General features: G+C 33.0%; 6 protein-coding genes across 16 annotated transcripts; 3 read left to right on the top strand and 3 right to left on the bottom strand.

Moving 5' to 3' along the window:
• Positions 1-430: 430 nt before the first annotated feature.
• Tif-IA (RNA polymerase I-specific transcription initiation factor RRN3 homolog Tif-IA) lies at positions 431-3,357 on the top strand. The gene is given in 9 exon segments (XM_018510667.1): positions 431-481; positions 483-533; positions 884-1,081; positions 1,230-1,449; positions 1,537-1,636; positions 1,715-1,870; positions 2,130-2,633; positions 2,723-2,901; positions 2,978-3,357. Coding segments are annotated over 9 exon segments (1,785 nt in total). The 3' UTR covers positions 3,304-3,357.
• Positions 3,358-4,494: 1,137 nt separating this feature from the next.
• Positions 4,495-24,278, top strand: LOC108763222 (uncharacterized). 6 transcript variants are annotated; one of them, XM_018510666.1, is made up of 23 exons: positions 4,495-4,705; positions 10,547-10,934; positions 13,036-13,163; positions 13,297-13,448; positions 13,537-14,418; positions 14,763-14,956; positions 15,037-15,079; positions 16,414-16,572; positions 17,113-17,242; positions 17,337-17,537; positions 17,619-17,777; positions 17,859-18,035; positions 18,223-18,374; positions 18,455-18,534; positions 18,709-19,041; positions 19,758-20,028; positions 20,108-20,184; positions 20,261-20,480; positions 20,596-21,005; positions 22,480-22,664; positions 22,967-23,241; positions 23,641-23,779; positions 23,855-24,278. In XM_018510666.1, exons 2-23 carry the CDS (start codon positions 10,690-10,692, stop codon positions 24,055-24,057), a joined length of 4,815 nt encoding a protein of 1,604 aa, XP_018366168.1. In that variant the 5' UTR covers positions 4,495-4,705; positions 10,547-10,689; the 3' UTR covers positions 24,058-24,278. The 6 variants fall into 6 exon arrangements, with proteins under 6 accessions (XP_018366168.1, XP_018366166.1, XP_018366165.1 ...); XM_018510664.1 differs by lacking the exons at positions 22,480-22,664; positions 22,967-23,241; positions 23,641-23,779; positions 23,855-24,278 and adding an exon at positions 21,333-21,803 and having other exon boundaries at positions 10,547-10,865; positions 13,537-14,439; XM_018510663.1 differs by lacking the exons at positions 22,480-22,664; positions 22,967-23,241; positions 23,641-23,779; positions 23,855-24,278 and adding an exon at positions 21,333-21,803.
• A 498-nt stretch (positions 24,279-24,776) lies between these two features.
• On the bottom strand, positions 24,777-32,556 carry LOC108763220 (1-phosphatidylinositol 4,5-bisphosphate phosphodiesterase). 2 transcript variants are annotated; one of them, XM_018510653.1, is made up of 19 exons: positions 32,308-32,556; positions 32,135-32,194; positions 31,809-31,949; positions 31,364-31,443; positions 31,104-31,239; positions 30,618-30,718; positions 30,380-30,546; positions 30,090-30,300; positions 29,713-29,971; positions 29,283-29,474; positions 29,027-29,174; positions 27,916-28,073; positions 27,084-27,486; positions 26,804-26,974; positions 26,603-26,731; positions 26,288-26,465; positions 25,549-25,752; positions 25,186-25,432; positions 24,777-24,856 (listed from the first exon to the last, which is right to left on the bottom strand). In XM_018510653.1, exons 1-19 carry the CDS (start codon positions 32,476-32,478, stop codon positions 24,788-24,790), a joined length of 3,225 nt encoding a protein of 1,074 aa, XP_018366155.1. In that variant the 5' UTR covers positions 32,479-32,556; the 3' UTR covers positions 24,777-24,787. The 2 variants fall into 2 exon arrangements, with proteins under 2 accessions (XP_018366155.1, XP_018366157.1); XM_018510655.1 differs by having other exon boundaries at positions 26,288-26,462.
• A 350-nt stretch (positions 32,557-32,906) lies between these two features.
• On the bottom strand, positions 32,907-51,934 carry ine (solute carrier family 6 member inebriated). Of its 5 annotated transcripts, none has more exons than XM_018510657.1 (13): positions 51,402-51,934; positions 47,778-48,054; positions 46,287-47,087; positions 41,512-41,699; positions 38,251-38,385; positions 36,842-37,067; positions 36,381-36,648; positions 35,560-35,788; positions 35,227-35,339; positions 34,790-34,930; positions 34,507-34,707; positions 34,001-34,177; positions 32,907-33,479 (listed from the first exon to the last, which is right to left on the bottom strand). In XM_018510657.1, the coding sequence occupies exons 3-13, from the start codon at positions 47,069-47,071 to the stop codon at positions 33,300-33,302; spliced, it is 2,643 nt and encodes an 880-aa protein (XP_018366159.1). In that variant the 5' UTR covers positions 47,072-47,087; positions 47,778-48,054; positions 51,402-51,934; the 3' UTR covers positions 32,907-33,299. The 5 variants fall into 5 exon arrangements, with proteins under 5 accessions (XP_018366159.1, XP_018366162.1, XP_018366158.1 ...); XM_018510660.1 differs by lacking the exons at positions 46,287-47,087; positions 47,778-48,054; positions 51,402-51,934 and adding exons at positions 43,899-44,054; positions 44,169-44,403; positions 44,754-45,374; XM_018510656.1 differs by lacking the exon at positions 47,778-48,054.
• A 4,974-nt stretch (positions 51,935-56,908) lies between these two features.
• Positions 56,909-60,753, top strand: CPR17 (cuticular protein 17). The gene is made up of 2 exons (XM_018510643.1): positions 56,909-57,131; positions 60,195-60,753. The coding sequence occupies exons 1-2, from the start codon at positions 57,120-57,122 to the stop codon at positions 60,642-60,644; spliced, it is 462 nt and encodes a 153-aa protein (XP_018366145.1). The 5' UTR covers positions 56,909-57,119; the 3' UTR covers positions 60,645-60,753.
• A 2,704-nt stretch (positions 60,754-63,457) lies between these two features.
• Positions 63,458-64,879, bottom strand: LOC108763214 (larval cuticle protein 8). The gene is made up of 2 exons (XM_018510644.1): positions 64,793-64,879; positions 63,458-64,033 (listed from the first exon to the last, which is right to left on the bottom strand). The coding sequence occupies exons 1-2, from the start codon at positions 64,877-64,879 to the stop codon at positions 63,650-63,652; spliced, it is 471 nt and encodes a 156-aa protein (XP_018366146.1). The 3' UTR covers positions 63,458-63,649.
• Positions 64,880-65,230: the final 351 nt, after the last annotated feature.

Below are 65,230 nucleotides of genomic sequence, written 5' to 3'. Positions count from 1 at the left end.
CCCTTCGAAACAAATCAATTTTGGAGACGAAAAACGGCAGGAATTAAGTTCAACACCTAATATGTTCACTGTGTAATGGAAAACGTTTATTAGGTTTTTTGTATATTAATGTATAATATATACGTGGCATTGGAAAATAGTCTCATCATGATAGTCACGTAGTTTCCAAACCGAAAATAGATGCACTAATAGTGTACGATATTTAGAGACATCGGCAAAAAAGCCGGGCTCTCTGATTTCTCTCTAACTTAAGAATTTCCTTTCTCTCTTTCTCTTTCTTTCTTTTGCGACGCGACGCGTGACGCGCTTAGTGGAAACCCTCCTTTACAGTGTCTTATACCATAGATGCGTATTCAGATTTCCACCTGGGTCACCTAGGTGCTCTCCAAGTGTCATGTCATCCTTGTCTAATGTACGATAAACACCAAAGATGAAGCGATACCTGGGTGACACTCGAGTGGGTATCAGAACTAAGTACATGTGATCAGCAATGGATTGGCAGCACTGCTAATCGGCTGAAAGTATATGATCACGTATGGTGAATAATTTGTTAACACGTGGGATATAAGGCTCATCCAAAGAATAGAAATTAGCAACATACGCGTGTACAACAATTGCCGGAAAGAGGTTATTCTATGTGAAGTGAAAATCGTACATACTCATCGAAGTAAGTAGCTCGGTCTAATTTATTTTAATGTGTGCTTAACCTTGTTCCTCTTGCCGCTCCACATGCTACTTCGCGATCACACGTGCTGTTTTACTTATATCGACGAAAGCTTCTCGATTGCAAGTTGAATTCGGAACAGCGCTTTACGAGATAGATCTGTCATTAATTAGACCCTAATAGAGTCCTTAGAGTTCCGATAATTTGTCTGTTTAATAGATGTCTGTGGTATCCTCAAGAATCAGCAGTGTGTCATCTATGTTGAAAAACAGCGAAATTAGAGCGCAGTTTATTAAAAAACCTGACAAAATATGCACACTCCCGAAAGATGTTAAAGATATATTATATAATTACAAGGGTATTAGAAAAAAAAAATACGAAAAGTTGATACATTCGATAAAAAATGATGTTATAAAGGTAAGACAGACAAAAGACGCAGAGAAAATTTGCCAGTCTTTTACAATGCTTGATATATATGTATCATATAGTTTATATATTAATTGTGTATTATGATGTAAGATACTTTCTTTAAAATGTTCTTTTTGTTTCTTTTTTTTCTTTTCAGGATAACAATTTAGCAGAATTTATAACTGAAGTAATGCAGTATATATCCTTGTTAGATATTGAACGCAAATTGTTTGTTGAAGCACTTCTTCAAATTGACTGGACGAATAGATCATCACAAGTGATTTTTACGTATAAACTCTTTTTGCAAAATTTAGCATGTGTGCAGACATTTCACACAAATATTGTAATAAATTGTCTCGTCGAATTATTTAAACCAAGTAAATTTTATATTTATTATTAGTCTATATAATATTATTTTATTGATAATAATATAACATTTATTATAATACTTATTTTTATAACAGAAAATATCGAACATGAAATTGGACAACTTAAAGATGAAGATGTGGAAAGGCTAAATCATATACATGATATATTACGTGAAATTTTGAGAGTAGTACCAATGTAAGATATGAAAAAGTGATTATAAATTATTAATTTTTGTTATTAATATATACATATATACATGTTATAATTTTTTAGGTCAAATAAGGATTTACTTGAAGCCCTTGAAACACATTTTCCATTCTATCTTGTACATGGTACTTATATACATGAAATTTATGTCTATGCATTGTTAGAAATTCTGAATTATGCACCTCAGCTAAGAAGAAATATTTTAATCCTTATTATTAGAAAGTGAGTTTTTCTATTGACAAAACTATTATACTCAGTAAATGAAATTTTCGACTTTACTGTAATTAATGAAATGTAGAAATAGATTATCATTTACCTCATTCTTTTACTGACAACTTTTAACTAATTAACTTCTTATAAAATTTTAAAGCTTACATAAGATGAACGTTTGATTTGAACTTGGAATCTATCAACTGTTCTCATACAAAATTATTTTTTTTACTTTACTAGTAAGAGAATAAATAGTATATCTGTATTTTAGGCTAGTGACATTGGATGCCAATGTACCTTGTCAAGAAGTGAACAATGATGAAAACATGGTAGAAGATGATTGTATCAGTAATGGAACAGGTGATAATGACAATTTGACCAAAATTAACAGTGATACAGACAAAAGTAGGATTATACATCCAACTGCACGTATACTAGACTCGTGCCTGGAATTATTTTTTAAATATATGCACGAGTTTTGTTTTGTGAATGACGTTCTGCAAATGAAGAACCTGGAAATAATGTATAGCGATATTGTCTATGCATTTGAAAAAGAAATATTAAATATGTACGGCATTCGATATGTGCAATATATCGTGTTCTACATGTGCAGTTTTGGACAATTGCGAATTTCTACAATTGAGGAAAGGTTTACAAATTGGTTGTGGCGAGAAGTGGTTGTGAAACCTAATTCTACAGTACCACCGATTTATCGGCAAACAGCTGTTTGTTATATTTCTAGTCTGCTTGCAAATGCCTCATTTATTTCTCCGCAGTAATTAACACATCTTTGATAACATTACATAAATAATACGTATCTAAAAAAAGAGCGTACTTAATATTTCTTATGTCATTTTCTTTTAGATTAGTGAAAACGATGATCTCTAAATTGACACAATGGCTAAACGAATATATCACTTCGCAAGAATATTCGGAATATATTGAGGATTATGCAAGACATGCTGTGTTTTACTCTGTTTGTCAAGCGTTCTTTCATTTATTTGTCGCAAGGTACAAGCATTTTGTATTTGACTTGAAATATGGTGAGTCATTTATACTTGTATGAAAGCCACAGATTTAACAGCGAGATTTGTATAAACATAGTTTTTATCTTTTCAGAAAAATTTCTTCAGAATCTTTCTCTTTCAATATCCAAAATTGTTACTTGTAAATTAAATCCCTTGAAGATGTGCGACACCAAGATCGTTCACGCTTTTGCCCAAACTACAAGAACATATGGACTAGCCTACTGCGATTCTGTAATCGAATATAACGAGCGCAATCAATTACCCATTTTCGGAATGGAATCGCATTTGCCCGTTCTGATTCCCAATTTTTTCCCGTTCGAATCTTATACATTAGAACATAGTGGACGGAGAATAGCTCCTTTATTTTATAATAATAGGGCAAATATTGACTGTCGATCAGTTAACAAATGTGAATAAGAAAATAAATACATGATTTACACATATGTATATATAAATAAATTATGATGCCACACAGAGAGAAAAAATTTGCTATGAATGCACAAAGGATTGCAAAATTTAATTGTCAAATTTGCTTACACAGCACATTTGACAAATATTTTGCATTGTAAATAATTTTTGTAACGAGTATTAAAAAAATAAGTATTTGTTACACCTGCAAATAATTTTGCGATTCTCATTTGCTTGACATAGAATTAGCGTTCATAGCTTTCTTTCTGTGTACATCTAAAATCAGTATATGCAGGTAGATTCTTTTTATTTTTTCGATTGTTTGTAGGAATTGAAAGATACATAAGAATTACGTAATGCTATTTTTTTAAAGTTGCTACGTTTTATCGAAAAATTATATACAATAACTTATTCAATAAAATGTCATTTCGAAATGATAAAATTAGGCTGTGTGTACACTTTATTAATGTTACATCAATTTAAAAAGGAAATACCGGATAAACGGAGAATATTTATATGCTAGAATATTTATTGACAAGATAAGTTCTGCACTTAATAAAGTTATCCAGATACATCCATTTTACATCTAACGGTTAGACGAACGCGCTAAAGTTAAATAATTCTGATTGATCGTATTATTTTTCTGAGATTCCATTTTCCGAAATTCCGACGTAATGAGGAAGCACTCTTAAACTAATCGATTGCTTTTTTCGTACATTAATGCCCGTTTTTACGTATTAACTTTAATCTTGGTTTAACCTGACCTATCTTTTTCTGTTCTAAGAATTATAAAAGAAAACAAAGAATCTATTAAATTAAAATTAAATTTAATCTACATCGATAGCAATATACTCCTCTTATCTTTTTCTCTTTATCTTAACTTTTAGAACTAGAAGATAAAATAAAAAATTAAACCTAAATAAAAATGAATATAATAATCAAATTAAACTAAACTAATTGTTTAAAGACTCCTTTTATTAATACAAAAATAATAAATATAATCGTGAAGGCTATCAACGCAAAAGTTAATCTACATTGAAAAAAATGGACATAAGTTGCGGAACTTATTTGGATTGCGAATTTACACGCAGGTTTAAAGTTCGTGATCAAACGGCGTCCCGGAAGTTCGGCGTAGAATAGTTCTGCGCAATAATCGCGCCATCTTCCCGTGCAACGTACCGTCCGTCTGTTCCTCGTTGGTCGTGGTGTTGGTGATCGCAAACCATCGCATCGCAGCGCGGTGTTCGCCCGTGCGAATGGATACGTAAAATGGCGAGGTGCAGTTGTTATTTATTTTCGCCGAACGCATCCAAGTGAGATCGGAAGAAAAACGAGTTAAAGTGCTGAGTACGGTCTCTAGCTCGAATTTGTTACGGCGTGTTTATATAAAACACAACTTGTGGGAATGATCGTAAGTATCGTCGTTGTACGCTCATTATTGAGACATCGGTAGTCTCGCGTAAGTAGAGAAGAAAAGATCAGTATCGTCGTCGCCGTCGCGCTCGTTGTAACGCGTTTCTCGATCATGTGTTTTTCAATCAACGAATTGTCAGTTGCGCCACGCCGTGCCTCTCCATGAGATAACGTGTCGATACCGGCCTTTGAAGCCCCTCCCCGTCCCTACGATTAATCCTTTAATCCATGCGACGAGGTTATGAGATTCCGTTTAAGAACAGTTCCGCGAGTACGATTTTCCCGTTTTAAATCGTCAAAAACGTGCTAATTTCTTGTTTATCATTATCGGTCAGTTCGCCTGAATATTCGGAACCTTCTGTTTATCCTCCGTAACGGACGTCGTGACGAGAAGACGAGGAAGCACGGTCGCGACTCCCTTTGTGCTCTGGTTTTTAGGTTATGATCGTCGCGAGCTTTAAACCGTACGCTGTCGCGACGTTCCGTTGCTCTCGATCACATTGCTCCATCGCGTTCTTAGAAGAATCCTGCACTGGCTCCTGCACTGAAATCGCTGTAGATCTTGTGTTCGACAACCGCATCGCGTAGCTTTCTCCAACAAGTGTCTTGTGGAAGTTAAATCAGCTTGTCCTAATTACATGTGGCGTCAAATCACTGTAAATATATTGTCGAATATAACATGTTAATGATAACGTTAAGGCATCATCTTCTCACGTTTCCCACATCTTTTGCACAAAGAAATATTTAAATATAAACAATCTGTTCTTGTATTCCTTACAGCTGTTCAGTCACTTTAGATCATATTTGTTCATTATGTCAAAAATCAATTTGTTACATCACTCTATTTAATATTTTACGTTATTCACAATCAGGGTAAACTAATTTTTTGAATCAAGTATTAAAATAAATTCGTTAAGCTCGACACTTTTCTTAATTTAAAATCTCAAGTTGTATGATTGGTGTGATGTTTTCAATATCGTTATCTCTAGATTTATTCATGTTGCAAGCTCCTATCATAGCTCTTGTTCACTCTAACGAACGTACTGGAGTATTGGAGAATGCGACACAAATAATTCATCTCTCTTGTTTCACAGCTTTTTTATCATATATAGCCTATTTTATAATTATGTAAATATAATTGTAGTTTTAGTTGTAAGAATTGATCAATTACAGTTGACTATGAGGAGAATATTCAACTATGATTGCTCGATTCTTTCAACTACAACTGCAATTGTAGAATGGGCTCAAATATCTGTACAATAACACATAACAACACCAACAGTTGGTAGACATGTGCAGAATACAGGTCCAGTTACGATACATTAAGGATCATTTACAATAGAGGCTGTGTGTAAGCTGTAAGCCATAAGATATTGACTAATCGCAATCTAATGTGAAGAAAGTAATTAAGGATATGGCACAAAAAGATTTAACCAGTAAGGTCAGGAACATAGAAAAATGTAAGGGAATAAGATGTAAGCAGTACGCGAATTGGCCAATTATAAACTGTCTGTAATGGAAGTAATATTGTGTAAGCCGTAAGCTGTAATGAGTTTTCTACAATAAGCCATTACCTAAGCTTTGAGCCTTAAGCCGCAAGAAATTGACCAATAATGACCAATTACAATCGAATGTCTGTGTTTCTGTGATTGGTCGATTTCTTGCGACTTAAAATTTACTACATCGTACTATTTCCATTGTATGATGTTAAATGCATGATTGGCCTCGCAATAGAGGTCGAAATCCACTTGGCTAAAGAAAATGTTAAACGTGTGCGGCAGCTCTAAAACGTATACAGTAAGCGAATTTGCCAATCACAATAGAAAACATGACCGTAAGGTCATAATGTAAGCAGTAGCGACTCCAACATGTTGAATCTCTTCTGCTTACATTTTATTGCTTTTTTCTATGTATCATGTCCTTTAATCGACTATCACATCGATTTTTTATAACTTACGGTATACTACCTCCATTATAAATAGTCCTTTAATGATTGGTATACATGCGGAGATTATTTTGTTTAATTAAAAACTAATATAAAAAATTATTATTATAACATTTTAATATAAAAAAAGTGACCTACACAAAGAATTTTACATTATTCTTGTTTTATTTATCATGAGTTACGTATATTCTAAAAAGTTTGTTAGAACGTACCTCGTGATATAATTTATGTTACTTACTATATATAAGATTACAATTATTTTATCTTTTAAGGATGTAGACACAATGAAGAGCACAGACAATAAGGACAGGAAATTAACAAATTTCAACCTAGAAACCATATATTCTGATGTAACCGGTAGGTTGAAATCTGTTATTCCCTGTTTCTATTGCCTATGCTTTTCATTAAGTGCATCTAGTAGTACAATTACTCATTAAAGAGCTAAGTAGTAGTCGAATGTGATTAGTTCTTACCTTTAAATCTACTAATCACATGAAGAATGTATTTCGTTATTTACTGCGAGTATTGAAAATTTATAGTTCACGTTATATATACTATAGATTTTCAGTACTCATAGCGAATAACGGAACGCACCTGAAATTGCTACTCATACCTTGTCCACAACTTTACTTTAAGAGGCCGTAAGCTGTAAGAAATTGACCAATCACAGTCAATTATTTTTCTCATTTAACTGTGATTAGTCAATTTCTTAGAGCTGCCGCACACAAAATTCCGTAACATTGATCGTAAGACGTAAACTTAAGCCGATGAGTCAATCAGAATATTGCTTTAGATCTACGTACTCTAACGGAAATAGAAATAACAGTAAACTTAAGGCAAATTTCAACCGGTTGAAATTCACTTTATTGCGAAGTTTTGGATAAGTTTACTGTCTTTTCCATTTCCGTTAGATTACGTAGACTTAAAGCAATATCTTGATTGGCTCATCGGCTTAAATTTACGTCACTGTCTTACGGTCACTGTTGCGGAATTTTGTATGAGGCCCTTAGGGCTTACTGCTTACGGCCTCTTAAAGCAAGGTTGTGGACTGAGCAAACATGTTGGGTTTGCTACTGCTTACGTTATGGTCTTACGGTCTCTATTGTGATTGGTCGATTCACTTACTGCTTAAGTCTTACGCCTTAAGTTTTTTTTATGTGCCATGGCCTTAATTGGTCGATTCGCTTATTGCTTAAGTCTTACGTCTTAAGTTTTTTTATGTGCCATGGTAGTGGCTGATACCTTGTCCACAACCTTGCTTAAGTCCGGACCTACAATAGATTTTTAAGCCGTAAAAAATGGACGAATCACAATCGATTATTCTCCTCACATTCGACTGTAATTGGTCAATTGCTTACGGCTTAAGGCTTAAAATACCTGTTGTAGATCCGGACTAAATCTTGCGTTTTAAGTTTTTGTATATGCCAAGGCCTTTAATGAGTGATTGCACTATGGATTTATCTATTGGATGCTTTCCATTTAATGTAACACAAGTCATCACCAATATAATTTCATCTTTCTTGACATTCAATGAATAATAAAGACAGAATGATGTTTGTGACAACTTTTGTCATCAAATGGAAAGTGTAGTTTCTAGACCTGTAATGTCTAGGCCTTCAGTGAACTAGAAATACACATTTACTATTTTCAAATTTGTTAACATGTTAATAATTAATTGTGTTAGTGATGAAGCTCTTTGTACATAAAATTATATGAAATATATATAAAATTCGATAATCTCGAATAATACATTTATATTTTCTCTTATTAAAGTTCCTTTTATATCTTTGATTAAACAGTTCTGTTTACAATAATATTTCATTATGTTAATATTTCAAATTATCTTCTATCATGCTATTATAGTTTGCAAATTTACGTTTGGTAAACAAATTAACACATCTTATAACGCAACTAAAATATATACATGATCGTTGTCATATTATTACTTTTTTTTATTATGATATAAGATATCTTTGAAGCACAAAATTATACAAAAATTTATAACTTTTTTGAATCGAAAAAAGATGCGATAGATACATATATTTTGACGATAACGATTAGCAGTTAGCAGAATTTGTATTTAGAATGTTGAAAAAAATTAATTTTAATAGGAGACTACTTTAAAAGTTTCCATTAATGTGAAAATATTTTTCCGTATTTATTTTCTTATACTGAAGTTTCTCTTCAATAAATGTTAAGATTGTGTATTTTACTTACAAGGGGAATATCAGGTGATGGGGTCGAGGATTTTGATGCGCTTTATACAGGCTGTTTTTGAGCGAAAAAAAACGATACATGTCCGGCCGTTTCAGCCATTGGCTCAGTGTTTCGAAGAAATCGATTTTTTAAATAATTATTATAATAATTCGAAAAACGTACTATGTAAATAAAACTAATAATATTAAATTAAAATGAAATTTATAAAGATATTTACATTTATACAGTACGTTTTTCAAATTATTACAATAATTATTTAAAAAATCGATTTCTTTGAAACTATGGGCCAATGGACGGACACGTATTGTTTTTTTTTTTGCTCAAGAACAGCCTGTAAAAAGTGCATCAAAATCCCCGACCCCACCTGGTGTTCCTCTTATTAGTATAGAGGAAAGTCGTCGATACTGAGGATAGGTCTCCTAAAGCAACACCCTCTTATTTCTCAGAAACTAATTGCACTTTATTAATACTAATAAAATCATGATCTGTTTAGCTAATTAAAGAAGTATAAACTTATAATTCGTATATTTGTGGCTTATTTATATACTAAATCAACTAAAAACGAATTCTACGATTGTGAAAATAAAATTCTTACGATTTTCTTTTGTAAATTGCGTAGTTTAAATAATAGTATATTGTTGATATTACGTTATTCTAAATTGTAGCTTCCTAAATCAGTTTTATTTATATTATTTTTTTTTTAGTTTTTTCATAATATGATTTTAAATATAAAATTGGGATGCAGCGTAAACCGCCACACCTGTCTGTAAATCAGATCATGAGCTAACTTAATCTTTATAATGTTCCTTTATAGTGTCAAATAGCTCTATTGGAGCTGAAGACAATCGTGCATATATAGAATAACTCTTGAAAAACTATCGCGTTACATATTTGCATATTGCAGAACAGCATAAAGGAAATATGCATATAATTCAATAAAAATATTTTATAACGAAGAGAGAGTGAAAAGATTCTAGAATATCTTATATACATTCACTTGTAGGTACTCTATGCAAATAATTCTTGTTAAAAAAAAAGAATAGGAATATATAGCATTACTGCCTACTGTGTCAGTTTTGGAGCCTATTTTGTCAAACGCTCATTTTTGCTGACCTTATGAAAAAATTAATTATTGCAAAATTGCAAACAGTATTATAAAAATTGCTTATATCTATTATCTGATAGAAGACACTTTTTACTTTGTACTTATATTTTCAAAGTTTTATTTTTACCTTTTGTTTAAGAAATATGTCTAAAAACAGAGTAGTATCGATATCGGTGACTTTTCTCTATACATATATATATGTATATATGTGTGTGTGTATGTATGTATATATAAACATTTTAGAATTTCTGATATAATTTTACATACGTTTATATATTATAAAATTCGTGCACTTTACAAATACTTAAACACAATTAGATTCCAGTTAAATAATATATAATTTTACAAACGTAATTTTTTATATGTGCTTTGATAATATGGCATTTAAAGTCTATTTTACACAACACTACATTATTTTTGTGTGTTAACAAGTCTTCACGCTGTTAAGTTTACAGTGTATTTCTATATTATTTCAACATTATTTCCTCAACAATTGTATTGTTCGGATATATTTGCTTACCTTTTGAAATTATACGTAAAAGTCGAATATAATTAGTTATTATTTTCCATAGGTTGTACCACATAAATATTAGCAGATTCCTCTACAGACATGATATTGATGGATTGGTCTAAATCAGTGTATTAGCACAATCCAATTTTGGTCTTTATTAATTGAGAAAGGATCATATTTGCTAACACCTAAGTTTTGAATAATATGGATACACATTATTATAATGTTGTTCATAATGCCAGTGGTACTTTCACATTAGAAGAAGTACCAAGAATCTGTACTACAGACGGCCAACATATTCAGTTTGTTGTTGAGGATGTTAGTGATAGCAGTAATGGTTCACAACGGCTTGTGACTTATACTACTGCACCACAAAACAGGCAGGCAATATTAACCCCGCAAACTATTAATTTAGGGAATCAAATATCTACGACGCGGTTGGAACAAGGGTAACTTATACAGCATGCATTTTCAATTGCTCGAATTGTACCGGGATAGGGTAGAAGAGCTCTAAGCTTTTGATATTTTAGAAAAAATATATAGATTCAAAATATATAGATTCAAAAATTTAATAATAAATTTGTATAATTTTAATATTTCTCAAAAAAACAAATAGTCTAGAGTATCGATGCTGGTTGTAAGAGATAAACTTTAATATGGTTCTAAAATAATATAAATATCTTAATCTGTAAAACGTGTATCTTGATATTTTAAATATCATATATAATGGGCCATACATTTTGAGATTAAGATGTTATTTCGGGTTTTTAAAGTGTATAATAACTCTTTTCGAACATTCATAGAAAGCGCACTTAATTTAATAACACTTCTTATATATGGGAATGTTTCCATACATATCAGGATTGTATAACATGAAAGTAATTTTCCTTACATATCAGGATTGCATAACATTATTGTAACAGGTGCTTCTTAAAGTAGTCTTCTATCATTCTATTGAACATACCATATATACTATACATATATGTAAATATATATGTATACGTAAATATATAATTGTGTTCTAAATATGATAAAGATAAAAATAGTAAAAAGTATCTATATTTTGCACTTTTTATAAATTTAAATATAAAGTATAAAACTATTTTTTTTTTAAACGTAGTATTGTGTAAGTAATAGCAGTGTATATTTAATTATATTCAATTCTGTTTTATATAATACAATTTTCATACCAAAACTGCAAAAATGTTACAAAGAAATTAATCCTTAGTATATATAATTAGATCATTCGTGTTCTGTGCATTTTTTTTTTTTTTTTAGTACTAAGCCACCAAGTCATTAGTTTTAACATTTATATATACAATTTTTTAAATATAACGTTATAGTTTTTAAAGGTGTTAAAGTATATATAAGAAACACTTAATTTTTATAAAGTATAAATAAGAATTATTAAATAATTTTCGTATATATACTTGTAAAAGTGATGAAAATTAACCCGGAATACGAACAACCCATCGTGTGTAATAAATGACTGGAAAATTTTCGTATGTATTAAGGGTTAAGAATACAATAAACTTTTTAACTTTTTTATTATAGTTATTATATTTATCTCATCTTTTATGGTATTACATTCATATTTATATTTTTGTTTAACTTTCGATTTTTATGAGGATAAAAATTTGAATAATTCTTTCTTCTGTTTGTTCAGAAAATTGAGTGTTTTATACTTTATGTATGAGTTTTTTCCTTGTACGCGTGTGCCTCAAAGAGAATATTATTAAAGGGTTTTGTATTATAAATCTGTTTATACTAATTTATTGATTATGGTGTGTTGTGTATGTATGTGCGTTTTTGTGTATATATAGAATTTTTATTTAAGACAAAATACAGATATTACAAATTAATAAAATACAAATTGAAATTAAATACACATGTATTTATGGAATAGAAATAATCAGAAATAATGATTAGAAACTGTGAATGATAATTAAAGAATAATGTTATATATTTGATACAATCCATCCTTAACATGTGTGGCCTATGAGCGATCTTTTGTGTTAGTAGTTATTCTAGTTCTATTTAAGTTTTTTAATTTATCGAATATTTTGTATGTGAGTTTAAATTTTAATCTAGCACACAAATATTTTCTCTTATTAGAAACGTCAAGTATTTAAAAAAAAATAGTATTAGGTGTATTTGATACAGTCCATTCTTAAAAAGAAAAAGAAAAATTAGTATTAAAATAATTATAATTATATTAAAAATAATTATATTGGAATAAAAATGTATCTAATCTTATCTTGAAAAAAAAAATATTTTTTCCTAAATTGAAGTTTTGATCGAATAATAATTTACCATTATAAAAGTTGTATCTCGCATCCAGATAGCAAACTTTTGTTCCAATTCTGTTTTTGTTATTAATTTCATCTAATTGCTCATCATAAGTAATATTTTTAGTAGAATAAAATAATACATAATAATACACTTTTTACCGATAAATACATATAGTATTCATGTTAATATCTTTTATATTTGGCTAAAATAAGATGCACTTGTATAACTGTATATGTAATAGTGTTTATTACTTTTCAGACAAAATGTTTATATAATCAAAACGAATGATCTATCTGAAACCCAGGAGATACTGAAACAGGAGGTATTAAATACCGTGAATGCACATATTGTTAATGAAAATATTGTGAGCATTGCAAGTAATACTGGTAAGTAAATGATTGTGCTATATTAATGTGCTTTGCAAAATCTGCTAATTTATTTTACATTTTATTATTGTGCATAATATTGGTTTATGGTATTTTTCTTGTTTACAATACGATGAATAAGCTATTTTTTCAGGTATTAAGGCAGAATGTAAAAATGAAGGGCAGTCAGTGCAGTATATGAAAATACCAAACGCTAATACTTCTACAATAGCGAAGCAAAATGCATTGTTAGAAAAAAATCAGACTGCCATTTTAACTAAAAGTAATATACAAAATAATATTACAGTAAGTTATTACACATTATAATAATGTTTAATAAAAAAAATTAATTATACTCCTTTAATAATGACATTATAATTATTTTTACTTTTAGCCGCCTTTTTATGTAAATTCTGAATCATATCCATGTCAAATGGAAAAAAAATTAAGTGTTAAACCTTGTCAGATTAAAAGTCGACAGTTAACAAATAACGTTGTGGGTATCGTATCTCAAACTCCAGGAATAAAGGTAGTAACTACGATGGAAAACCGGATTCAAAATTCGAATACAACTGGTCCTAAATCTACGTTGTCTGTCTGTAAAAATATCGGTTCACAAAGACATCTTGTGGCTGTGAGGCCTGTTCGTACTCCTAATTCAAATATTTCGCACGTGCGACCTGTGGCAATAGTTCCTCCTGAAATTTCTAAAACACCAACGAGAATGCAACCTCCGGATATGGAGCATTTAAATGAGCAAATCAAGCAAGCTAAAATTAAACAGTTAAAACTACAACTCGAGAAACAAAGGTTTTTTCAAAATAACACACGACTCTCTCATACTTTGCAGCATATTCATTCCTCATCGCATAATTCCACTCGTCAGTTTATAAGTTCTACGCAACAAAGAACACAACAAGTTTCAATCTCTACACAACAATTACCGAAACCATCCGTGGTAATGTCAGTCTCTTCATCAGCTGAACATAGTACACCCGTTACTAATACTGAAATGGAAGTCACTCCTTCGGAACTTGTTCAGGAGAAAGGGCATACACAACAGTCTTCTTCACCACGATTAGAACATGAAACCAGTTCAAGTGAAAGCATCGCTTACCTTAAAAACACAATTAATGACCCAGCAAATGCCGTAGTTCAGCAACAAATTCAAGGAAATACGGCAAAAATGTTAGTAATGTTAGCCACAGGAGAACAGAGACTAATCACGTTCGATATACCGAACGAGGACTGCACTGTACACGACCTATTGGATCAGGTACGTGCAGTCTTGAGCCAGGTATGTTTCTACAAAGATTTGTAGAAAAATTGTACAGATTAATTGACAAATTGCTATATAGTTTGAAAAATTTGAAAATTTTGAAGAATTTTGTAAAATATATTTCAAAATATTAAAGGAATATTTATTGCATCGATATCAACGTCTAAAAAATTTATAAATTTTCTTATGCAATGAATAACGTAAGAAAATTTTCCATTTGGTAATTGCAATTATATGTTGTTTTGACACGGCTTCAGAATTGTAAGGCAATCACAATGATTAGTAACAATCGAATTTTTGCGAGATATTTTATTTTTATATATTACATAAAATGTTCTTAGGTGAATATTCCATTCCCTAATGATACGCAAGTTTCCCTGGTGGATGATCCCGCACTGGGTATAAACTACATAGTGGAGCCAAGAGATTCCGGGTTGCTTTCAACATCCTTCGAGGGTATTGATGGTGATTGTAACACTACTCAGGAAATTGTGAGCTCCACTGCAAAAATTGAAAATTTATCCCAAAGTACCAAGTAAGATATGAAATTGTATTATATTTATACTGTAATATCCAATTATATTACAAAAAATTCTAAAATGACAATATTTTCAGTGCATCGGATGAAAATAGTAACACCTCTTCACAAACCATTGAGGTGAGCTTATAGATTCAGTGTAAAAAAAATTTGATTAAATAAGGATATTGGCATAAAAATTATGCTACTCTTTTCAATTCTGTTTATATTGCGAATATAATGGAATTTTATTTTTCTTAAAGTTCAAAATTTGGAATATTTAATTCTTAAAAAATTTATTGTTTTGAAATATTCGATAATATCTAACTTTAATATAAAAATATATGATTTATATAATTTACAGTAATATTGTTTTGTTGATACTATGCCAATTTCTTTATTTTAACATATCAATAATATTACTGTATTATGTTCGATACTTATATAAATGATATAATAGATGTATTATGTAAAAATAACAGAATGGAAGAGACAGAATTAAATGAAGTAAATATAGTATACAATAGTTAACTCTCGACTACAGCAACGGGTCATTATTTGGGCGACGAGGTACTACTAAAGACCGATACTTATGTAAATTAAAGTGATTATCCCGCGTGAATCTGGCGGTAATTGAAGAACGCTGACATCAACTGTTTTAGCTGTTCCAAGGCGATTTCAAAATTGTCAAATTTATACGTTTCTGATGATAAAACAATTATTAAGGAAAGTACAGTCCTCATTAATTTATCCTTGGAGAGAGAGAGAGAGAGAGAGAATAACAAAAATAATTAATAATGTCAACATTCTTCAATATCGGGTTCTCTGGATGATCATACTAAAGGATCATATATACTGGCCGTAATCTGTTAACTTATGCCTTAATCTGTAAGAATTAACTAATCACAGCCAAATATGAGGGGAATAATCAATTATGATCAATTTTTACAGATTACGGTCAGTCTAAATAATCCTTAACTCCCGTAAAGCCCTGGATTACGGGTTGATGATTACGATTGACGATTGTCCGGTTCTATTTCAGTTAATCGCGATGGACTCACTACATTGACTGAAATAGAATCGGGCAATGGTTAATCTGCAGTCTGTTACGGACATAATAATGTCGGTCTTTATTAATATTTTGTCGGTGTTTGGACCCGAAGCAAAAATTTTAGACGCGATTGATATAATCTGTATAATTGATACTATGTAGTCCTAAATTGTAGGTAAAGCGGAGATTCACTTGCATTCTGTACTCTTCACGGAACATTTTAAAGCTTATATGTAATTTTTGTAGCTGTAGTTAAGGGTTAATGATAATTTATATACAATATGTAATAATATCACATTGATAGCGATTGATAAGAATTTCCGTAAAAAATTAAGGGAGTACACTTAAAGTCCATCATTCAAATGATATTCTACAAGTACTAAATGATATTCTACAAGTACGAAGTATACCATGTTATTACTAGGAACCTATTTTGGTCAAAGGAATGCTTGCTCTCTGTCCACACTGCGGATACAGTTCACTATTCTTCAACCGATGTGAACGATGTAATACAAAAATAAAAATTGATGGAGTCAAATCGATACCCATAGCAGAAAGGAAGGAGGCTGGGATGTCTGTCGATGTAAGGATTATGTCTGCGATGCCAGAAGACCGATATATTCTTATGATTACAATGTTATAATGAGATCTTATTACAATAATCTATTGTTTGATTGATATTGCTAACAGATTTAATTTACTTAAAATTAAGAGTTTAGTTTAAGAGGACTATTAACATAGCATTTTAATATAGCAAATTTAGAGTGCTTTCAGCGTATGGTCATTAAGAAGTATTTTGTTTAGAGAAGGATTTAGCCAAGAACTAATTTTAAAACTAAGACGTTTTATATCATTGTCATGTCATTACAGGTCATATCGAAAGCAGTTTACTACGATCATCTTAATGTATCATATAATGTATCATGTATCCTAGTGGCCGTTTATTGGCGATAACATTGGTTAATTAAGGACATTTTGAATCATTGTGCCAATAACTGTGCCAATAAATGTGCTATTAGAGTAATTTAGTAGTAGTGTATCATATACTTTCGTCAACCATTTCTTCTATCAATATTTCCCGTGTCGGTTTGTAGAAATGTATTAAGATTGTATATTTTTATAGATGTTTTATAAGAAGAACAACGAACGAAATGCTACGAAATCAGAGAAAATAGAACGAGATGGTCCCAAACGATCCAAGGGAAAAGCTAAAGGTACAGCTTCCAAACCAAAGCCTATTCATAAAGAGCCAGGTACATATAATAATGTTTTATATATATATATATACATATATATCTTATGCATGAAACACATGTATACATTAATGATTATTTTATTAATTTTTAGAATGTTTGACAATATCTTCTGACGAAGAGGAAGAAGGTAGACCTAAAAAAACTGGAAGCATTAATAATAATGCAGTAGTAGGCAACGCAAGTAACACATTTAATGAAGAGGATACTATTGTGGATAAGGAACCAATAATTACAAACACTTCTTCTTTTAATTTATATGACGATATTATGGACAATGAAGAAAATAGTAAAGGTAATGTTGTATGAGATGCATAAGTGATTATCAAAATTTACGGCTGATATAATAATATAATAATGAAATATTGAATTTTAGAAATATATGAAAATCAGAATTTTTTGGATGTTAGCCAACTACCACAAACTGCTCTAGAATGTCGAACGGTCAGAATAGGTTCTTATAAATATATTCCTCGGGAAAAAGTAGTGATTTCCCATAGTGGTGTAAGATTTAGCGTACCATTATTAGAAGATGGTAAGTTGATTTTATCTATAACGAAAATATCTATGGGTATAAGATTTCATAAAATTCTAAAAATATTCCAATATTTTACAGATGCAAGTTTTGTTTCTTTCGACGTGAAGTATAAAGATATAGTTAAGCTTTTAATTCATTTTGGTAAGACAATGCCAGTACTATTCTTTTATACATCTGTAAATACAGGAGCCATGATACGTGAATTATTAGGAATGCAAGATCCAAAGGGGCCATATTATGACCCTGCTGGGAAAGGTATTTACATGACATCTCTCTATATGAACTTTGTATTTTAAATATTTTCTGTAGTTTCTGTAATTTTAATGATTATTCTATATAGTATTTAATCTCCACAATTTTTTTCGATACAATAATTATATATATACAGAAGAGATTCTTGCAAAAATAATGATTAATACTTTATGTTTTTATTATTTTTTAGATCACACGCATAAACGTATTACATTATTACCAGATAAGTTACCGGATGATTCAAAGGTGGTATTAACAAGCTTATTCTCACGGGGAGATAAAATAGACGAATTAAGTCCTAAAGAAGCTAATGATATACTTATACGGGCATCACCAAGAGATGTACGTATTTAAAATTAAATTTTATTTTATTATACGTATGTTATGCAATACAAATATTTTTATATATTTTGTGTTTACAGTGTTTACAATCACATAATACTACACGGAAACAGAGTCAAAACGTAGCAAATACTACTGCTGTTAGTGATGACATACAAACGTGAGACTCTTATTTAATAATCAATTTTGTCTTTTAATAATTTGATATATTTGATAAAATATATTTTATAATTTTATCTATTCGATCTAATATTACTTTATTTTTCATGTACAGTAAATTTATAAATATGGTTGTTGGAATTTTTTAAACGTAAAAATTTCTTTCTTTTTATAGGATAACTGTATATCCACCACCTCCTGCAAAAGGAGGAATAGCTATCAACACTGAAGATTACTTATGTCTTGCGGAAGATCAATTCTTGAATGATGTTATTATAGATTTTTATTTAAAGTATTTAACCTTAGAGGTATTATCAGAATCTGATCAACATAGAACTCATGTGTTTAGTTCGTATTTTTACAAACGTTTAACTAGCCCACATGCCCAAGCTGCCGAAAGCACCGCGCCAATGACACCTGCCGCCAAGCGGCACGCGAGAGTACAGAAGTGGACGAAAAATGTCAATATATTTGAAAAAGATTTTGTCATAATTCCCATAAACGAACAGTAAGTAATCCTGTAAATTTGATCTCGTAAATGATCCTATGAATCAGGCATACACCGGGTCGTAAAATTATCGGATGTCGGATATCCGGACAGAATGTAACATCGGATATCCGAGAAAGCAATTTCTTCGAATCGGATATCCGACACTTTCTGAATATCCGACCGAATTCCGGGAAAATGACTTCTAAGAAGAAGTCTATACAGAGAAAAAAATTGGAATTTTGCAACAATGTATAACATATAGCATTATGAATATGCATACTTATTTCTAGAACATTTATATAATATAAAATCAACAATTTAATGATATCAAATTTTAACCGGATACATTCTCGGCTACTAATCATATCCGGCTATCGGATCGGATAGTAAAAAAGTGCTAGATAATACCGGATACTGAATACTTTCCGGATATCCGGTGCATCCCTACTATGAATTCTATAAATTAAGATGCAGTTCTTTATGTAATGTTCCAACTGGGTTCACTCAGAATCATAAAGATACTTATTAGCATAAAAAATTATTTTCTACTCATGATTGTGTTTCAAGACCGAAAAAGATTTCGGCGCGAAGTTTGTAAATCAGATATGTATATAAATTCACGCAGAAATATTTAAGTACTAAGATCTGCTTTGATCGGATATAGAATTTCTCTTATTTAAATATATATTCATTTTTATTGGTCCAAATTCGTATCATATTAATATTGTTTATAGCGCACATTGGTTCTTGGCTATTATTTGCTTTCCTGGGTTAGTTGGAAAAGTATCCACCTGTACTGCAAAAACTAGCGAAAACTATGTTAATAAAACTCCGCAAAAAAGTAAAAAAATAAAAGAATTAAAAGCAAAAGCTGTCACAATTGGCTCTACAACAATCACTCCTGTACCAACGACCATAACGATAGACCAGTTAGATGATGATGGATCTGAGAGAGACGAAGCAGAAGGCGACGATGATGAAATGGAAACGGACAGTGACGAAGAGGTAGAATTAAATTGTTAATTATTAATAATTGTCTTTATTTTAAAACAGTTGGTTATAATGTAATATATTTTACGTGTAGGACGAGATAGATCAATCAGAAGAAGATAAAATCCAAATTAATATTAAACTCGAAGAGCAGAAGGAAACCGTCAGGAAGTAAGCAGCACGTTTATATCATGTATTTGTAATGCAATCTATTGTGATTTTAATATTTGAATAATTTAATTTACAGTCCCTGTATATTGATATTCGATTCGCTTGCTGGTGCTAGTAGATCACGGGTAGTCGCTACGTTAAGAGATTATTTAAGTTGCGAACATGTTGCCAAACTTGGTGTAGAAAAGACGTTCTCGAAAGATTCTATTAAAGGAGCGTGTCCAAAAGTACCCCAACAATCAAATTTTACTGATTGCGGATTATATGTTTTACAATATGTGGAAAGTTTTTTTAAGGCAAGTATATTGAAATATCTAATATTTTTGTATTTTTATTATTATATTTATTGTTTACATAATTACTCTAATTACGTAAATTATTAATGTGATTATAAGTTTATTTCTTTTTTAGGATCCTGTTAAAGATTATACTTTGCCAATTAAAACCTTAAAAGCATGGTTTGAGGAAATTGTTGTAACGAGAAAAAGGGAAGAATTATCGAACTTGTTAATTAAATTGATGAATACTAAAGGGGGTAAAACTATTAACTTACCTACTGTAAATTTCCCTACGCAAGATGGTAAGTTAAAACCGAAGGTTGAAAATCAGACAGATGTAAAGACTGCGAAGTCGGAGTCTGAGAATAATAAAAGAAGATCTACGAGTGATGCAGATACACGAATGGTCACATTTGTGACAGAAAATAATGAATCAACTAACGAAGTCGTTAGTAGAACTTATCAGATCATTCCCTATTCGTTGAGTTCTAATTCATCTGAGAATAATTCTTCGGATATGTTGACGGAACAGAAAATGACGAGGTATAAAAAAAATATATATATATACATATACCTTTTATATATGTTAGTTTTATAATTGATTAAGTATATTTTTATAATTAAGTTTTTGTAATTATTGTTGAGATTACTACAATACGATCATACATGAAACATTCCTTGAGTTTTTTCATTACAATTTTCTATGGATATTCTGATCTTTTCCAGAAATATTTTCTCAAAGTACATTTTAGACATTCCTTCTAAATGAATATGTATAATGTATAATTACATGAAAATATGTATTAATCCCATATCATTAAATTAATAAATTTACCACATTAATTTAACGATCATTTTATCGATTTTTAGATCATCGGCCGAGACAATGTCGTATTTGAAATCTAAACGAATTCATAGGATAGTATCAAGGACGCAGAATCAAGATGACTCTCCCAGCACTGCTAAAAAACATAAAGCGGAAGAGTCCCACAATCCCTGTAAATAAATATTTCTTTTTTACAGTGCTAAGATTAATGTTACTTCTCACAATACATGAGATCATTTATTTCGACGTATATAAAAAATAATGTAGTTAAATCATGAACCGAATAAAACTGCAGATATGATTTCTGATTGTATACATGCAGTCCCCTTTATGATTGACCTTGATATGTACTTTAGATAACGATTTTTCTAGTATTATTATTATAGGTTTATAAACTTTTTGTATGAATATGTAAAGCGAACATTTTGAATGAAAGCAACAGATATAAATTCTGCAACATCCACGACGTCATTGATGCATTGCGCCACTCAGTTCTCTACGAGAATCTTCGTCGATTATGTACTCACGAAAGTATAATGTATTTTCAAATTATATTTTATTGAGATATAATCTTTTTTTTCTGAGTAATTTTTTAAATCAATTATTTCTAATATATTATTCTTTAAACCGAATCAATAAAAATTCCGTTGCTTCATAGTACTATGCTTCGAGACAATCTCGGCGAGTTATTTAAAGCCTCGCGACATATTCGCGCAGATATATTTGGTACTCTTAGTTTTAAATAACCGCTAGGTGAAGCCCTACTCAATGCGAATGTCTCGTGCGCGAAGTTTTATGAAAACCGAAATAATAAAAGTTGAAATAGTAGCCAGTGTGATTTGGTGATTACCTTGTAAGTTTTTGCTGTGTTTCTCTATTAAACTATGCAATATATTATAGAATTAATAAATCAATTACATAATGCATCGTTAGTTTCGCGTTTTATCGTATGAATGCACATTATTACATGATAAAATTAATCTTAATGAGAAAGACAGTGTATGCATAAATAATTTGTAAATTTATGATCCGTTGTAAAAATATTAATTATATCACTGTATTGGATGGTATAACTGTAGATCTCTCTTTAGTGTGTGGTATATATGATTGTTCATCGGATATGCTTTATTACGCTCGTACGTTTTCATTATGCTGATGCCGCACTTGTTTAAATGGCACGTATCTCAATAGGATAATGCCTGGATCAATAGACTTGATAGTGTCTACAGCGTACATTGGAGTCACGATTTGGATAGCGTATTGGCTAAGGCTATATGCATTATTTTATCTTGATTCTTATCCCCTCACAAGAACTTTGGTTTTTGAATTCATAGCTACAGCAGAACTTTGCGGGGCATGTTTTGAGCTCATTATAAGTAAGTTGACTCTGTTTTATAAGTATAAGTATTCATTTACGATATTATACACATACAATTAACTTTAATGAACGATAATCTTGTGGATTGATTCAGAGATCTATTATTTATATTGCAATTATATTTATATATTGCGTATTATTACATATATATGTTAGCATTATAATTATATTTTTTCATTGTATGTATTTTTAAACTATTGATTAAAACGTTTTATATTATTTTTTTGTCATTTTATTGTACATATTACAATAGCACTGGTCCTAAGTATTTTCCCCCCTAAAAAGTTCGAACTTTTTTAGTTGCGGACAATTGGGGAGTATGGATGTACGCGCTTTATTTGTTTCTACTAACAATCTGGTGGTCGATAAACTGGGATGAAGCTTCTGCGTGTCCTTATACACACATGGAGGATGTAGTAATACGTAAAAAGCCCCTGATTGTCGCATTTTTATCGATATGCGCAGAATTGGCCGGCGGTCTTCTTATATTTAAGTACATCCAAATATTGTGGGCGTTACAATTTGCTTCTACGCACAAAAATAGAGCCTATGGCGATTGTACTACAGATTTGCAGGCAAGATCAAATCGTCATTTTTAATCCCCCATCAACAAATAAACTAATATTTACTAATACTTATAAACTATATATATTTACTAATACTTATAAACTAATATTAATTTTTAAATAATATTTTAAGTAAGGGTTTCATTATTCATTCGATGTATTGCGCAATATGTAGTACGCGTTCATAATTTCAATACATCCCAGGTAGAATACGGAGTCATATTTTAGTCAAAATGACATCACAGAACGTCATCATGACGTCGTTTTATACTTAAAAATTGATTTATAAGTGACGAATGAAGTCATGATGATGTCCTCATGATATTATTATTATGACTTCTATGTTTTACTTGGGATGCGATTGGAAATAATTTTATGAATTGAAAAGCACATGCGATGATTTTTCAGGTGTCCGTTATAACTGGAGCGCTTGTGGAATGCGTTGCAACGTGCATGTGTAGAGTGGTATCCCGCGTGCTGGGTGATCTGAACCCGAGGTTTAGCACAGTTATGGATGCCTTCGTGGGAACATCTTTAGTAGTTGCAGGTTGATAATGTTTCTATATTCTTTCTTACGATGTGAAAGAATGCCTGTATCGTTGATCTTTAAAATGTATTTCAGCTTTCGATTACACCGGCGGTTACTTTAATCCTGCACTGGCAACTTCTTTAAAATATGGTTGTCTGGGAACCTCGTCCATGGAGCATGTGATAGTTTATTGGATTGGAGCATGCATCGGGTCTATCACCTCCTTGCACGTGTACCGTATGTCGTTTGTACAAAATTTCATTCAAGTACAGGAAAGTACAGATGCCGTTTATTAGATAAAAAATTCAGTAAAATTATTTTCAAGAGAATTTAAATGTTTGTGTTATAATTATAATCATCAATACCTCTTTAATAACGCATAAAAATCTAACAATGTACAAAATTGCGTGCCAAATTAAACGATAGTTTTATACATTCCCATTGTCGTGTAAATAATTATGAACTTGTTTGCAGTTCTGATTACACTTCTCGGAGACAAAAAAGTGTTCTAAAGTTGTTGACCTATATTAATAAATATTTAAAAAATATTATATAATAATTTAATCGATATTACCTCTGCAATCCCTCATGAAGAAGAAATTGATGACTGATATAATATAATATAGTATAATTTATGACAGAATTCAAAGTAAAATATTTCAACAAATTATTTTTTTAACGCCATTTATTTATCCATATATATTTACCAATACATAAATATTTATTTATCGACGGTTAATAACGATATACGAATATATTTTTTTTATCACTTTATGATGTATTATACATTACTAAAAATAATTTGCTGTAATAATTAATAATTGTATAAAAAATTATATTATAATTTTTCATACAATTATTATTACAATTATTATTTTTTATGTAAGTATGAAAAATATTTTATTACAATTATTATTTTTTATGAAAGTATGAAAAATATGAGAATAAATATATATATATTACATAAAATAGAAAACAATAATATTAACAAATGATAACAGAAATGATTAGAAATGTTAAGAAAAATTATATATAGAATTCCGCCTTAGGCGATAAGTTGTATTCAACCACTTCATTCTCGTACATTTCAATATTCTGCAACATTATCGAATAAATGTGTATTATTTTACAAAATCACATTAATTTTATAAATAAAAATTACAATTACTTTCGTTATACTTTATTTATTATGCGTTTTTTCTATTTACGTGCTATTTAAACAATAAAATAATAAGAATTGTATGTTTTTCTTCATTCAATAAAAAACAGAAATTAATTTTTTAAACCGTTAAAACTTAATTTATAAACTCTAAAGAGAACCATGAAGAAAAGGATGCTGCTGTCTTCCGCGTTCCACAAACTTACTTGTGGAAAATATATTATTAAAAAAAGATCGTTAAAACGAAGAACTATCTCGAACTTACTATATTGATGTCCTTGTCCAACTCTCCTACTTGTTTTCCATGTGTAACCTTCAGCTTCTCTTTCTCACGACCCTGCTTGATTTCTATATTCTTTCTCTCTTCCACGAATTTCTTCGTATTCTGTTGCTTCTTTTCGCGAAGTCGCCTGTCCTTCTCACCCTTTGTCTTCAAAGCCTTATCATTCATCACCTCTTTCGCCGTTTCCACTGACACTTTCGCTTGATTGGTATTCATATCCTTTATGTCTCTACAATATTAACGTGTTCAAACGATATAGTAAAAAATATTAGAACTTATTTCCCAAATTTTTGCAGTAGCAGCATTTGGGAAGTATAACAAAACAAATAAATGATGTGAACCAACTTGTCGTGCTTCGCCTGCAATTGTTTAATTTGTGTAGCTTGCACGATCTCGATTAGTCTCTTTAACTCATCACGAGAGCTCTGTGTCTGATTTTTCAATAAATCCCATTCCTCCTTCCTCTGCTTTTCCATTACGGTGGACCATTGAGCTGTTTGTTCGCTTATAATTTTCTTGACATTCGCGTCTTGCGCCAGAGTATTTTTGCTAAAAATATCATGTACGTTAAATAGCATATAAATATACAGAGTCTCATGATTTAACGGACAAACTATAGGAGCCTGTTCTATTAAAGGAAATATAAGAAAAAAATATTATATGAAGTTTAGCCAGAAATGCTTTATTGCGAAATTATAAACAAATATTGAAATGGAACATTTGGTATTTTGATAGAATATTGATATTTTATGGCAGTTATTGTTTTACGACGATGGAAATCTAACATCTTTTATCTTTCCATACACGAAATGTACACTTTCATATTCTGTGCAATGGAAAATACGTCGTTTCCTTTTTCACGTTTCGTTTTAATATTTGTTTATAACTTTGTAATGAAGAATTTCTAAACAAAATTTCACATAACATTTTTTTTCTATTTCCACTTATAGAATATGTTCCCATAGTTTGTCCGCTAAATCCTGAGATATCTTGTATATAATATTAAATATAATATTCTAAATTTCTCAAATTTTCTTCACGCGATAGAATTACATTAAAGTAGAAAACTTCACACACAACGCACTCCTTTCCTCTAGTTAATTTCTCGATGGCACTGCAATGATTCTTCTGCATAGTTTGCCTCTCTTTAGCGTGTTTCTTTTTTAGAGTATCCAACTCTTTCTGGTGCTTTTTGCCTATTTTAAAACCTTTCTCCTTTTTTAAGGATTCTAACGTAATAGGTTCCAGTTTAAATGTCTCTGCTGAAATTATGTAAGAGTTGTATACATATCACATGTGTAAACAATTAAATAATATTTGGTGCAATTTGTTCCCTTATACCATTTAACTGAATCATTATTTTGTAATATAAAAATATAATTATACATAATTTTGTTACCCTTCTTCGCTTCTTCTTCTTTCTTCTTTTTAACATCGGTCTGTTCTATTCCAAGTCCCTTCATCGTTTCAGTTTGCTTCTCGGCGGCCTTGCTAAAACCGCCCGGATCCGACAAGGCGGCCATAAAGTCTGAAATTGGAGGCGTGCTTGTGAGAGAACGCCGTGAAGAGTGCTACTATTTTTGAGCCGCTGGGATACTACCTTCGAATCCATCGGGGACGTAAATCTTCAGCTCTATGTTGCAGAAGAGCATGGGCAACGCCATCGGGAAGTTTGCTTCGGTCTTCAAGGAGATGTGTCTATAGCCAGCCTGAAGGCCGTCCAAGGGTAAGATTCGCTGTCCGAGCAATTTACCATTTTCTTCGTACACACCTGCCGGAAATGAAACATAATGATTGCAAAATATTTGTAGACATTAACATTTATTTACTTCAAATTTATATTATAATGGATATCCACGTAAAGAAAGAGGCATTAGTACCAAATCTGAGTACTGCCAAATCGGGAAGCACGACCTTCCGGAACAAGAACGGTTCCTCGTTGTAGACCGGATTTAGACCATTCGCCGGCACCATCCGTGTTCTGAATTCTTTCTTGATCGTGTCTGCTGGTAGACCGTACATGTCTACCTCCACGTACGTGCCCACCTTCTTATCCGACAAGAATTGCCCGGCTATGACTTGAACCGCGCACTGCGCGGTGATGATACCGTCGACGTCCTCGGAAAAGGGATCGAAGCTTCGATCGGGTCTTCGCATGAAGTCCGGTTTTAATAGATAACCCGTCGTACCGTTATACTCGAATTTTCCCTGATTGAGCTGCATCGGCAAATCAGGAGTTTGAAAATTCAAAGCCACCATCTGGCAACCGGCGTTCCAAAAAACCTAAGTAGATGAGAATACCTCGCATAAAACAAGTATATGTAAAACAAGGTGGTCATTCTTGAAATAATATTTAATGAAAGAACGTGTGACTTTCGATGTAGTTCGTATATATATTATTAGACAATACAAAAAAACTGCTTTTACTAAAAATTAAAAAATTTAAGTATTGTAAATAAAGATCTGAAAATAATTTTATTGACCTATTAAAATAATTATATAAGTAACTCAAATATGTGATCAGCAATGCTGCAAAAAAAATGTTAACATTCTAACTTAATAATCATAATTATTTTGAGTACAAGAAAATTATTTTTAGATTTGTATCTAGATAAATTTTTAGATATATTAAAACCGTTCTTTCTATGTAGAGATAACGTGAGTAATAACTCTGCGGGAAATCTAAACGCGTTTGTGTATCGTCGCAGTTACCTGGGGCATGTAATTCGACGAATCAGCCCTCGTGCCCTTTGGATATATTCGACTCATTTGCCGCTTGTTGTAATTAACGAACTCCACGGAGTGAGTTTTCAGATAGTTAAGAGCGGCAGTCTCGGAGAACGAAGACATATTATGATGTATATTCTTGCCTGCAACGTCGGGGTCGAGACATTAGTACATGTCGCGCGCGCGACACGTGCGCACGTGTACGCTCATTCATTTAACTCTCCTTAAGTCTCCAGGACGTACGCACTACCACATAAACACCCGCTACCTCGGTAAATTTAAGACATATATGGCACATAAAACTCATCGCGCAAAGAAGAAAGTATAATATTAAATTTCACGCATTTACAGATTCATGTATTCGCTGGATAAAATCTTTACATGATTTTACAGTATCTTAGAAGCTTCCAAAAAAGTAATAAAATAGATAATAATTTTAACAGTAGGACTAATATAGAATTTTCTTTTGTTTTTCAACAGAAACGAAATAATGTAAAAGCAAGTGAGATGCGTGGTAAAAAATATTTTTAAAATTGTGAAAATTATTTAAATTATACCGTGTTTATTCATTTTAATCATATCGTCAGTATAATAAAATCACTTTTAACACGAAATGAAAAATAAAAACTTTTGAACTTTATTTTTTATTTCTGTTGTGTTGACGATATTATTTGATAAATAGATATGTGCTGAGCACTGAAGCATGTGCTCTTAATGATGTACTTCAACAAATTTGGCTCGTTATTTAATGTACTGCGAATTGAAAAAAATTGAAAAATATTGGACTAATTATATCGATTTTTATTATTTAAATATATAATACTATATATATATTTCTTGAAAAAAGAAATAGAGAAAAAATAAATTAATCAGTTTACTCATTTACATATTGTGCAAAAATACGAAAGTTTATAAAAAAACACCGTTATTTAAAAATTTACAAACCAGTTATTTTGACGATTTTAGTGCTCTAATGTTAAAAATGATTTTCATAAATTCTTAAAGTTATCACAAATTCATACGTTGATTATCTTAACTATACAATTATTATACGATTACTGATAAGTAGAATGTTTCGATAAATGGTATCACGTACTTTCTGCAGTTTCGAAACTCTGAAACTTTATTGGCTGCGCGTAGTTTATCATTGCCGAGAGATAAGGATGAACTTGCATTGTACTGCCCGTGTATTGGATCGCTTGTACCTCTTCAGTACCTTCGCCTCCGGCAGAAGCTTCGCCTTCCTGCACAACGTATCAAAGGTAATGTGTAAAATTGTTGATTTTTCAAAAAAAGTGAAAAAGTTAAAATGAAATTTAACTGTTTGAAAATTTATTAATATGGTTAATTACCTTCGGTGGTTCTGGAGGTGAAGCAGTTGCGGGTGCACTAGCATCTTCTACTACTTCATCCTTGTCTTCGAATTGTCCGGCGCGGAAAAGTTCGAGCTCGATTTTTTCCACTTCCGGCTTCAATCGTTTATTTTTTATCAATATTTTGCTTTTCAATGCGCTTGGCGGAGGGAGAACACATCCAGGCTCAAGCTGAAAATAATGTACACGTTCACATATGATTATTTTTAATTTGCTGATTGGGTCATTAAGTTGGTTCTACATTAGTCACATTACAACGTCGCGAGTCGCAAGAGTGTCGCAAGCGTTGCAGTCCAATTAGAGTTGAACTAGCTTGATGTTGATTGGACCGCAACGCTTGCGACGCTGCAATGCGACTACTGTAAAAGCAGCTTTAAACGTGGTGTCTCTTGACGCATCTCTCACTCACGGGATAATCTTTTAAGGGCTCTTTCAGCAACAGGTCACCAAATATTTCGTCGCAATATTTAGCCAATTTATATTGCTGCTTCATGCAGCAGTGATTCTCGAAACTCAAAATTATAGGATACTCGGAAGTGACGAATGCAGTATCTCTTATGGCATAAATCACATCCTTGAAAAGGATGTCGGTACACATAGCTTTGCCGTGAGTTATAATCGGCTCCTCGTCCTCGCCCTTTCCATCCCAACAATCCAACTCGACGCATCTGCAGTCGCAATAGTCTTTTTTCATTTTCCATCCGGAATCATTTCAAAATATTTTTCGATCTGTATATCGTTTTCTATTCAATCTATATGTCGTTACAAATTGAAAGATTGTATTACCTGCAACCAGCAAGCAGAACCTGTCGATACATTTCAACAGTGCTCTTGCCACCGATCTGACGGCCGCTAAGATAAGTGTTGTGGCTCGAATTGATATAATAATGCGAGAGCGGCTGGTCCAGGTCCATCCATTCTTCTAATTTGTCTAAAAATACCGGCGCGTTCTCATCTGACATCAAGTATCGTATAAAACCGTCCTTCGTCAGTTTCTCTGAAAATAATAAAATTAGAATACACGACATAAAAAATGGACAATAACGAAAAATAAATCAAACTTTGTGGGAGCTCACTTTCCGCTTTTGCTTTCTCATCCGTTTCGTAGTCATTGATGATCTCGATACATCTCTTTTCTGTATACAGTGGATATAACATCTCATTGAGTCGCGGATCTCTCTGTTTTGTATTCATGAACTCCACCAATTGCTGCAAATTTATGGTATCGATTTTCCCTTTCGTGCTATAAACCAGAAAATAATGATGTGTCTTCTATAATGTGAGAAATTATGCAAAATCCAACTTAATACTTACATGGATTGAAAAAGCTCCTCTATATCATTCCTAGGACATATCTTGAAGTACAAATTATAAAATTTATCAAACGTGAAAGCCTCTGGTTCTATTTTGTCATTCTAAAACGTGAGAAATAATCACTTAAAATTAACATCAATATATTTAAATATCAAATAATGTTATACACCAAATAATAATATTTAAAAATTAATTTAAACTTTGTGTATATATACTAGGTAATAACTTCGTAAATATACAAAATAATATTATTTTTTTTACGTGTAGATTTACGTGCAAAAATCATTTGTAAGAGAAACACTTTTACGTTGTTGAATTAACGAAAAAGCTAATAATTCTCTATTCCATTTGAAATAGGAAAAAGTCGTACAACTTGCAGCGATAACTTTGGAATTTTCTTAAATGAACTTTAAGTAAACTTTATTGATCGCATTCACAAACGTTAATTAAGGCTCTTTCCTTTTGAAAATTCTCTTATTGACTTACCTTTCCACTGGGCAGACCTAGTTCCGATAATCCTTGATAAACGAGTTTCTCGGTCTTTCCAGATGCAAAAGTCTTTGATATCACTTTCACAGGAACCTTTCCTTTCGAATCGACTTGAAAACTTAGCCGCATCCAACTGGCAGATCCGATTAATGAGCAGCCAAATTTTATTTAATGATCAAAATAAACGACATCAGCATTCAAATAAATATTTGTTATATTTTTCCAGCTATATTGGATTCGAATTAATGAATACGTACTGCTTCATAAGCTGTATTGTTGGACAAACGTTACTTGCTTTTGTATTGTGCGTAATTAAACGCAAACCGGCTTGCCAATCCTGAATTGATTAACCACAGATTAACATTAACATATAGAGAAGTTAAATAAGAAGATAATTGAGAGCACTAATTACATTATCGATAAAGCCATACAAAATAAATGCAAACGGAAATCAAATGTATATTTAAAACAAAAGATAAAAGAGCAAATTGAATAATTAAATTAAATGTTAAATTGTAAGTAATGTAAGTTCTGTATGTTAACGGTCAATGTTCAGCTTACGCTGCCTGAGTAATTTAATTATAATAAGAATATAACATTTTAGAACGAAATTAAAAAAAAGTTGCAATAGTATTCATAGATTTTCTAAAGTTTGAGTTTATGTATACAATCTTAATTCTTTCACAACTTCTTGATTATTACCTTAGCCATTTGTGCATCCGGGCATACAATGTGCTGATAAGTAATATTAGTATAATCCACTCCGGAGCAGATAGTTAAACTTTTTTGGTCTAATTGCTCAGAGGTTCCGTGTTTACTTAATTTATTGCATAACTTTGGATCCTAAATAAATCGATCGTCGACGTTACTCAATGAAACAAATCATTATTACTATAATATTGTTCTCACAAATCATTCCAGCAGCATTGCAACGATCCAGCAATATTACGATAACATTGCAAATGTTGCAATGTCATTGCAAGCTTTAATGACGTATGGATTATTTTTCTTTATACGAATTTTTTTACCTTTGGCGTACCCCCATAACGAATATCGCTCACTTGAGCCAGTTCTATAACATCACCATCCTATAAAAAGTTATGAGCTATTTACGTCGTAAGTTCGTTTATTAAAAACTAATAGCCGAACAAAATTTATCTATTTAGAAAGAAATCTATAAGGATTCTGCGGGGTAAGCTACCTTGTCGTCACTTTTCCAATATATGAAGAAACCGTACTCGTCGACTTTAAATAGGCAATCCGGCTCGTATTCGGTAGTCTCCTTGTCTTCGAACCATCGATCGAACACCGAGCCATTTCTCAAGAGCTCCGGCACTTCGATGCGCCAATTAAATTCGAACTTCTTTGTCATGGTTCGGCAACTTTAAGCGGAACGACGTTAAGGTAAACTTCAATGCGAACTTGAGCTTGCCCGATGCTCAAATGAGAGAATGCCATCGCGGAACTTGTGTCCCAGAGACGCATAATGCAATTAGTTATATCTAATTTACCGTATGAGGATTCAATACGATGGAAACCCGCTGCGTAACGGAGATTTTAAACATAAGTGCGCTTATAGCGAAACCTTTTCTATAATTCGTTGTATTATATAGTCATATTTAATAGCCAAATATGACCCGTGAATTGTTATAAAGAGAAAAAAGTGATATTTGTTGTGACAATGATAAATTTTGTTTCAACTTTTTCGAAGATAAAATGTTATAAAAAAATTAAGAGAATATGGAAAAGTCGGATACCGTTGAGAAAAATACATTCTTGGACAATATATAATAATTTATTAAAATTATAGTTAACGATGTACACATCAGATTGTGTATTGGCTGCGATATATACAGAAATATACTCTTATGTCAAATCAGTGCTTGTCTATATAATCTATCACATGACAATGGCGTAAAGAGTAACAGTTTACAAGAAGTAATAACACTTTATGAGAAGTATATAACAGATATATTCTTATCCTAATGACTCTTTCGCAAGTGATTACCGTCCTTATAACGAGATTATAAATATGGAATGTTGACTCCCACGACAGTTATCGTAATGACCGACGATAAAAGTATACGAGCAAATGACATTTCTTGTTAACCAATCATTTCTTAAAATGCTTTGGCATCCTGTGGATTAAGCGCAATCATGAAAAGCGAGTCATTCCTGCGAGTCGATATATTATCACGTCTGAGGCTTCATTTGATTGTAGGAATTCAGTTGTATGGATGTATTCATGTCCGTTTGTGGCTCCTTAACCATGTCCTCTGGCGGCTCTGGCAAATTGTGCATGGGCTCCATGCAGTATTCCTGTCCGCAAACTTTACACGCCTCGAAGTGTGGTTTGATGGAATTTTTGAATCTCTGCGGATGAAAGTTCTTGTACAGAAAGTGAAATACTCTTTCTTTTCTAGCAATACTTTTTTAAAGTTATTTTTAGTGAACTTTTTTAGCAATTTAACAATATTTTTTAACGGTATAAATAATAGATTTTTTATTTATAATATGAAAAATCATAGTGTTAAATTTTTTGTTAATTTTTAAAGATATTTTCTATCAATTTTCAAAAAAAATTTCTCGTTACAATAAAGAAATTATTAAAGTAATATATATTAACATTTTTATTTTTTTTTAATAAGATAATTAACACTAGAACTACCAACAATTAACATATTTTAAAAGATAAAGAGAAAAAATACATATAAAGAAATTTAATTATATACATATTGTAATAAAAGTTATGGTAAATCTCAGAAAATATAGTACTGTAAGTTTAATAAAAAATTACAATCAGTTATTCAGACTATTTTGATAGTTCTAATGTTAATTTTTTTGTAATAAATTAATTGACTTCAATTCAACAGTGTTAATAAGACTCAACATACTTCAGCAAACGTCGCACCATCCGCTCTGACGAATACATAAACGGCAAAAGCGGGAATGCAAATTAAGGAGAGAGACGCGATGCCCCATCCGATCGCTTCTGCCCACCATGGATATATGTAATCACCGTTATGGTAGGTCGGCGGCTCATAATCAATTAAGCTGAACACCCATACAGCCTAAGAAGATAAGGTAATTGTAATAATACTGCCGTATATATCTTGAAAATTGCCGACTGCATGAAGATAAGTGCAAGGGAGCAGGATTGAAAGCGAGCAATTATCTATATAATTGTTATCATCAGATAAAATCAAGGTATATAACATGTTTTTCTGAGAATAATAGTTGCGCGAACATGAATAATTAGCGTCTGTGAATCCGTTTCTAAATCCGGAACGTCGTACTCTGTTTGATTTGCAGTCAACATTTTTTTAGTCGTTACTCGGATATATAGATTGTCGATACAGAATAAAAGTTTTAACATCCTAAAATTAATATTTTTGAATACCATTATAAGAAGAGGCGCAGCGAGGAACCAACAGAACCGGAAGTATTTCGAAGGCAAGCGTCCAGTCATCTCCTTGACGTTATTGCACAGTCGCCGTACGCCGTAAAGCCACGAGATGGCAATTACTTCGAAGAACGCCAAGAACATGATAGACATCGATGCGGCGTAATGATCTATTAGTTGGAAAAAATAAATACCGCCCTGAGGCAGTCAGAAAATCATTTAGTAAGGGATAAGAGCGCGTTAATTTTTATTATACTGTGTAAACATCAATTCGTTTTACCTGCGTAATATTTGGCAATCCAAACAAGAACGAAATGACGCATATGAGAAGGACCAGCACTTCGTGGCAGAGAAGATGACGCTTCACCCAATTCGGGAAACCGTCTTGGATCGACGTAACAACCACTTCAACAACAGCAAACTGAAATTCCGGAGTTTATGTAATAAAGCATTATAAAAGTCCAATTATTATACGATTTTCGAAATAGAAAGGTTGTTAAAATACGATTTGCATTTATTAAGCTATTGAGTAATGTGATTCTAGTATTTGTTTTTCGTTTTATGACTGACACTGTTTGTATGTCCATAGATAATTCGCACGACGATACAATTCTACGTAATTGCGTTTGTTTACAGATTAATCTGTAATCGCGCGTGTACACAGCATCGCGATAGGAAATAAGGTTTTATCTGTCATTATTTGTCATATAAGCTTACTTGACTGTTTAACGAAAGGCAGACCAGCATAAAGAAAAATAGCACAGCCCAGAGTTGAGAAGCTGGCATCTTGGCTAGCGCTTGCGGATAGATGACGAAGACTAGACCAGGTCCTTGAACGGAAATTATGATTTATCTATAAAATGTCAGGGGGAGTTAATCTGACAATGTCAAATAAATGAGGAAAAAATTAAAAAAAAAGATGCAACACTCTCGACATTGTAAATTCTACATCTTATACCCTTTCTCTCCATAACGCGCGTGACATACTTATATTGATACTTACATAATTTATCATATTTAGCGTGACGTAAACTTCATTTCTATACGTACCATCGGTTAGGACAGCATCGACAGACATGTTTTGCTCCAGCGCTATATTGCCGATTGTGGCGAACGAGAATATTCCAACTAGTAAACTACTGAAGGCGTTTATGAGTGAAACAGCAACGGTGTCTACCAGGATTGTGTTGTGGAATCGGTTGTAACTCGCAAAGCATATCATCGAGCCGAAAGCGATTCCTACAGAATTGAAGACTTGCGCCGCGGCGTTAATCCAGACCTAATCAATAAATATTGATAATAAATGATATAATTAATAAATATTAGACTAATATATGAATAATTCAACTAATTATAGGAAAATGCCATTTTAATCTGAGCTAAATCTTGGTGCTTAACCTTTAGAGGATGGGAATCTATTTTACAACTTTTTTCCTTGAATACGATTTATTATAATTCATTATTTGATTACACACACACGTTCTTTGTCTCAAAATATGAATATACTGTTTCAGCGCCACTATAGCTTTCCCATCCTGTAAAAGTTAATAAAATTTCTCAGTTTGAATTTATAAATATTCAGTTAATTTAAATTGAACATTTATTAACTTTAACTTTAACTAAAAATTCAAGATAAGATACTTTTTTTATCATGTAAAGAAGACATGATTTTAATTTGAAGCTAAGTTGTTAATACATTTTTAAGCTTTAAGCACAATAATACTGTATGTATATTTATACTTGTGTACGTCTTCACATATACATTTTCTACAGTAATAGAATAATCTCTATTATTAATCACGACTATACTATTATTCTATTACTCATCATATTTCTTTTTCTTGTTAACTGAGAAATCGATATTACGATACCTTTGCATCGCCAAGCAATTCCCAGCGTGGATGGAAAAAGAATTGCAGACCTTTCGAGGCTCCCTCCAGAGTGAGGGATCGCGTGAGGAAGACCACGATTAGGAGAAAAGGCAGCGTTGCTGTCAGGTATCTCACTTGTGCTGATGACTTAATGGACTTCCAGATCGAAAAATATACCATGATCCATGCAGTTATCAAGCACGCCACGAGCTCCCATCTCAAAATCCCCGGCTCTTCGATGCCATTACTAATTTGCAGGACCTTGTTGCTAAACAGAAAGGCAATTATTCTTTCTTTAAACACTTCGAAGCTACAACACGCGATCGTTTTACGAACTATCTTACACGCGATATAATAACTAGAGGTTTAAAAATTTTTTTTTTTAGAAAGTATACATGTAATGTATTATCCATATATTTATATAATTACAATAACAAATTGAATTAATTAGTGTAAATTACTCGAAGAAGTCCTCGGATGGTGTTCTTGTCAGATTCGGCCGAGTTCGATTATCGATGGACCCATAACTAGGCAGCCAACAGCGCGGCGAGTTCCACGAGTTGTCACAACGTGACCATGGTTGCTCCGATCGGAATGCCGAGAAGAAATAGTAGATTGCGTAGGCTATTATCACATTATGGTAGGTAGACATTAAAAATGATATTACGACTGATGATAAACCTGCTCCTATAAAGACAGATATTAATAATTAATATAATGTTGTAAATAATTACATGCAATTTAGGATATATATTCCGAGGAGGCTCGAGGTAAAATTACAACTTTAAAGCGCTCAAATTTCCGCAATAAAGAACAAAAATAAATAAATATCATTAATACAATAATTAATTAGTAATTAAAAATAAGTAATTATTATTAATATAGTTCGTAATATGCAAAATAATAGGTCAAAAACAAGGTCAACAACGAGAGCTAATTTAGAGTGTTGATTAAAATATAATTGTAAAAAATAATCTTTATTTACGAAGATGGTAACAATTAATCCTGAACATTTCAATTACATTATAGTTCTTTATCAGAAAATCTTTATCTTTTATCTTTATTAAAATATTCGTAAAAAATAAATAGATATTAAATTAAATTATTATGATAGACGATAAGACTGGTATTCATAGTCAATTTTTATATTTAAAACTATCTTAAGTATATAGTAAGATTAAGTAACAAGCTAATCATAAGGCCATATTAGCGTTTTGACACATTACTTAAAAAGATCTTAAGTATATAGTATTAAGATTAAGCCATAAGCCAATTATAGAGCCGTATCAACATCTTAAGACATTACTTAAGACGGTCTTAAATATAAGAATCAACTACAAATGTCATCTGTCAATAATTAAAAATAAAGATACCTAAATTAGAACGTGATAAGAGACCAACATCGAGATTAAAAGTGCGTAAACACACGGCGGCACAAATATTATATGAAACAACTAATAAATTATGAAAGATAAAAGTAAAACGTGTATAAATGATCGTCATATTTTTAAAACTAATAAATATACAAATATAGAGTAGTCAGCCGGCGAAATAAAATGTAAAAAATCTCGTCGTTCGGCGACCAGAACGGGTTTAGTCCAGGTAATAAAATTGTAGTTGTTAAAAGAAAAAGAAGGGATCAAGTGTCAATAATAAAAAAAAGATCTATAAAGATAGAATGACGCTAAGAGGATAAAACAGTGATAATTTTAATCCTATTATATTCACTCAATTGTTCTTTTCGAGTTAAGTATGTTTCCAGTCAACGTATTTTACGACGCTATAAAAATGAGCACGTGAGAAGTTTTTATCAAATAGTCGTTGGAGATTTAATCGGCAATCTGTCACATCGCGACTCTTATCCATTTACCTTTCAACAATGGACATACTTGACCCAGGGCTCCGATTGGGCCGCGACGAGTGAATTGTCCGATGCTGAGCTCCATGTACAGCAATGGTACTCCACATACTACGAGTATTAAAAAGTAAGGCACGAGGAACACACCTGAAACGATGCGATCGATATAAGTGAGGTCTCCTCGGTGCTAAACATTAAACATACATACGAAAAAAAAAACGATTTTGTTGAAATATCTAAAAATTCAGCTAGATACAGATTTGAAAATAATATTATTGAACCATTAAAATAATTATGTAGGAAACTCAAGCATAATGAACAATACCGCAAAAACTTTTGATGTTTCAACAACAAATTTGAGCATCTTATCTAATTATTTTTAGATCTGATAGACCAATAAAATTAATTTCAGATCTGTGTCTAGCTAAATTTTTAGATATTTCAGCAAAACCGTTCTTTTCGGTATATAACTGTAAAGAATGATGGCCTTCCTTTCTCTCTCTCTCTCTCTCTCAAAAAAAAAAAAAAGAAAAGATTAATCCAGTTAGCGGGAGACACAGGTCTCGCCCAGCATTTTGCTAAACCAAGGTTCGCGCGTGCACGTAATAAGTACCTCGACATTAATCATACTGTGGGTAGCGACAAGGTCACTGGATGTAACTCTTTATTCGCAATAAACGATGATCCGTAGCGGCGCTACGGATTACGACTTAATTTGACATCGAGCATTTAGCTGCCGCGAGAACGGGAGAGGTGACGATTAGTCAGCTGTTGGCAAGTTTCCTTCCATTGCCAAACGCTGATACAGCTTTCCGAGCGCACGATTCGTACTCTGTCGCGCTTACAGCGACTATTATTATGATTTGATCTCATTCTGTTACACAGATTTTTTTATATTTGGGACATTTTGATCCATTTGCGTAAATGCACGACAGTCATGCACGTACGGTAATTTCTTTTACATCTCGCGGAAAGATGTAAATTTCCCAATCTCGACGGAATGCTACACAACACGTCACGAGCATAAATCATACGGCGTTATCCGATCTGTTTTTCTCCGTCGCTTCAATCCGAGCCGAGCAACGACACGAATGACAGTTTTCATTTAGTTCGCTGCAGATGATATAATATACGCGATCACACACTCCAAATAAATTATCGATATTAAACGAAAATGCCGGAGATAACAGTCGGAGCCGATTTAATGTGACATATCAATAATGATTACGAGCGATTTAATTTCTGGCGAAAATCCAATCGCGTCGCATTACAAGGCGGATAATGACGCACACTCGCATTAATGTTGTTACAGTTATTCACTACAGTATCGTCTTTATCACGAAAATGCAATTTAGAGTATCGCAGTAACAATGACTATCGGAACGTACATCTCGCGTGTGCAAGTAGAACCGCATTATTTCCTCTGATTTTCCGGTCTTCCGTTTAATATGTGATTTTGCAAAATTATGCACTGTATTTTTACATCAGTACTATGTGCTATTTGTATAACGAATTAACTTGCCCATGCATAGGCTGTTGAAATTACAGAGTAGTTTCCAGCTCATTATAAGCATGGAAATGTATTATACAAAAGTTACAATTAAATAAAAGTGTTTTGTAATATTCTACAAATGGAAATAACTTTTATAAGATGCTACATCTTTATTAGTGATCTTTTAATTAATTAAATTAATTTAAAAACCATAATAATAAATAAATGACACTTAGTTAATTTTAAAATAATCTTTGTCCGTCTCTCTTCTCACCTCTCTGCCGTATCTAATTATATCCTACACGAAAAGAACAGTTTTGCTGAAGTGTTAAAAAATTTAGCTAAATACAGATCTGAAAATAATTTGGTTGGGTTATTAAAATAATTATATAAGACGCTCAAACTAATTGTTAGAATGTCAAAACTTTTCTGATGAGCGTTGCTCATCATGTTTGAATTTCTTATGTAATTGATAGTGAACAAAATTATTTTCAGATCTGTATTTAAATTTTTAGATATTTTAACAAAAAATTCTTTCCCTGTATATTCTTATTTATATTATAATAACGTTTGAAATACAAGTCTTGACTGAAGGCAGAATAAAAAGTTATAAGACGGTCAAATAAACGTCGAAATTATGTCTAGATATCAGAGTGTGCGGTGAAGATCACATGTATAACACACGATCGACGCGCTTGTCTGATAAAAGTGAGAGATCTCTAATCCACTTTGAGCTCCTTAATCTTCGCGTAAATTTAGATCGACGTCGTCCGAGCGAAACAATAAATCATTTCAATCGTCTAAATCGGATCGCGTTATCCGAGCCGGTTTTCCGGCTCTTCAATTTAGACCGACAGAGCACGTAGCACCGAGATGATACTCGGCCGATTATTATTTCCACACCGGTGTCATTGAAATCATTTACCGCGCCCGGCGGCGTAAGCCGTGTTCCGGCAAGGTCATGTATCAAGTTCCGCGAGCGAATTGCGCCACGCATCCGGGCTCCGGATGCTTCCAGACTTTGAAAATTACCGGCAACACGATACGCGGTCACGTTGCCGGGATTGCGAGAGAGCTCTCCGCGTTGCCCTGAATCTAAAGCTCGGCTTACGCAAGACGTCGCGATTTTCAACATAGGAGCCGCCTCAATTTGTTCCTTCCGCGACGCGGGGTGTAATTTTTTTCTTATACTGCGCGCGCGATTTTTATTCGATAATAATACTCTTCTCGCGTCTACGAGAAGAGTATCATTGGCTGGTTCAATACGTGCAACAATTTATCGTTTACGATTCGCCACGTTTTCACGTCGCGTTATTCCCACGATAAAACGTTGGAAGAAATACTTGAAGAATATTTTTAAAGGGAAACGAAAAGACATTGCACAGCGTTTTAGAGTTACTTAAATTAGCTGCTCCAAGCGCGTAAAAATTGGAGGATAATATTACGGATTCTGATTGCTCCGTCAGCTGTTCCGACACTGACGTATTTCGCAACGTGCAAAATAATCGCGTGTTCTTATCACGGCAATGCTAATCATGGCGAACACGTAGCGATTGTGTGTCTGCTCATTTGACATCTGCTTTATTTTTTCGACCTTATAACTGCAGGCAATATCTGCGTGAACTCTTTTCTTTTTTTTCCCCCTCTTTCTCTCTCTCTCTCTCTCGCTCGCTCTTTTGTGTATCTTGTAAGACTTCTTTCACACTTTGTGAAACCGGGTATTCTCGTCACGATTACGCGTAATTTACGTAATAGATTCATGCATTTATCGTGAGACTCACCGCCGCCACTTTTGTAGCACAAGTAAGGAAATCTCCAGACGTTACCGAGACCGACGGAGTAGCCTATACAGGCGAGAACAAATTCCATTTTATTCGCCCAGTGAAGCCTCCTGGGCTGCCGATAATCGCCGGGATCGTCCGCGTCCAGATCGTCATAGCTGGTCCACGTAGAAACGTCATCCTCGAAACTGCAAAAATGCAACGCACAACGTCAAGCTTTTATATTGCAAATGTAGCCGGTGCTCGAACGAAAGACATCTACAGCGTGGAATGCGAAAGAAAAATTGAGAGAGCTCTGAGAAAAATGTTACGAGTTATGACAGTTTAATGGAAAAACAGCAATAAACGTTTTATTAAATATTTCGCCAGGCGAATAATATATAATTTAATCTTCGCATCGTAAAGTGGGAAGGATATCACTTGCGGGCAGTACGTCTCTATAAATTCCCTCGGAACAATAAATCAGCGAAGGATCATTACTACCGTGACGACTCTTTCAAGTGCTTAATGATTTCGCACCTCGTATTATGCATCTACGGAAACTGTGCTTAATGCATTGTAAAAATTTATTTGACGGAAAATCACACAAAGGCGCGTCACGTGTCAGCCGTGCTTTACGGGTTCATTTGCATGACGCGCGTTCACATAAAGTCCAATGGCGACCATTAAATATTCATCGTCATTGTTTATACAGCGGTCGATTTCGAGTGTCATAACGTGACGTACCGATTAGCGATGGTAACGCAGTCCATGTATTACACGAAATATCGTAGGATCGCCAATTATACCTCGCTGATTCCGCTCGCGTTTGCGTTCATATATATAGGCAAAGGGCGCTCGCAAACGAACGAGAGCCAATACCGGAAAGAATCCAGTCGGTGTTACCGTGATAAAAGCGTCGCGTGAAATAGTATGGAACATAAAAACCGACTTTTGCACGGTGCATTATGTAAGCGTCGGGATCGAGGAATTTTTATGCATTTATCGCGTAAATTTGTACTTTACGGTGCGGTGAGCGTAGAAATGGTGTCAGGCCGCCATGGGCGGCGGAGGGGCCAGGAAAGGGCGGTCGACAATGGCTGAAAGATATACGCGACGCACCTGTGTACATTCCCGTTCGTTTCGCAACGGAAAACTAATATACCACGCCGCGGAAGCATCGTGGATACGATAATGCGCCTCGTATACGGCATGTCAGTAGCTTTTTTTTGTTTAAAGAAGATATACGTATATGTCATCGTAAATATGACAGTAACGAAGACGAGTGTCAGATGGCACCGATCGACAGAATTTTCGCACTGGAGAAGACAAGGACTAATTTCAGACGAATTACTGCATATTACGATTTTAAAGGTGATATTAATAGACGTAATTGTATCGCATATTATTTGAGGACTTTGAGAAAAGTGTTTCCGGTTTCTCTCTATTTCATACGCTGTAAAAAAATTTCATGTAACAATTATAGTGAATAATTTGAGTAATTTTTACATTTTTACACACACGCGTAAGTGAAATTGTAACTTACAAATTTTTTCTAGTAAGTAAATATTTGCAAAAGTAAATTAACAATTGATGAAAAGTAAATTTACAAAAGATGTTAAGGTTCTTGACTAGTCGCCGCGATTGTGTCAGATGTTAAATTATTTAAGAAATCAAGTTTCTTGCATGCCATTTATAAATAAAGAAAATTTGGGCGAAACAAAATAATGAGATCGCTTTAAAACACATATAAAAATAGGCTGAAACTACTCTTACCTCTCCCCCCTCTCGGCAGTCAGTAAATAGTCGTAAAAAGAACATGAAGTGAAAATAGGCTTAACCTCACTTCATATGCCTTTTACGACTATTTACTGACTATCAAGGGAAAGTGGAGTAAGGATAATTTTGATCCATTTTTATAAATGTTTTAAAGCAATCTCAAATTTAGCTAAATATAGATCCAAAAATAATTTTGTTAAAACTCTTGAAATAAATGAGATATTATTCAAGCTGATTGTTACAATAACTATAAATTTTCTTACTCACCATGCTTGAGTGTTTTATTTTGATAGTTTAAAAAAATAATTTTCAATTCTGTAATTCCAATTAAATTTTAAATATTTCATCAAAATCGTTCTCTTTGTGCAGAGCGCTCCGTTCTTTATTCGCGTTAACGATCTCATGAAGACGGGTATCGTTTTCACACACGGGAGACCCGTGTGCGCGCCGCTTCAAAAACGAGATGTGACAAGATCTAAATGTAGGACGACGATTACGGGTCGTTTCAAGCGCTGTCCCGTTTCAATGGAAGAAGCAGGACGGAATCGCAACAATATGTCACACCGCACAAGCACACCTACTTACAACAACCGGTGGGGTCTTACATTGTACACCTATTATCCACTTACGTCTTCGGGACGATACGCCGGAATTGCAGACCCTGGATGACGAGATCTGACGGCTTCGCGTCGAGCTTAGACGCGTAGCGCATCTCTCGTCACGTACGTAGAATCCGCCGCAGCCCGATGATAGACGAGGCCCTAATCAGAGCAATCGAAACCGGTCTAACTAGACCGGTCTAATTAATAGGTGAATTCAATTTTCGATGACGGTGGATTCGTATCTCGCGAGCGGAGACCGTTTTCGTACGTGTATAGCACACCGACATTTGAACTCACCGAAATTATATCGGAAATTATACCGGTTTCGATCTCCCGACTCTAATTTGCGGACACGAGGTGAATCTGATGCAGCAGCTTCCGCGCTTTAGAACAGGTAGCGACAAACGTTGATTAGAACTATCCGTGGTAAATTGAGAGCCAATTTCATCGACGCTGTCGATTAACTAACTTGACTCTTGCTCCTTTCCGGATCATAGTCCTGATTGCAATGCAGGTATGCAGTGTGAAAATTCTATCAACAGCAATTAATATTAGTCCATAGCGAGAACGATCCTAAATTGCACTTAAGGCGATCTGTATGGAAAATTCAATAGGTGTTCTAGAGTCAATTTTAGTAGCGAAAGCTTAAAAAAAAGGATAAATGTAATATATTTCAATCTATTATTATTTATTTACTGTATCTATTAATGTTATGTAATCTATTATTACATAATTATTTCAATCTGACATATATTTTAATCCTACATTAAAATTTATTTTATTTATCTTCTATCTCGCGCATTCTCTATTCTTTAGCTTTAAAACTATAACCTAGAAAGGAACGGTAAATTTAGTTAACCATTAATAATTGATGCGACTAACCTTGAATAGTGTAAAAAAATTGTGCTGCATCAACGCGACAAAGCGAAGTGGCAAATTTGCAACTTGCGATACAATTCACACGCATTAGGCAAGCACCTCCGGAACGTTTTACAGTATCTTTATTGTTTGGAGATAATCGTCAGGATAGTTTTCGAACAATGCGCTCTCGAACTGCTTCGCGGAGCTCTTCTACTGAAGGATACATCGGGCTACAGCTTCATTTTTATGTGTCACGTAAAACGGTTCAGTTTATTTAGGATATTTACACAAAGTATTAGATCCTATGTGAGAAGCATATGGGCGATAGAGCTTTTGTCACACAATTTAATTATGCTGCTAATTCACGATTATGATGTATCTTAGAATTGGAGATAAGGACACGTTAAACAAAGGAATAATTTAATTTAACGCGACGGGAAAATAATTTAAAATTCAACGATCATCGATTGCCTCGATTGTGTTTGCCAATTTTTTAGATAAAACTGTCTCGATGATTTAGTGGGATTTAGGTGTTATCTCAAGTGAGCGCTATATTATTTTTCTTAAAAGAAATCTTGTCTCTGATAATTCTCTCCCAATATATTATTTTCATCACGCGTGTCCTCATCAAACGTGTAAACACGAAATTTTTTATTTTATACTTATACTATTACAAAACGGGCGCTCTAATAATTATACATGGAAAGAACGGTTTTGCTAAAATACCTAAAAATTTGGTTAGATTTGAAAATAATTTACAAATTTGAAAATAATTTCATTGGATCATCCAAGTAATTACGTAGTACGTTTAAATTGATAACAATGTTACAGAAAGTTTTAATATTCTAATAACATGTTTGAACCTATACAATTATTTTGATATGGTCCAAATAAAATTATTTTTAAATCTGTATATACGTGATATATAACGACAGTTTTGCTAAAATATCTAAAAATTTAGCTATATAGATATAGATTTGAATATAATTTTATTGGACTATATATATATCAAAATAATTATGTAGGACCTCAAATTGTTAGAATATCAAAACTTTTTGCAGCATTGATCATCAAGCTTGAGATTCCTACGTAATTATTGTCGTTGAACAAAATTATTTTCAGATCTGTATGTAGCTTAAAATTTTTAGAAACCTTAGCAAAACCGTTTTTTTTTTTCGTGTAGCATCGTAATTATCTCTTTGAAGACTAATTTCTTTTTAAGGAAAAACGTTCTTCAAAGAAATAAAAGAATAAATTCAGTGAGATTAATTGCGGTGAAATTAATCGCGTATATCAGAAACAGCGACACAGAACTAATTTCTATCTCTTCTGTTCGCCACCGAACTTCTGTATATACGTGCATCTCGTTTTAAGAGATAAAATACGAACGTAACCTGATCGTTCTTTTTTTTACAGACTCCGCTATTCGTTTTTGCACGAAAGCGTACTCACGTTCAAACGGGCACGCGTGCGCGCTATCACGTGGAACGTGATTCACGCGGCCGTTTCTTCGAAAGTACCGAGGCACAATCGTAGGCAATGTGTCTCACTTACGGTGGCGGATGTACCACGTTAAGCAGCTCCGACGGCGAAGTGGGAACTCTACGTATCGTGAGCTTCCGGCCGTCAGAAGAGCCCAGGCCGATCGACGCCAGAGATCTGATCGAGATCGTGTCGGGGAATGAGCGAGCCTGACTTCCGTTGTTCTCCGTGTACAGAGAGGTCCAGGTAGGTGATAATTGATGGCAGCAGGGACAGTGCTGATGGTTCTCATCCATGCTGAAGATTCTCGGCGAACGCACGTTGGCACAATAATGACGATAGTGTCGTGGATCAATGCTTCTGGCGCTCGATCTGCCAGGGCTATGCAGTCCGTTGTCGCGATCCGAACTCGACCCGGAGTCAGCCTGATCAAGCACCAGCCGTGGCTGCGGCCGTCGACGATGGCCTTTATCTCGAGGAATACTTTCGGGACTGTCCTCGTGGCTGGCCACCCTTTTGACATTGTTACCACTAGTGCTCGGCACAACGAGGATCTCATGTTTGGCGGTGTTCAGCAAACGATCTCTCTCCTCTTCTGAGGACCACTCGGCTTCGATCTCGGGGCGTTTTTGATGTTGACGGCGGATCCTGATCACGTCTGGATCCGCGTCGTCGGACACGTCGCCCTCTTCTTCAAGCATCGTGCTCATTTTACGCACGCAGCCGGCCTGTTTGCCGAGGAATTTGCCGTGGGTAGCATCCCCGTGCTTTGGTAGGACGGACTTGCTCTCGTTGCGCGGTTCGTCACTGGTGCTGCCATTGATGCCGCTATCGTTGTTACCGCTCTCGGTGTCCATAATCGCATGACCACTTCTACAGACAGAGAGAGATATATATATATATACATGTATATTGAGGAAGGGGAAAAAGACCTCTATTAGTATCTTAGGAAAATTGGTAGTTATAAGCGACCAACTTTTATCTGGCAGTAAAATAAAACTTTACAATAAAAACGGAAAGCACAGTACGAATAGTATATTCTAATAATAAATTTAAATTTAACGATATGTAAAAATCAATGATAAATTACGATTAAATGTCGCATAAATTAAGTTTGAATTTTAAGTTAATTAAATTTTTTAATTAAGAGAAGTAATCCTATTTTTAAAGCGGATCTGAGTACTTAAATATTTCAGTATAAATTTATATAATATATATCCAATTCTGTGTAAACCATGTGTCAAAATCTTTTTTAATATTAAAGCGCAATCATAAACAAAACTAGAGTAATATCATATATTATTAAATTGACAAGTAATTTAATAATATCTGACAAGCAATTTAATAGTATCTGACAAGCAATTTAATAATATTGATGCTAATAGTTAGCAAGATATTAAATTTTAATTAAACCTTTAGGCGCATCGTGTAGTGTAAAATCGCAAATCACTAAATTGTGACAACTGGTCCAGTGTATATAAATAACACACATACGATTCTTCGAAAGACATGTGAATAGAAGAAACAAGATACAGAAATTATTAAATAACCACAAACACATACGCGCGCACATCCGTCGAATCAAAGGAAAGGTTGGCTCCAGATTTACTGTAAAATTCAGAAGATAGAAGACTTTCGACAATCTTGAGACACCCAGAAAGGAACTTATAAATAAACGATGACGAGAGACATCAAACCATTGTTTGGGCTGCCGCCGATTTTATCGAAGGTGGTAGTGGCCAGTGAGGCGATGAAATACTTGTAGAGTTCAAACGAGAAGAATACGTTGCATTGTATCAAACAGCGTGATCAAAGTTCGGATTGATAGTCTGTGACTGACCTATAACACGGATTGATAGTGTGTGACTGACCTTAATAACATATAATACATTACAATACTCGCAAAACTGATTATGTGTTTTGAAAAATTGTTTAAAAACTTAATTTTTAAAAATATTCGTATTTGTATGATGTTATAAAAATTTTTCCATTTATTATTATTTATAAAAATGTATTTTATATATTTTTTATGCATTTATCTTTCCTATCGTTCTCTCTTTTTGTGCAGAAATGTCTCTCTTACAAAGATTTTCATGAAATTGTTTAAATGTTTGATCTACACTTTAAGAGTAATTATATTCCACGAATGTTCTCTGGGATGTTTTCAATGAAATATTCAATTTAACACACATCCGCGAATTGTATCATCCATAACATGATTACCGGTGCGAACAAGCTTTGAGTGGCGCGAGGAGTATTTCTCTCTGTGGTAGTTCATACGATTAACATAAATTGTCGAATATATATATTAGATGCCATCTCGCGACGAATATCAATTCGAGAAATTTGTACAACCAACGATTTAAATTATTTACTGACGAATGATTTTCATTATATCATTAATAGAAATCAAATAATATTCTATGAAACTTTAATTATTTACATAATACAAATATTTATTACGTTTATCAATATTAAAACTATGAAAACAGTCAAAGTGATTGATTTGTACTCACTAATTTTTTATCAAATTTATTGTGGTTCATTTACTGAGATTTGTCACGACTTTTGTTGCAATATGTAAATAATTAAATTAATCAATTTAATTTCTTCTTTATCTCTTTCCATTGATAAATATATTTAAATTTATGTAAATATTATTAAATAATAAAAATATATGCACGTAAATTATTATTCTACTGTTAATATCGTTAAACATAAAGAAGATATCATTATTCAAAAATCGCAAATATTAACATTCTTTATTAAAAATTGTAAAGAATCTTTAATTATAAGGAACTTTTAACGTTAACATTCTCATAAGTTTAAAGGTCTAAATTTTTCGATTTGTTTCAGCTTGTCTTAAGTACCATGACTTTAAATTTCTAAATGTTAATATTATTTAATTCTATTTTATTTACCCATTTAACTTTGATTTTTTCTTGTTTCCGTTTTAAAACTTAAATCCGCTAAAACAACTTTCTTTCGTCTCGACATAACGATGAGAAACAGCCACGTGACCGTGCGCGTACTCCTTGCAGATACGACTGACTATGTTGCGCGACTCTTTACGACATTCTGATAGCTAGAGATAGTGTCATCGCAGGTGCGTACGGCTATTAATCTAATATGATTTGTTACAAAATTCTTACGCTCAACAATGTTTACAAATGTCTTATAATGCTTAAACAATTTTCACGCGGACAGCCGTTACATCAAGCGTTACATCAAACGATCGCTGTGGAATAGTAATGGCACTAATTATAATTTTTTAATTACTTAGGCAAACAAGTTTTTTGCAATATCGACAAATAACGAAAAGTTAGAAAGGCAATAATCATAGAGAATAATATTTTACACATAAACATATATATATATATATATATTTATATTCACTGTTAAATTTTAAAGGAACAATAATAACCAAACAATAGTAATCATTCTGAGTTCAATATAATATGTTATTATTTTTAACTTCCATATATGTTAAAATGTAAAACAATTCATTTTTATAATTAGTTTTAAAGTAAACAACGTTCATATTAATGTATGAACTTAATAAATAATAAATTAAATTTGACTCAAATTTAGTCTATTATTAATTAAGTTTATACATTAATATGGACGTTGTTACGTATATATACTACTCAACAAAAAATTTAATATTTAAAAAAAAAGTGCAGTTTTACCTATAAAGTTTTCTTTAAAAATTTTCTTACAATTTTTCTTTACCAAATCACGCGATTTAAAAATTAAATATTGTATTTTTTACAATCAACATTTAAATTCGGCAAAAAAACATCGCAAAAATTTCTTACCCCCCCTCCCCCGAGTTCTGCACAATTAAATTTAAAAATAATTAAAAGTATTAAAATATAAACTTTGAATTTCAGACTGTTTTTCGAATCTTTTGCAATCAAGTCATTGTTAAGATATAGAATTGTAAAGATAAAATTGTTTTTAAGAACGACGTAAAGCTATGTACAAGTTTTAAGCTTTAAAATGCTTTTTACTTTATCTTTCGGGACATTGTGTGTGTGTGTGTGTGTGTGTGTGTGTGTGTGTGTGTGTGTGTGTGTGTGTGTGTGTGTAGCGCATTCCTTGTGTCAGGACATACACTGCTTAGAATTTTTTAAATAAAAACATGTTAATATTGGGTCGAAGGTAAAAGAAATAGATATTATATACTTTGCATTCAAAATATTGAGGATGTAGTCGTTTCAAAACGTTTTCTTTTCTTCATTTATGAAGATGAGTTGTTATGAATTTTTAAAGATTTTTTCCATACTTTCAAATTAAAACATTAATTTTTTATAATTATACTTTTTAAAAAAACATTAAATTTTTTACGATCGTTAACAAATAATTGAGCAATAACATATTAAAAAATTAAATGTAAAAGAAAGTACCTTAAAGTATCTTTGTTTTATAGTGATTAGGCTAAAATTTAAATTTTGTTTTGCAAAGAATATTTGTTTACGAGTGAATTCCATTGCGATCCCAAAATTTCTTTATGGTACCATATTTTGCATATATATTAGAATATTTTTGAAAATTGTTTCAGATTTTTAAAAGTGGATATAATTTCTCATTTATATTTATTTAAAACTAAAAAATTGATTTTTTGTATTATTATATTTTTTTCACTAAAGTTATCATTATGACGTAAAATAATAAAAAATTCTAAAAAATGTATATTTAGTTATTATAAAAACTTGATATATTTTGTAATTTTTATTACAGATGTAAAAAAAAACGGAAAATTTGTTAAAACGACCACTTCTAATATCTTGGATGCAAGGCATACAATATATTCATTTTTTTTTTATCTTTTATGATGATCATTTAAAAAATCCCAAATAATTTATTTTTAGGTGAACTGACACGTAGAATATGCCATATATACATACATATATATTTGTTAATTTTTCTATATTTTATACGATAAAAATAAAATTCATAAATCGAATCTTAAAAAATTTGGGAATATATTTGAAAATTACAAAGCATTGTTATGTAAAAACGAAACTTTGCACTTTCACTAACAAGGAAAAACAATCGTGCGTCACGCTGCGAGAAATCGAGATCGGAGAGCGCGCGCTTTTTGGAGGGAACGAGTTGTCACAGGTAAGCATCATCATTCGATGATACTTCCAAGCGCGTCACACGTCACGCGAAGTGCATTACCTGTCAGATTGCAGCGTGCCTGAAAATCCTGATCGGATGCGTCTCGACGAGACGAGCAAAAGTCATCCGCGTATCACTCGAGTGATAACGAGACTACATCCACTGTACGCGCGCGCACACACACATACGTACGCGCGAGCGCGTGTTTCTCGAACGTATCACGTGTACTCTCATCTGCGCGGTATGGCGCGCGTTCGTTCTCCGTTCACTTCTTTTTTTCCCCCGTTTCTTTTTCTCGGAATAAAATCGCACGATCGAAGTGAACAATCGCTTCGGAGTGATCGCTTTCGGGCCGCGAAGCGACAACACCGCCGTGAACCCGCGTTTCACGGCGATCCGGGTTCATGTGTACGCCCGTGCGTCGCGACTCGCGATTGCCCGCGATTCGTGACACACATACATACACGCGTGCACGGCACGCACGTATATACGCGTGCACAGCACCCACACACACCACACACCGTGTGATACCCACACCGCGACGTCAGCGCCGTTGTACGTGCGTGATTCGCGACGCGTGCATAGTTGAGAGACTCGAGTCCGAATCGTATGACTCGCTTACAACTACTCGGCCGGTTCTGGGAGGGGGGGAGACCGCTGATATCCTCCTCTGGATGCGTGCCCACCTCTCTCATGGTCAGCGCCTCGACGACTATTTAGCGGGGTCATGTAGGGGGAGGTATCAACGTATGCTCGGTCATGCCATCAGAGAGGAAGATGAATAGATAGATCGAGTTGTGAATGATTCAGTTTTCTCAGATTCTCGGATCAAAGTTCGAATACTTATTAGCGAAACGAGTAGGAAAGACAGAGTAGGAAAGACGCGATAATGATTGCGAAGAGAAAAAAGATTGATATCCAAATTTCAAGTTGGTAAATGAACAAATATTTATTGTTATCGATGTCAGGATTTAAAGATGTATCAGGTGTATAATCTCTGCAAAAAGTGACTGGAATTGGAAATTTATCCATATTTTCCGTATAAGAATGAATGTCGTAAACATATGAAATGATTCAATATTTATATTTAACGATACAATTTCGTAGCTTAAATGACAATTTTTTAAATTTTATTTTAATTACTTTTTAAGAACATATCTACTTCTTACTGAAATAATTTTTTATTCAGATTCTAAATCGCAGCTTAAATTTCTTGTATTACTTTCAAGTACAACATAGAAAAATTTTTGAATTTTTCATTTTATTCAAAAGAGAAGTACGTGTAATACATTCGTAAATTAATTGCAAGAAGATTTTATACTTTTCTATTCTTGCACAATTAATTGAGTTGAGATTTTATTTTACGATTTTCTGTCATAAATATAAAACAGGATAAACACCTAAAATATCTAGAATTCTGCACTTTGTATATTTGATTGAGAATGATATCGCATCACTGTTAACACCAATAACTGACCAACTTTTAATGTAGGCAGTTGACAGCCTCGCATTTTCTTCTCGGCACAAGGTCGCTTTCTCAAGTCTGAAGTTTTGAAGCGGTTTACCCATCATTAAAATAGCATTGATATCTGCTTATCTGTCTATAAATCTGGTAGAAGCCCAGCAAGCACAAAGTTACATGTAACGTACCCGTTAGTTGTAATATAACACGTGTGTTATATTACAGGTATGTTGAGTGTATGGGAAATTACAACTAACGGGTACGTTACATGTAACTTTGTGTTTGCCTGGAGGTATAGTTGAAAGAGATTCTATTAGATATATACACACACCGAATTTTCAGATGCTGATTGGGCAACGAATATTTCTAAGACCACTTGATTACCAAGCATGGGATTTCTTCCAAATTATTATTGAAAGTTAAATACAATATTTCGCTTATACTTAATGATACTCTAAATTATTATTGTATATATGTATGTATATAGTACAATAATTAGAGTTTATAGTTGCTAGTTTCATCTTACATATATGACATGTGAAACATTGGTTTTCGCCTGTTCAGTAGCAACCGTATTTACTGCGGTGACTTTAAGCTTACACAAAGCAAGCGTCAACTTCTATTTTACTGAATACGCAGACGACGACAAGCCATGAAACTGTATTGTTTATGTTTTAATTACTTTTTAATTTATTTTATCAAAAAACATTATTTTAATTTTATTCTAATAGTCTTTATAAAAAGCAATAATAAAAAACTATTTTAAAATATGTAAAGATTAGATTATTGGATTAGTTTATCTATTATTTATATTATTAATAGTATGTTATCTCTGATTTGTTCTTATAAATAGGGTACTTTTCAAAATAATGTCTATAAAGAAGATATAAAAAAAGATTTTGAAATAAAAAAAGTTATGATATACTTTAGACTTTAGAGAAAAAAAGCTAAAGATAAAGTGATTTTTTAGCTTTAACATTGTTAAATATTAAAGAAGCAATGTTAAATAATATTATCTTATTTTTAACTTCTATATATATCAAAATCAATCTATTTCTGTGGTCGGTTTTAATGTAATTGTTTAATAGACATTATCCATATTACTTTATGCATTTATAATTAGTAAATAATAAATTAAATTTGAATAATTAATATATTATTTTTTTTTAGTTAAATTGTTTAACACTATTGTTTTAGTCAAATTAACAACATATTAAATAGGAGCAATGGTGACTTATACAAATAATTCAAAAGAAGTAAAATTGAATATAATTTTACATTGTATATGAATTTAACAATAAACTTAAATTGAACATTCATTTATAAATTTTTCTATGTAATCTATTCATTTTGTAAGTCTAAGACAATGATTTATTTACAATAATTATATTTAACAACAATACATTTATAGAGTACACAATATTTTGTGTAAATAATTTTTATTGTTTAACAAAACTAGTAAAAGCCATCTAAAAGCTCATAAAAATCTATATGAGTTACAAACCCGTGTATTAAAAAAAGTAACGAAATTCCGACCGATCTTAGGTGGTTTTCTCATTTGGCTCACACCCCAGTTAACGAAGGTTCCATTTCCTTTCACTACGATTCCTTTTACGCGATAAACATTGATTATCGCGTAATACCCTTGTCTACATGTGCACTTGCAGCCGCACACGCTACCATACTGTTGGGATCATTGGGCCAAGGACCAAGCCTGGCGGTTGTCTGTGGATTCAATTCCCACGGAAAACCGGGTAACGGGTGCTTGAGACGCCGGTGTCATTACCCTAAGGTTAAGTGATAGGTACTATTGAATGTAACCTTTGCCTTCTTCGCACCTGAAGAGAAAATATCCGCTCGGAGAATAAACTGCACGATTGGAATTTCAGTGATTTATCGCGTTAAATTTGCGTTGAGCTACAACAACATAATCATCGATTGCATAACAAAACCTTCGCTATAATGTTGCTGGAATTCTTAAACCCTTCAATGTCACTTTCGATATGGCAGATCTGGCTTTTCTTTCCAATATTTTTTCTAATATTTTTTTGCTTAGCTTTTTTATTAAGGTACATTATATATATACATATATTTACTGTTTTTTAACGTTTAGCATTTTGATAAAAAATTTTTTTCAATAAGTTCAGTTTTATAATAAAAGTTATAAGCAATCCAATTAATTGGATATGCCATACTCAAGTGTATCATTCTCATGGTATGGCACCGAAGGATTAAGAAATTTTGAACGGTAAAGTAAAAAATGAACTTGCGATAATTTGGAATGCATTAGAAGGTATTTGCTTTTCATTCAATTTGCATACATTAAAAATCTGAAAACCAATTCGAATTTTTGGATCGCAGCACATAAGAAGCCCATACCTTTTACAATGGAACATCACGCGCGTTCGTTTGCATTTGACATTAAAGCCCACGTGGAATATTTCTGTAATTTCCTGTCGAATAATCCCTGTAGTCATTGTCTAGGCTCGCGAACGCGCCCATCTCTCTGACGTCGCGATTTATCGAAAAATAGAGATTTCTATTCCGAGACCGATTTTACGTTTCATTTATGTGATAATAAAGATTATCTCGACATTTCCGTGAGGTGCAATACAATACTTACGTCACATAACATAAAAAAAATATTCTAATGTTTTTTTTTCGTATTTCAACGTGATATGTTTTTCAATTGCTTCATGGAAATCTTTCCCGCGAAATCTATAGAGATAGTAATAAACAATAATTGTTACTCTGAAGAATAAAGTCTCACTTTTAAAGATTGAAAATTGAACCAGTTTTTTTTTAAATTGGCTCAATTTTCATTCTTTAAACTGAGATTTTATGTACTCCAAAAAATTTCGAGAGTATATGGCTGTCTCAATAAGTAAAATAGAAGAATCCTTCGTTAAATCATTCGTTGATCCATACAAGTCATCTTATGTAAATTAATGCACAATTAAGAAGTAGAGGCATTAGAGAGAGAAAGAATAATAGATTTTAACTTATTTTAGTATATATTAAAATAGATTGAAATTTGTTATTTTTATTATCTGTACTTTTTAATTGTGTATTTGGCTTTATCCGATAGACATTAATTAATCTTATCTCAGGAACGAAACGTTTACGCTCATTTGCATTATCTAATGCTAACTCGCAAATGTACTGGCTTGAATCTTCGGTATCGAAATATTGCGCAAGAAGCGTATAGTATTGGACGTCGCAAAACCGGACCAAATCATTTCACTGAGAAGACAATCGATTAATTCCCCCTCCCCTCTCTCTCTTTCTCCCTCTCTCGTCTCTTTGATTACGCTCTTTATTTTTTTTCTGTTTGTACCATATCTTTTATTGTCGCTTTTTAATTTTATTTTTATTTATTTTCTTTATTACTTTCTTTATTTATATTATTATTTTCCTTATTATACTCTATATTATTTTCTTTGTACATTTTCTCTCAGTTACTTCTGTATTGTTCTTGAAAAGCTTGCTCTAGAACATATACAGAGTATCTAGAACAGTAATAAACACCTTATTTCTCTCTCCTTTTCTTTTTCTCTCGACTTCGTTCAGTCATTCTCTTTTTACCCCTTTTTTTTCTCTCTCAAGCGATGGTTTCGCGAGATCAAGCCGCTGGCGGCAATCGAAAAGGAGAAGTCGTCGAGTTCTCGAGTTCGAGTCTGCAGGTTGCGCAAGGCGGTCGCCTCATATGTGTCATTACGTAAGGGCGAAAACTGCAAGCCGTATGGACCGTCGCCGAACTGTTATTGCGAGGAGGAAAATCTCCAGGTCGGAGCGTAATTGCACGCGTATATATAGACGAACACGCGTCACGCCGCGTTGGTGCCTGCGGGTGGTCCCTCCGCAGGTTTCCCGCAGGTGCGCGCAGGTGGGTGACCTGACCACACGCCGTGTCACGGCGATGACACCTGTGCATCTAAGAGGGTGTCACCGTTGTACGGTGTGCTCCCGATTCTATGAATTCTTAGAGGGAGCAACGCGGACGGTCGAGCCGAAATAAACTTTCCCGGGTTATGTAAAAGCTGGCGTCTCCGCATCGTGGACTGCGCCAGTATAAAGGTCGGCTCTGCCCCCAACGGTCCAAGAGTTGCTCGCAAACTTCACGCCGGCAACCATCGGGAGAGGCGAGCTCTACATGTGACCGCTTGCTCGTGGTGCTCAATTATCTTTTTTTTGTCATCTATTTCGCTTAAACGCGCTACACTCATTGAGTGAAGGCTCAAGACGCTTCTCATTTTTTCTTTTCGACCACGCGTTCTGCAATCGTATAAACGCGCGATCATCGTCGAGCAGACAACATGCGTATCCTGGTAAGTCTGCTCCTCTTCGAAGGCTTTCTGGGATCTTGCATGAAACAGATTCTAGCTATCCCTTGATGTGATAATCTTATAATCTCATAATATTAATATTATTAATAATATTAATAATACAATAATTATTATTAATATTAATAATATTATGCGTTAATAATTATAATTTAGATTAAAACGCGACAAATCTCGCGTAATTCGACAACTAAATTTTGGATTTTACTATAATGCAGTTTATTCAATTTGCGATAAACATAGCGGGCAAAAAATAAATAGAAAAAGAAATAGTCAATATTAAAAAATGAAGAGAAAAGTTAATATTTGTTTCTTCTTTCTGCCAAATATGAGTGATACAGTTTGTGGTAGTACCCATGATCGAAACCGAGAGAAAAGTATAATAATGTTTTTGCTTAATGAATGCATGAAACTAACATAACGTATATGCATGAATATAAGTTGTAATTTTAGAGGTACTCTGTTTAGAAGAAAAAGCTTTTATACGTAACATACAGATGAAGTATGATGTGCCATTGCATTTTTGTAATTTTACGAGGCTTTACGTATCTAGGTCACGGGAAAATATATAAATTGAATATGGATATGAAATATATATATACACACAGTATTTCACATTTAATCCTTCGTATATATACGAAACATTTATCGTTACATTAAACTTTGACATAGATTACTTCGTATTCATTTTGCCATCACTAATCTATACGTTTCAAATTGGCACTATTAAACAATGTATTTTATTTATTTTGTTTAAAAGTCGTTTATTCATGTCGGTCTATTTTTGTTATTTTATCGTACAGCTACGATAAATTTTCCGATTAAAAAAACGCATCGATAAAAATGCGCGCAATAATTTCTCCTTGCGACAGTCTTTCGCAGAAAAAATGGAGAACACGTTCAATTTTCATATATATTTCCGCATTAGTCACACTCCATGCATTTAATTTCCATGACAATAAACACGTCCAATCATTGAATTCTCTAAATCGCGAAGTCGAAGTTGATCGCCCGTACATATTTATGAACAGCCGTGCGTGATTTAATGTTATGTGCGTATATGGTAGGGTTATTCATCATCGTACGAAAGTTACGCGGCGCGAAACATCCATTACGACGTTGCATAATCTATTTAAATTACATAACTCATTAAATCTGTAAAGCTCACATAATGGCAATATTGTCGCGCGCGTCTTGCACTGATGATGACTAACGCAGACCATGACGAACGAGTCGTTAATTTGCATATACTTACGTATTTTCTAATTGTCCACTTTCTCTGTAGAAAGCACAAGTTGGCTAACTAATCCGAGACATCTGTTCGACACTTGCTGGCGATATTATTGTTGATATATGATGTGTTACCATCAAATCTGGTCAGTTTCCTATATGAATTGATTATATTCTATATTAATGTATAAAAAAGAGTCTTGAGTAAATGAAAGTTGCGATAGAATGTCAAAAGTGCAAAATACTAAAACATAAATTAAGAAATTTTTTTAATATTAAAAAAATTATTTTTTTTTAATATTTACATATAACAAAGACTTTAAAATAATATATTATTATTATTTGATAATTTTTAATTGAATTTAAATTATAATAACATTATTATTATTGATAATAATTATTATATTATTAATAATATTAATATTATGAGATTATGAGTCATCTCGTATCAAGGGAATGTATTCATTTACATTGAACGCAGTTGTTCACGTTGCACAGTGAATGGTAGTTGTATGACGGGAACGCACCGTCTAAACCGGCACAAAACGAATCAGTCTCGGTCACCGGATGTTAATCGAAGACTGCGACTATGGGAAAAAGTTACATTCGATCGTGGGTAACGTAATACGACATCATTAGCACACAAGGTACTCTCTTGTTCCCCTTACCGATCGCAATCGTGACCTACCTACCAATACATTCATCTTGTCCTGACCTTTCGCGGGGAAAGGTATCTTCGATGGTTTTACAAACATGACGAGGATTAAAACACTTTGTGTGTAAACGCGCATTGATACTCCACACTCTCGTCATACACCAACACCGCAAGTATCTCCTCGAGATGGACACAGCATGTCCCGATCTTTCTTAATCGCGCTGATCTTTCGTTTAGCTCGAATGAAATCATTTCGATTATAATTAACCCATGCGCGAATTTAAAATATTCACAAAATAACGCAAGCCATGTTTATTTTATGTAGTCTCTACACTTTCAAGAAAAGTCTACATAAAAATGAATTTAATATGATCGTGAATGCTCGTCACGGAAAGTCAGTGTGTTTAGCACTCGACAGTGACGAGCGCGAGTCCTTTGCCGAGGACGCCCGGTATCGCCTCATCCTGAAAACAACACCATGTCCGTTATTCATTTACAAGGATGATGTAATTAACTCAGCGATAATACTTATAGCGCGTCCGAGGAATCATTAATCAAATGGAATCATCATTTTCGCGGACAAGCTTTATAGTTTTTGAATTGTGCGAATCTTAGTTTTGAAACATCGTGAGTCTAACGGAACGGAGCAGATAACTGATGCAAATTAAAAAAAATTCGAAAATAAATTTATTCTACTTTTACAATCAATAATTTAAGAAATAAAATCACCGTGCAAGAAATCGCAAAAAGCCATTGAATGCATAATTTGCAAATTAATCTCTTATTTTACGAGCTATAGTCTTCAGACATAATAAATTTTAACAAAAGTAATTAATGCTGCAATTTTAAAATTAAATTGAGGCATTCCTGCATATTTCTTTCCTTTGAAATACTAGGCGCACCTGGCTAAATAATGATTATCTTTCTCTTGTTTTTTTAATACCCAATCTTACAAATATTTTTTAAAGACGTTAAAGTATATGTATAAGAATCACTTAATAATTTCTGTAAACGTGACAAAAATTGGCCCAAATACGAACGATCCATTGTGTAGAAGAGGAAAATTATCGAATATATTAAGAGTTAATGTAAATTATCGTAAACAATCTCTCAGAAGTACTAGTATAAGAAAAACAGATAATAATTTCATTTCTTCGTTTCAGTTGGTAGCGGCCCTTTTCGGGCTCGTTCACGGCCAATACTTCCAGGAACCGAAAAAGATCGTGAGCTACTCACATGATCTCGGTGACACCCGCGGTCATTATTCATTCTCTTACGAGACTGAGGGCGGCATACTTCAACGAGAGAGTGGCAGCCGCAAGTATGCCGGCACTTCCGACGAGACGCAACTCATTCAGGGCTCCGTGCAGTACAACGCGCCGGACGGTACCCCCATCGCCATGAGCTGGACCGCCGATGAGTTCGGCACCCAGGTATCCGGCAGCCACATCCCCACCCCGCCACCGATCCCGCCGGCGATTCAGCGTGCCCTTGAGTGGATCGCCAAGCAGCCCACGACCCCGGAACCGATCGAGAAGAACAATCCGACGCAGAACGCGGTCCCCCGCAGCGACAATCGCCAATTTCGATTATCCTCGAATAAACGAAACTGAATGCGTGTGCTCGCACAAAGTACCGTTAAGTTCATCCAAAATTGCCTGTCCTTCCTGTTGCTTCACATAGATAATACGCTTCCAATAAAAATTTATACTTTTATAGAAATTTTCGAGGGTTATATTGTCGGTGGAGACAGATTTTAGCAAGAGTTTTACCTTCCTTTACATTCCCGTGTTAGTCGAGGGGTGGTTTGATCAATAATCGTTCTTATATGCTTTCTTGTAGTTTGCGCATGATCTCATAATCAGGTGGTAAATCGTTTTAATATATAAAAAGATAAATCTCTTCTTTTCGTTATACATATGACATAGCACATTTGCCTTTGCCATCGTCATCTAGAATTGAAGTGAATGATCTACATCCGAGATGTAACATTCAAGCGTGTATAAACAATGGCATAAATAAGTGAGTATACACTGAAATTACTCGATAAATGTGCTTCATTTTTTTACACGTACCTGCCTTTTCTCAAAGTGTTAAGTTTCGACGAACAAAGAACTTCGCCCATTTTCGGCTCCTTGCGTAGAATTGTATTTCAGTTTGTAGATAATAATAATAGAAGTATAAATTATTAAAAATTAAATAGATCTAGATTCTCAAACCCGCGCGCGCGTACGGAAAGCAGTTTTAATATTTTAAACTTTAAAGATGTCGCGTCTTACTTGTCCGGTTGCTCATCATCAAAGTTGTTAAGGCTGATAAATGTTTATTATTGACATCTTTAAAAGATATCGTACGTCTTCAGCAAGATATTTGGCATATCTTAGATACCAAATGAATGATGTGAGGACAGCAATTTACAGTACGGGCACCATACTTACGTATGCAATAGAGGCGAAGGTGGTATTATGACCATGAGTGTATATATTGTAGCCTCCTTTAATATCGCCGCTATCATACAGCGAATCCTAATGATTACTTATGGAATTATTTGCTCAGTAATTCGCCGTTACACCATGACGCTAATATACTAATATTCGATAGCCAGCACTTATTATAATGCATTTTTACGTTCAAGTATTTTGAAACGTTTTTGAGGTACATTTTAGCATTTAATTACATCTACTTCCACATTTTTCGTAAACTTCAGCCCATTACAAACTTCAGCACATGAATATATGTATTTTTGAGTGTGTTATTTGCTATTTAACATTTTATTTGACTGTATATATTTTGATTTATGCAAATTTAAACAATAGCATAGCATTTTGCTAATATGGCCCTCTGTGAGTATTGATTACTCACGAGCTCTTTTTTGAAGTTTTCATATCAAAACAATTATTTGATAATCAATTGTAGCTCTACTGTTAGTTTATAGTTTATATTACGTGTATTATTTTTAGGAGAGAGAGAGAGAGAGAGAACTGAGATTTTTAGTACTATAAGCAGCTTATATGCAAAAGTTATGTGAATGTATATATGTACATTCATTTGCATATATTTAAAAATATTTTACTTTTTTGTTAATTTTGTGTAACCAAATAACGTTTTCTAAACAAAATTAATATTTTAAAGCTATTTTTATGGAAGGCCACATTACCACCCATTTTTTTCTTCGAGTCATTATGCAATGTTGCCACATTTTTATTAATAGTATCTCAAGTAATAAATATTTCGTAACTTTGAGTTCAGAATCGATTCGACAACATCTTAACGAATGTAATTGTCAAATTTTAAATTTAAATATTGATTATTAACAAAGTTATTGTGTAAAATGTAACTGCGGTACCATAATACCACCTTCTCCTCTACTATTTTCTGACAATGTCTTTTCTTTCACCGTTACGTTCTCTTACAACGTAAATATGGTACCATATTTTATTTATATATCTAGAGATTGCATCCCAGCACCGAAAGATCTGCAGCATTTGCTTCTTACCGCAGTCACTACGAGGATATGTTCTTGACACAGAAATAAATCTTGTGGGACGAGAGATATGGATAAAAAAAATCTAGAAGTATGTTTATTTATATAATAAAAACCATCAGTTGATTGAAAGCATTCTGCAAGTATAAATAGCAAAATAATGTACCTCATATGCTACATCGAGAGGTGAGGTTGTAACACTGATTTGCAACTGTTGTAGCAGTTGATACTTATGCAGTTTTAATCTATACTTTATGCTTTATAATCTGACGTATTACTCATCTCTGAGGGGCTTGAAGCTTTATATAAAGTAGCGCAGTTTTTTAGTCTGCAACCATACATTATTCCTAATTTATTCAACGAAAGCAATAAATAGATTGCATTTATTCATTTTTTATAGACGCATTATCATAATTCAGTCATATAAATTTTGTCCTTGATCATTTAAATAATGAAACGACTTGCATCGTGCAAATTAACTTATTCCCATCTCTTCTATAGTATTGTACTTAAAATTTTTATTTTGACGTAACGCGAAACTTAAAATGTCAAAGGCTGTAATTAATATTCATGATAGAGACGTTAATTATTGTCACTATTCATTATCGAGAGACTGTTGTTTTGCGTTGTATCCCCATAAAGCAATGGGTCATAAAAGAAGTTCTTGAAAAGAATTACAATGCACCTACACAAAGAAATTTTCGCACTGCTCTTCACTGTTCATAACTTTGTAAGCGTCCCAGCGTTTCACTAACGCTCCTCTCGTTAAAAATATTCTTAAAAATATTGTTAATGCGATTAATGAACCGATCACCGTTCATCTCTCCTCCGATAAATACCAACAAGTCTTGCACTGCGACGAAATTTATTTACAGTATATCATCAAGATTATGTTCATATACAAATATTATACAAAAAATTTGTTTTAATTATACAGGCGCATATAAATACAAAAATAATCACGACGCGAAGAGCTGAGTCTGTTGCTAGTCTATATCGGGACCAAATACTCGTCAATCCTCGTTACAATCATGATTCGGTTTCACACCAGGCTTCTTCTGATCGTCTCGTCGCCTCGAAATTCGTTTCACCGATTCTATCCTTCTTCCGTTATAGGGCCTTTTTCGGAATCCTTTAATGCTTCTCGTTCTCCTCGGGGTGTTCGGCGATATATTGAAGAGCCCTTAGAATTTGAGGTGGCACTGGAGGCGCGGTTGGCAAATGAGCACCTTCTGGCTGGAACCCATTCTCGTTGGCTATGTACGAGATTTGGTAGGTTTGACCATCGGCGTTAGTAAAGCTGAAGCTGCCATGTGCCTCCAGGGCCTCGTTGTCGGTACCAACGTTGTTAAGATGACCCTCCTCCTGGACCTGAATACCGTTACCAGTCTCGTAGTTGTAATTGTAGGATCCATCGGGATTGGGTCCGTCCAAGGCTTGCTTGACGATGGGGATTGGGCTGGTGTTGTCAACTGGGGCGGCGATTGCCACTGCCACGAGGGCACACAAAGCAATTACCTAAAAGGACAAAGAATCATACAATCCTTCTGCCGTTATGGAAGAATATTATTGGACTCACAAAAAAAATTGGAAATAATTGGAAAATCAATCAAATCGAATATTGTACACTATTCGTTTTAGTAGTTTTTTCATTAATCCAATTATAGTACTCTTCGATAAGGTATTATATATTTCGACTTTATTTTTGTGATAGAATAAGGATTTTTTCTGAAGAGTATTGAAAGAGCAAAGATATTATCAATATAATTTATTTTTATCTGAAATAGTGCACGATTTAGTATAAAAAATATTTATCTTTATCTAAATAGTTATATAATAACATATATTAATTCTACATAAAATTGACACCTCGATTAGAGATTTTAATACCATTTTATGTTAGAAGAAAAACAAACATTTTATAAAGTAAAAATATAGAAAATAAATGAATATTATAGCGTATATATATATTTATTATGTTAATTATAATTTTGTAACATTTATTATAAACGCTTATTCTTATTTACAACTTAATTGAAAAATTTAAACTATATTGTTTATGAGCAATAAAAATTAAATAATTTAATTAATTTAATGTAACAAAGATTACATATTTAAATTAAAAGAACTTTGCACTGATTAACCAAAATAAACATTTTAATTGATTTACAAAGGCACTCGAATTACAAAAATATTGCAAATTTGAAATTACGTCTATAAATAATTGTACCACTGCGTTACGTAAAGTATTTTATTCGCACAAAAACTCAAACTCACCAATAGATTCATATTGAAAGAAAGATATTTTATTTTCCAGCTGTCACTTGGAAGCTTGTCATGCACAGACTTACATCTTTTGCACATCTTCCGCTTTATATATCCTCCATCTGAACATTCGGGGACTTTCTGGTGATACCTTATTTAGCCCCCTCTATTCTCTGGATCCTCTTGTTCATCCTCCCACTTGAATAAGTCGTAGCAATGTAGCATACATCCGAATTTTGCGGATGAGTCGAACGTGCGCGCGCGCGCACATACACACACACACTTGTGAAAGATCTGGTCTTCTCGGGAAGATTTCAAACTTCGTATGAAGTCATACGTATTCCTAAAATCGCAAAAGGTCGTCATCTCAATTTAGCAAAAAAGGTGAACTCGCTTAAGATAGAAATTAAATAATCCTGTTATTATGGAAAAAAATAGCGTACACTTTAT

This window comes from Trachymyrmex cornetzi, unplaced genomic scaffold (genome assembly GCF_001594075.2).
Source record: "Trachymyrmex cornetzi isolate Tcor2-1 unplaced genomic scaffold, Tcor1.1 scaffold346, whole genome shotgun sequence".
Classification (NCBI taxonomy): domain Eukaryota; kingdom Metazoa; phylum Arthropoda; class Insecta; order Hymenoptera; family Formicidae; genus Trachymyrmex; species Trachymyrmex cornetzi.
The sequence above is the reverse complement of the archived record's forward strand: the minus strand, read 5'-3'. Positions and strand labels throughout refer to the sequence as shown.

Bases quoted from the DNA above. Each gene is read 5' to 3' on its own strand.
- LOC108763214 (XM_018510644.1), bottom strand. From the start codon at position 64,879: ATGTGCAAAAGATGTAAGTCTGTGCATGACAAGCTTCCAAGTGACAGC. The intron at 64,034-64,792 runs GTGAGTTTGAGT...TTGTCCTTTTAG, and splicing joins CTTTCAATATGAATCTATTG to GTAATTGCTTTGTGTGCCCT.
- LOC108763222 (XM_018510666.1), top strand. From the start codon at position 10,690: ATGGATACACATTATTATAATGTTGTTCATAATGCCAGTGGTACTTTC. The intron at 14,957-15,036 runs GTAAGATATGAA...CAATATTTTCAG, and splicing joins AATTTATCCCAAAGTACCAA to TGCATCGGATGAAAATAGTA. The intron at 23,780-23,854 runs GTTGATAATGTT...AATGTATTTCAG, and splicing joins AACATCTTTAGTAGTTGCAG to CTTTCGATTACACCGGCGGT.
- ine (XM_018510657.1), bottom strand. From the start codon at position 47,071: ATGGACACCGAGAGCGGTAACAACGATAGCGGCATCAATGGCAGCACC. The intron at 34,708-34,789 runs GTAAAACGAATT...TGACTGCCTCAG, and splicing joins GATTGCCAAATATTACGCAG to GGCGGTATTTATTTTTTCCA. The intron at 33,480-34,000 runs GTATGTTGAGTC...TTTCATCCGCAG, and splicing joins ATGGTGCGACGTTTGCTGAA to AGATTCAAAAATTCCATCAA.
- LOC108763220 (XM_018510653.1), bottom strand. From the start codon at position 32,478: ATGACAAAGAAGTTCGAATTTAATTGGCGCATCGAAGTGCCGGAGCTC. The intron at 29,972-30,089 runs GTAATACAATCT...TTGCGACTGCAG, and splicing joins GTTCTGCTTGCTGGTTGCAG to ATGCGTCGAGTTGGATTGTT. The intron at 29,175-29,282 runs GTAATTAACCAT...TACGTTGTGCAG, and splicing joins CACCTCCAGAACCACCGAAG to GAAGGCGAAGCTTCTGCCGG.